Here is a 72,089-nt window from a genome sequence, read left to right on the forward strand (position 1 = left end):
GGCCATAGAAAGCCTATTTATTTTTTTGCTTGATTTGGGTTCTAAAATCTACCTGAAAAAAAAATCACTACATCCATCAGTGGGAGATTAATACTGTCCTCAGGGCTTGTGTGCCACTCCTGATCCTGACTCCTGTGCGCGCCATCTCTCACTCAGTGGGCCATAGAAAGCCTATTTATTTTTTTGCTTGATTTGGGTTCTAAAATCTACCTGAAAAAAAAAAACACTACATCCATCAGTGGGAGATTAATACTGTCCTCAGGGCTTGTGTGCCACTCCTGACTCCTGTGCGCGCCATCTCTCACTCAGTGGGCCATAGAAAGCCTATTTATTTTTTTGCTTGATTTGGGTTCTAAAATCTACCTGAAAAAAAAACACTACATCAATCAGTGGGAGATTAATATTGTCCTCAGGGCTTGTGTGCCACTCCTGATCCTGACTCCTGTGAGCGCCATCTCTCACTCAGTGGGCCATAGAAAGCCTATTTATTTTTTTGCTTGATTTGGGTTCTAAAATCTACCTGAAAAAAAAACACTACATCAATCAGTGGGAGATTAATATTGTCCTCAGGGCTTGTGTGCCACTCCTGATCCTGACTCCTGTGAGCGCCATCTCTCACTCAGTGGGCCATAGAAAGCCTATTTATTTTTTTGCTTGATTTGGGTTCTAAAATCTACCTGAAAAAAAAAACACTACATCCATCAGGGGGAGATTAATACTGTCCTCAGGGCTTGTGTGCCACTCCTGATCCTGACTCCTGTGAGCGCCATCTCTCACTCAGTGGGCCATAGAAAGCCTATTTATTTTTTTGCTTGATTTGGGTTCTAAAATCTACCTGAAAAAAAAAACACTACATCCATCAGTGGGAGATTAATACTGTCCTCAGGGCTTGTGTGACACTCCTGATCCTGACTCCTGTGAGCGCCATCTCTCACTCAGTGGGCCATAGAAAGCCTATTTATTTTTTTGCTTGATTTGGGTTCTAAAATCTACCTGAAAAAAAAATCACTACATCCATCAGTGGGAGATTAATACTGTCCTCAGGGCTTGTGTGCCACTCCTGATCCTGACTCCTGTGCGCGCCATCTCTCACTCAGTGGGCCATAGAAAGCCTATTTATTTTTTTGCTTGATTTGGGTTCTAAAATCTACCTGAAAAAAAAAACACTACATCCATCAGTGGGAGATTAATACTGTCCTCAGGGCTTGTGTGCCACTCCTGACTCCTGTGCGCGCCATCTCTCACTCAGTGGGCCATAGAAAGCCTATTTATTTTTTTGCTTGATTTGGGTTCTAAAATCTACCTGAAAAAAAAAACACTACATCCATCAGTGGGAGATTAATACTGTCCTCAGGGCTTGTGTGCCACTCCTGATCCTGACTCCTGTGAGCGCCATCTCTCACTCAGTGGGCCATAGAAAGCCTATTTATTTTTTTGCTTGATTTGGGTTCTAAAATCTACCTGAAAAAAAAAACACTACATCCATCAGGGGGAGATTAATACTGTCCTCAGGGCTTGTGTGCCACTCCTGATCCTGACTCCTGTGAGCGCCATCTCTCACTCAGTGGGCCATAGAAAGCCTATTTATTTTTTTGCTTGATTTGGGTTCTAAAATCTACCTGAAAAAAAAAACACTACATCCATCAGTGGGAGATTAATACTGTCCTCAGGGCTTGTGTGACACTCCTGATCCTGACTCCTGTGAGCGCCATCTCTCACTCAGTGGGCCATAGAAAGCCTATTTATTTTTTTGCTTGATTTGGGTTCTAAAATCTACCTGAAAAAAAAATCACTACATCCATCAGTGGGAGATTAATACTGTCCTCAGGGCTTGTGTGCCACTCCTGATCCTGACTCCTGTGCGCGCCATCTCTCACTCAGTGGGCCATAGAAAGCCTATTTATTTTTTTGCTTGATTTGGGTTCTAAAATCTACCTGAAAAAAAAAACACTACATCCATCAGTGGGAGATTAATACTGTCCTCAGGGCTTGTGTGCCACTCCTGACTCCTGTGCGCGCCATCTCTCACTCAGTGGGCCATAGAAAGCCTATTTATTTTTTTGCTTGATTTGGGTTCTAAAATCTACCTGAAAAAAAAACACTACATCAATCAGTGGGAGATTAATATTGTCCTCAGGGCTTGTGTGCCACTCCTGATCCTGACTCCTGTGAGCGCCATCTCTCACTCAGTGGGCCATAGAAAGCCTATTTATTTTTTTGCTTGATTTGGGTTCTAAAATCTACCTGAAAAAAAAACACTACATCAATCAGTGGGAGATTAATATTGTCCTCAGGGCTTGTGTGCCACTCCTGATCCTGACTCCTGTGAGCGCCATCTCTCACTCAGTGGGCCATAGAAAGCCTATTTATTTTTTTGCTTGATTTGGGTTCTAAAATCTACCTGAAAAAAAAAAACACTACATCCATCAGTGGGAGATTAATGCTGTCCTCAGGGCTTGTGTGCCACTCCTGATCCTGACTCCTGTGCGCGCCATCTCTCACTCAGTGGGCCATAGAAAGCCTATTTATTTTTTTGCTTGATTTGGGTTCTAAAATCTACCTGAAAAAAAAAACACTACATCAATCAGTGGGAGATTAATATTGTCTTCAGGGCTTGTGTGCCACTCCTGATCCTGACTCCTGTGCGCGCCATCTCTCACTCAGTGGGCCATAGAAAGCCTATTTATTTTTTTGCTTGATTTGGGTTCTAAAATCTACCTGAAAAAAAAACACTACATCAATCAGTGGGAGATTAATATTGTCCTCAGGGCTTGTGTGCCACTCCTGATCCTGACTCCTGTGCGCGCCATCTCTCACTCAGTGGGCCATAGAAAGCCTATTTATTTTTTTGCTTGATTTGGGTTCTAAAATCTACCTGAAAAACAATCACTACATCCATCAGTGGGAGATTAATACTGTCCTCAGGGCTTGTGTGCCACTCCTGATCCTGACTCCTGTGCGCGCCATCTCTCACTCAGTGGGCCATAGAAAGCCTATTTATTTTTTTGCTTGATTTGGGTTCTAAAATCTACCTGAAAAAAAAACACTACATCCATCAGTGGGAGATTAATACTGTCCTCAGGGCTTGTGTGCCACTCCTGATCCTGACTCCTGTGAGCGCCATCTCTCACTCAGTGGGCCATAGAAAGCCTATTTATTTTTTTGCTTGATTTGGGTTCTAAAATCTACCTGAAAAAAAAACACTACATCAATCAGTGGGAGATTAATATTGTCCTCAGGGCTTGTGTGCCACTCCTGATCCTGACTCCTGTGAGCGCCATCTCTCACTCAGTGGGCCATAGAAAGCATATTTATTTTTTTGCTTGATTTGGGTTCTAAAATCTACCTGAAAAAAAAAACACTACATCCATCAGTGGGAGATTAATGCTGTCCTCAGGGCTTGTGTGCCACTCCTGATCCTGACTCCTGTGCGCGCCATCTCTCACTCAGTGGGCCATAGAAAGCCTATTTATTTTTTTGCTTGATTTGGGTTCTAAAATCTACCTGAAAAAAAAAACACTACATCAATCAGTGGGAGATTAATATTGTCTTCAGGGCTTGTGTGCCACTCCTGATCCTGACTCCTGTGCGCGCCATCTCTCACTCAGTGGGCCATAGAAAGCCTATTTATTTTTTTGCTTGATTTGGGTTCTAAAATCTACCTGAAAAAAAAACACTACATCAATCAGTGGGAGATTAATATTGTCCTCAGGGCTTGTGTGCCACTCCTGATCCTGACTCCTGTGCGCGCCATCTCTCACTCAGTGGGCCATAGAAAGCCTATTTATTTTTTTGCTTGATTTGGGTTCTAAAATCTACCTGAAAAAAAATCACTACATCCATCAGTGGGAGATTAATACTGTCCTCAGGGCTTGTGTGCCACTCCTGATCCTGACTCCTGTGCGCGCCATCTCTCACTCAGTGGGCCATAGAAAGCCTATTTATTTTTTTGCTTGATTTGGGTTCTAAAATCTACCTGAAAAAAAAAACACTACATCCATCAGTGGGAGATTAATACTGTCCTCAGGGCTTGTGTGCCACTCCTGATCCTGACTCCTGTGAGCGCCATCTCTCACTCAGTGGGCCATAGAAAGCCTATTTATTTTTTTGCTTGATTTGGGTTCTAAAATCTACCTGAAAAAAAAACACTACATCAATCAGTGGGAGATTAATATTGTCCTCAGGGCTTGTGTGCCACTCATGATCCTGACTCCTGTGAGCGCCAGCTCTCACTCAGTGGGCCATAGAAAGCATATTTATTTTTTTGCTTGATTTGGGTTCTAAAATCTACCTGAAAAAAAAACACTACATCAATCAGTGGGAGATTAATATTGTCCTCAGGGCTTGTGTGCCACTCCTGATCCTGACTCCTGTGAGCGCCATCTCTCACTCAGTGGGCCATAGAAAGCCTATTTATTTTTTTGCTTGATTTGGGTTCTAAAATCTACCTGAAAAAAAAAACACTACATCCATCAGTGGGAGATTAATGCTGTCCTCAGGGCTTGTGTGCCACTCCTGATCCTGACTCCTGTGCGCGCCATCTCTCACTCAGTGGGCCATAGAAAGCCTATTTATTTATTTGCTTGATTTGGGTTCTAAAATCTACCTGAAAAAAAAACACTACATCAATCAGTGGGAGATTAATATTGTCCTCAGGGCTTGTGTGCCACTCCTGATCCTGACTCCTGTGCGCGCCATCTCTCACTCAGTGGGCCATAGAAATCCTATTTATTTTTTTGCTTGATTTGGGTTCTAAAATCTACCTGAAAAAAAAAACACTACATCCATCAGTGGGAGATTAATGCTGTCCTCAGGGCTTGTGTGCCACTCCTGATCCTGACTCCTGTGCGCGCCATCTCTCACTCAGTGGGCCATAGAAAGCCTATTTATTTTTTTGCTTGATTTGGGTTCTAAAATCTACCTGAAAAAAAAACACTACATCCATCAGTGGGAGATTAATATTGTCCTCAGGGCTTGTGTGCCACTCCTGATCCTGACTCCTGTGAGCGCCATCTCTCACTCAGTGGGCCATAGAAAGCCTATTTATTTTTTTGCTTGATTTGGGTTCTAAAATCTACCTGAAAAAAAAAAACACTACATCCATCAGTGGGAGATTAATGCTGTCCTCAGGGCTTGTGTGCCACTCCTGATCCTGACTCCTGTGCGCGCCATCTCTCACTCAGTGGGCCATAGAAAGCCTATTTATTTTTTTGCTTGATTTGGGTTCTAAAATCTACCTGAAAAAAAAACACTACATCCATCAGTGGGAGATTAATATTGTCCTCAGGGCTTGTGTGCCACTCCTGATCCTGACTCCTGTGAGCGCCATCTCTCACTCAGTGGGCCATAGAAAGCCTATTTATTTTTTTGCTTGATTTGGGTTCTAAAATCTACCTGAAAAAAAAAAACACTACATCCATCAGTGGGAGATTAATGCTGTCCTCAGGGCTTGTGTGCCACTCCTGATCCTGACTCCTGTGCGCGCCATCTCTCACTCAGTGGGCCATAGAAAGCCTATTTATTTTTTTGCTTGATTTGGGTTCTAAAATCTACCTGAAAAAAAAAACACTACATCAATCAGTGGGAGATTAATATTGTCTTCAGGGCTTGTGTGCCACTCCTGATCCTGACTCCTGTGCGCGCCATCTCTCACTCAGTGGGCCATAGAAAGCCTATTTATTTTTTTGCTTGATTTGGGTTCTAAAATCTACCTGAAAAAAAAACACTACATCAATCAGTGGGAGATTAATATTGTCCTCAGGGCTTGTGTGCCACTCCTGATCCTGACTCCTGTGCGCGCCATCTCTCACTCAGTGGGCCATAGAAAGCCTATTTATTTTTTTGCTTGATTTGGGTTCTAAAATCTACCTGAAAAACAATCACTACATCCATCAGTGGGAGATTAATACTGTCCTCAGGGCTTGTGTGCCACTCCTGATCCTGACTCCTGTGCGCGCCATCTCTCACTCAGTGGGCCATAGAAAGCCTATTTATTTTTTTGCTTGATTTGGGTTCTAAAATCTACCTGAAAAAAAAACACTACATCCATCAGTGGGAGATTAATACTGTCCTCAGGGCTTGTGTGCCACTCCTGATCCTGACTCCTGTGAGCGCCATCTCTCACTCAGTGGGCCATAGAAAGCCTATTTATTTTTTTGCTTGATTTGGGTTCTAAAATCTACCTGAAAAAAAAACACTACATCAATCAGTGGGAGATTAATATTGTCCTCAGGGCTTGTGTGCCACTCCTGATCCTGACTCCTGTGAGCGCCATCTCTCACTCAGTGGGCCATAGAAAGCATATTTATTTTTTTGCTTGATTTGGGTTCTAAAATCTACCTGAAAAAAAAAACACTACATCCATCAGTGGGAGATTAATGCTGTCCTCAGGGCTTGTGTGCCACTCCTGATCCTGACTCCTGTGCGCGCCATCTCTCACTCAGTGGGCCATAGAAAGCCTATTTATTTTTTTGGTTGATTTGGGTTCTAAAATCTACCTGAAAAAAAAAACACTACATCAATCAGTGGGAGATTAATATTGTCTTCAGGGCTTGTGTGCCACTCCTGATCCTGACTCCTGTGCGCGCCATCTCTCACTCAGTGGGCCATAGAAAGCCTATTTATTTTTTTGCTTGATTTGGGTTCTAAAATCTACCTGAAAAAAAAACACTACATCAATCAGTGGGAGATTAATATTGTCCTCAGGGCTTGTGTGCCACTCCTGATCCTGACTCCTGTGCGCGCCATCTCTCACTCAGTGGGCCATAGAAAGCCTATTTATTTTTTTGCTTGATTTGGGTTCTAAAATCTACCTGAAAAAAAATCACTACATCCATCAGTGGGAGATTAATACTGTCCTCAGGGCTTGTGTGCCACTCCTGATCCTGACTCCTGTGCGCGCCATCTCTCACTCAGTGGGCCATAGAAAGCCTATTTATTTTTTTGCTTGATTTGGGTTCTAAAATCTACCTGAAAAAAAAAACACTACATCCATCAGTGGGAGATTAATACTGTCCTCAGGGCTTGTGTGCCACTCCTGATCCTGACTCCTGTGAGCGCCATCTCTCACTCAGTGGGCCATAGAAAGCCTATTTATTTTTTTGCTTGATTTGGGTTCTAAAATCTACCTGAAAAAAAAACACTACATCAATCAGTGGGAGATTAATATTGTCCTCAGGGCTTGTGTGCCACTCATGATCCTGACTCCTGTGAGCGCCAGCTCTCACTCAGTGGGCCATAGAAAGCATATTTATTTTTTTGCTTGATTTGGGTTCTAAAATCTACCTGAAAAAAAAACACTACATCAATCAGTGGGAGATTAATATTGTCCTCAGGGCTTGTGTGCCACTCCTGATCCTGACTCCTGTGAGCGCCATCTCTCACTCAGTGGGCCATAGAAAGCCTATTTATTTTTTTGCTTGATTTGGGTTCTAAAATCTACCTGAAAAAAAAAACACTACATCCATCAGTGGGAGATTAATGCTGTCCTCAGGGCTTGTGTGCCACTCCTGATCCTGACTCCTGTGCGCGCCATCTCTCACTCAGTGGGCCATAGAAAGCCTATTTATTTATTTGCTTGATTTGGGTTCTAAAATCTACCTGAAAAAAAAACACTACATCAATCAGTGGGAGATTAATATTGTCCTCAGGGCTTGTGTGCCACTCCTGATCCTGACTCCTGTGCGCGCCATCTCTCACTCAGTGGGCCATAGAAATCCTATTTATTTTTTTGCTTGATTTGGGTTCTAAAATCTACCTGAAAAAAAAAACACTACATCCATCAGTGGGAGATTAATGCTGTCCTCAGGGCTTGTGTGCCACTCCTGATCCTGACTCCTGTGCGCGCCATCTCTCACTCAGTGGGCCATAGAAAGCCTATTTATTTTTTTGCTTGATTTGGGTTCTAAAATCTACCTGAAAAAAAAACACTACATCCATCAGTGGGAGATTAATATTGTCCTCAGGGCTTGTGTGCCACTCCTGATCCTGACTCCTGTGAGCGCCATCTCTCACTCAGTGGGCCATAGAAAGCCTATTTATTTTTTTGCTTGATTTGGGTTCTAAAATCTACCTGAAAAAAAAAAACACTACATCCATCAGTGGGAGATTAATGCTGTCCTCAGGGCTTGTGTGCCACTCCTGATCCTGACTCCTGTGCGCGCCATCTCTCACTCAGTGGGCCATAGAAAGCCTATTTATTTTTTTGCTTGATTTGGGTTCTAAAATCTACCTGAAAAAAAAACACTACATCCATCAGTGGGAGATTAATATTGTCCTCAGGGCTTGTGTGCCACTCCTGATCCTGACTCCTGTGAGCGCCATCTCTCACTCAGTGGGCCATAGAAAGCCTATTTATTTTTTTGCTTGATTTGGGTTCTAAAATCTACCTGAAAAAAAAAAACACTACATCCATCAGTGGGAGATTAATGCTGTCCTCAGGGCTTGTGTGCCACTCCTGATCCTGACTCCTGTGCGCGCCATCTCTCACTCAGTGGGCCATAGAAAGCCTATTTATTTTTTTGCTTGATTTGGGTTCTAAAATCTACCTGAAAAAAAAAACACTACATCAATCAGTGGGAGATTAATATTGTCTTCAGGGCTTGTGTGCCACTCCTGATCCTGACTCCTGTGCGCGCCATCTCTCACTCAGTGGGCCATAGAAAGCCTATTTATTTTTTTGCTTGATTTGGGTTCTAAAATCTACCTGAAAAAAAAACACTACATCAATCAGTGGGAGATTAATATTGTCCTCAGGGCTTGTGTGCCACTCCTGATCCTGACTCCTGTGCGCGCCATCTCTCACTCAGTGGGCCATAGAAAGCCTATTTATTTTTTTGCTTGATTTGGGTTCTAAAATCTACCTGAAAAACAATCACTACATCCATCAGTGGGAGATTAATACTGTCCTCAGGGCTTGTGTGCCACTCCTGATCCTGACTCCTGTGCGCGCCATCTCTCACTCAGTGGGCCATAGAAAGCCTATTTATTTTTTTGCTTGATTTGGGTTCTAAAATCTACCTGAAAAAAAAACACTACATCCATCAGTGGGAGATTAATACTGTCCTCAGGGCTTGTGTGCCACTCCTGATCCTGACTCCTGTGAGCGCCATCTCTCACTCAGTGGGCCATAGAAAGCCTATTTATTTTTTTGCTTGATTTGGGTTCTAAAATCTACCTGAAAAAAAAACACTACATCAATCAGTGGGAGATTAATATTGTCCTCAGGGCTTGTGTGCCACTCCTGATCCTGACTCCTGTGAGCGCCATCTCTCACTCAGTGGGCCATAGAAAGCATATTTATTTTTTTGCTTGATTTGGGTTCTAAAATCTACCTGAAAAAAAAAACACTACATCCATCAGTGGGAGATTAATGCTGTCCTCAGGGCTTGTGTGCCACTCCTGATCCTGACTCCTGTGCGCGCCATCTCTCACTCAGTGGGCCATAGAAAGCCTATTTATTTTTTTGCTTGATTTGGGTTCTAAAATCTACCTGAAAAAAAAAACACTACATCAATCAGTGGGAGATTAATATTGTCTTCAGGGCTTGTGTGCCACTCCTGATCCTGACTCCTGTGCGCGCCATCTCTCACTCAGTGGGCCATAGAAAGCCTATTTATTTTTTTGCTTGATTTGGGTTCTAAAATCTACCTGAAAAAAAAACACTACATCAATCAGTGGGAGATTAATATTGTCCTCAGGGCTTGTGTGCCACTCCTGATCCTGACTCCTGTGCGCGCCATCTCTCACTCAGTGGGCCATAGAAAGCCTATTTATTTTTTTGCTTGATTTGGGTTCTAAAATCTACCTGAAAAAAAATCACTACATCCATCAGTGGGAGATTAATACTGTCCTCAGGGCTTGTGTGCCACTCCTGATCCTGACTCCTGTGCGCGCCATCTCTCACTCAGTGGGCCATAGAAAGCCTATTTATTTTTTTGCTTGATTTGGGTTCTAAAATCTACCTGAAAAAAAAAACACTACATCCATCAGTGGGAGATTAATACTGTCCTCAGGGCTTGTGTGCCACTCCTGATCCTGACTCCTGTGAGCGCCATCTCTCACTCAGTGGGCCATAGAAAGCCTATTTATTTTTTTGCTTGATTTGGGTTCTAAAATCTACCTGAAAAAAAAACACTACATCAATCAGTGGGAGATTAATATTGTCCTCAGGGCTTGTGTGCCACTCATGATCCTGACTCCTGTGAGCGCCAGCTCTCACTCAGTGGGCCATAGAAAGCATATTTATTTTTTTGCTTGATTTGGGTTCTAAAATCTACCTGAAAAAAAAACACTACATCAATCAGTGGGAGATTAATATTGTCCTCAGGGCTTGTGTGCCACTCCTGATCCTGACTCCTGTGAGCGCCATCTCTCACTCAGTGGGCCATAGAAAGCCTATTTATTTTTTTGCTTGATTTGGGTTCTAAAATCTACCTGAAAAAAAAAACACTACATCCATCAGTGGGAGATTAATGCTGTCCTCAGGGCTTGTGTGCCACTCCTGATCCTGACTCCTGTGCGCGCCATCTCTCACTCAGTGGGCCATAGAAAGCCTATTTATTTTTTTGCTTGATTTGGGTTCTAAAATCTACCTGAAAAAAAAACACTACATCAATCAGTGGGAGATTAATATTGTCCTCAGGGCTTGTGTGCCACTCCTGATCCTGACTCCTGTGCGCGCCATCTCTCACTCAGTGGGCCATAGAAATCCTATTTATTTTTTTGCTTGATTTGGGTTCTAAAATCTACCTGAAAAAAAAAACACTACATCCATCAGTGGGAGATTAATGCTGTCCTCAGGGCTTGTGTGCCACTCCTGATCCTGACTCCTGTGCGCGCCATCTCTCACTCAGTGGGCCATAGAAAGCCTATTTATTTTTTTGCTTGATTTGGGTTCTAAAATCTACCTGAAAAAAAAACACTACATCCATCAGTGGGAGATTAATATTGTCCTCAGGGCTTGTGTGCCACTCCTGATCCTGACTCCTGTGAGCGCCATCTCTCACTCAGTGGGCCATAGAAAGCCTATTTATTTTTTTGCTTGATTTGGGTTCTAAAATCTACCTGAAAAAAAAACACTACATCAATCAGTGGGAGATTAATATTGTCCTCAGGGCTTGTGTGCCACTCCTGATCCTGACTCCTGTGCGCGCCATCTCTCACTCAGTGGGCCATAGAAAGCCTATTTATTTTTTTGCTTGATTTGGGTTCTAAAATCTACCTGAAAAAAAATCACTACATCCATCAGTGGGAGATTAATACTGTCCTCAGGGCTTGTGTGCCACTCCTGATCCTGACTCCTGTGCGCGCCATCTCTCACTCAGTGGGCCATAGAAAGCCTATTTATTTTTTTGCTTGATTTGGGTTCTAAAATCTACCTGAAAAAAAAAACACTACATCCATCAGTGGGAGATTAATACTGTCCTCAGGGCTTGTGTGCCACTCCTGATCCTGACTCCTGTGAGCGCCATCTCTCACTCAGTGGGCCATAGAAAGCCTATTTATTTTTTTGCTTGATTTGGGTTCTAAAATCTACCTGAAAAAAAAACACTACATCAATCAGTGGGAGATTAATATTGTCCTCAGGGCTTGTGTGCCACTCCTGATCCTGACTCCTGTGAGCGCCATCTCTCACTCAGTGGGCCATAGAAAGCATATTTATTTTTTTGCTTGATTTGGGTTCTAAAATCTACCTGAAAAAAAAAAACACTACATCCATCAGTGGGAGATTAATGCTGTCCTCAGGGCTTGTGTGCCACTCCTGATCCTGACTCCTGTGCGCGCCATCTCTCACTCAGTGGGCCATAGAAAGCCTATTTATTTTTTTGCTTGATTTGGGTTCTAAAATCTACCTGAAAAAAAAACACTGAATCAATCAGTGGGAGATTAATATTGTCTTCAGGGCTTGTGTGCCACTCCTGATCCTGACTCCTGTGCGCGCCATCTCTCACTCAGTGGGCCATAGAAAGCCTATTAATTTTTTTGCTTGATTTGGGTTCTAAAATCTACCTGAAAAAAAAAAACACTACATCAATCAGTGGGAGATTAATATTGTCCTCAGGGCTTGTGTGCCACTCCTGATCCTGACTCCTGTGCGCGCCATCTCTCACTCAGTGGGCCATAGAAAGCCTATTTATTTTTTTGCTTGATTTGGGTTCTAAAATCTACCTGAAAAAAAAACACTACATCCATCAGTGGGAGATTAATACTGTCCTCAGGGCTTGTGTGCCACTCCTGATCCTGACTCCTGTGCGAGCCATCTCTCACTCAGTGGGCCATAGAAATCCTATTTATTTTTTTGCTTGATTTGGGTTCTAAAATCTACCTGAAAAAAAAACACTACATCAATCAGTGGGAGATTAATATTGTCCTCAGGGCTTGTGTGCCACTCCTGATCCTGACTCCTGTGAGCGCCATCTCTCACTCAGTGGGCCATAGAAAGCCTATTTATTTTTTTGCTTGATTTGGGTTCTAAAATCTACCTGAAAAAAAAAACACTACATCCATCAGTGGGAGATTAATGCTGTCCTCAGGGCTTGTGTGCCACTCCTGATCCTGACTCCTGTGCGCGCCATCTCCCACTCAGTGGGCCATAGAAAGCCTATTTATTTTTTTGCTTGATTTGGGTTCTAAAATCTACCTGAAAAAAAAACACTACATCCATCAGTGGGAGATTAATACTGTCCTCAGGGCTTGTGTGCCACTCCTGATCCTGACTCCTGTGCGAGCCATCTCTCACTCAGTGGGCCATAGAAATCCTATTTATTTTTTTGCTTGATTTGGGTTCTAAAATCTACCTGAAAAAAAAACACTACATCAATCAGTGGGAGATTAATATTGTCCTCAGGGCTTGTGTGCCACTCCTGATCCTGACTCCTGTGAGCGCCATCTCTCACTCAGTGGGCCATAGAAAGCCTATTTATTTTTTTGCTTGATTTGGGTTCTAAAATCTACCTGAAAAAAAATCACTACATCCATCAGTGGGAGATTAATACTGTCCTCAGGGCTTGTGTGCCACTCCTGATCCTGACTCCTGTGCGCGCCATCTCTCACTCAGTGGGCCATAGAAAGCCTATTTATTTTTTTGCTTGATTTGGGTTCTAAAATCTACCTGAAAAAAAAACACTACATCCATCAGTGGGAGATTAATACTGTCCTCAGGGCTTGTGTGCCACTCCTGATCCTGACTCCTGTGAGCGCCATCTCTCACTCAGTGGGCCATAGAAAGCCTATTTATTTTTTTGCTTGATTTGGGTTCTAAAATCTACCTGAAAAAAAAACACTACATCAATCAGTGGGAGATTAATATTGTCCTCAGGGCTTGTGTGCCACTCCTGATCCTGACTCCTGTGAGCGCCATCTCTCACTCAGTGGGCCATAGAAAGCATATTTATTTTTTTGCTTGATTTGGGTTCTAAAATCTACCTGAAAAAAAAAAACACTACATCCATCAGTGGGAGATTAATGCTGTCCTCAGGGCTTGTGTGCCACTCCTGATCCTGACTCCTGTGCGCGCCATCTCTCACTCAGTGGGCCATAGAAAGCCTATTTATTTTTTTGCTTGATTTGGGTTCTAAAATCTACCTGAAAAAAAAAACACTACATCAATCAGTGGGAGATTAATATTGTCTTCAGGGCTTGTGTGCCACTCCTGATCCTGACTCCTGTGCGCGCCATCTCTCACTCAGTGGGCCATAGAAAGCCTATTTATTTTTTTGCTTGATTTGGGTTCTAAAATCTACCTGAAAAAAAAACACTACATCAATCAGTGGGAGATTAATATTGTCCTCAGGGCTTGTGTGCCACTCCTGATCCTGACTCCTGTGCGCGCCATCTCTCACTCAGTGGGCCATAGAAAGCCTATTTATTTTTTTGCTTGATTTGGGTTCTAAAATCTACCTGAAAAAAAATCACTACATCCATCAGTGGGAGATTAATACTGTCCTCAGGGCTTGTGTGCCACTCCTGATCCTGACTCCTGTGCGCGCCATCTCTCACTCAGTGGGCCATAGAAAGCCTATTTATTTTTTTGCTTGATTTGGGTTCTAAAATCTACCTGAAAAAAAAAACACTACATCCATCAGTGGGAGATTAATACTGTCCTCAGGGCTTGTGTGCCACTCCTGATCCTGACTCCTGTGAGCGCCATCTCTCACTCAGTGGGCCATAGAAAGCCTATTTATTTTTTTGCTTGATTTGGGTTCTAAAATCTACCTGAAAAAAAAACACTACATCAATCAGTGGGAGATTAATATTGTCCTCAGGGCTTGTGTGCCACTCATGATCCTGACTCCTGTGAGCGCCATCTCTCACTCAGTGGGCCATAGAAAGCATATTTATTTTTTTGCTTGATTTGGGTTCTAAAATCTACCTGAAAAAAAAAAACACTACATCCATCAGTGGGAGATTAATGCTGTCCTCAGGGCTTGTGTGCCACTCCTGATCCTGACTCCTGTGCGCGCCATCTCTCACTCAGTGGGCCATAGAAAGCCTATTTATTTTTTTGCTTGATTTGGGTTCTAAAATCTACCTGAAAAAAAAACACTGCATCAATCAGTGGGAGATTAATATTGTCTTCAGGGCTTGTGTGCCACTCCTGATCCTGACTCCTGTGCGCGCCATCTCTCACTCAGTGGGCCATAGAAAGCCTATTAATTTTTTTGCTTGATTTGGGTTCTAAAATCTACCTGAAAAAAAAAAACACTACATCAATCAGTGGGAGATTAATATTGTCCTCAGGGCTTGTGTGCCACTCCTGATCCTGACTCCTGTGCGCGCCATCTCTCACTCAGTGGGCCATAGAAAGCCTATTTATTTTTTTGCTTGATTTGGGTTCTAAAATCTACCTGAAAAAAAAACACTACATCCATCAGTGGGAGATTAATACTGTCCTCAGGGCTTGTGTGCCACTCCTGATCCTGACTCCTGTGCGAGCCATCTCTCACTCAGTGGGCCATAGAAATCCTATTTATTTTTTTGCTTGATTTGGGTTCTAAAATCTACCTGAAAAAAAAACACTACATCAATCAGTGGGAGATTAATATTGTCCTTAGGGCTTGTGTGCCACTCCTGATCCTGACTCCTGTGAGCGCCATCTCTCACTCAGTGGGCCATAGAAAGCCTATTTATTTTTTTGCTTGATTTGGGTTCTAAAATCTACCTGAAAAAAAAACACTACATCCATCAGTGGGAGATTAATGCTGTCCTCAGGGCTTGTGTGCCACTCCTGATCCTGACTCCTGTGCGCGCCATCTCTCACTCAGTGGGCCATAGAAAGCCTATTTATTTTTTTGCTTGATTTGGGTTCTAAAATCTACCTGAAAAAAAAACACTACATCCATCAGTGGGAGATTAATACTGTCCTCAGGGCTTGTGTGCCACTCCTGATCCTGACTCCTGTGCGAGCCATCTCTCACTCAGTGGGCCATAGAAATCCTATTTATTTTTTTGCTTGATTTGGGTTCTAAAATCTACCTGAAAAAAAAACACTACATCAATCAGTGGGAGATTAATATTGTCCTCAGGGCTTGTGTGCCACTCCTGATCCTGACTCCTGTGAGCGCCATCTCTCACTCAGTGGGCCATAGAAAGCCTATTTATTTTTTTGCTTGATTTGGGTTCTAAAATCTACCTGAAAAAAAAACACTACATCCATCAGTGGGAGATTAATATTGTCCTCAGGGCTTGTGTGCCACTCCTGATCCTGACTCCTGTGAGCGCCATCTCTCACTCAGTGGGCCATAGAAAGCCTATTTATTTTTTTGCTTGATTTGGGTTCTAAAATCTACCTGAAAAAAAAACACTACATCAATCAGTGGGAGATTAATATTGTCCTCAGGGCTTGTGTGCCACTCCTGATCCTGACTCCTGTGCGCGCCATCTCTCACTCAGTGGGCCATAGAAAGCCTATTTATTTTTTTGCTTGATTTGGGTTCTAAAATCTACCTGAAAAAAAATCACTACATCCATCAGTGGGAGATTAATACTGTCCTCAGGGCTTGTGTGCCACTCCTGATCCTGACTCCTGTGCGCGCCATCTCTCACTCAGTGGGCCATAGAAAGCCTATTTATTTTTTTGCTTGATTTGGGTTCTAAAATCTACCTGAAAAAAAAAACACTACATCCATCAGTGGGAGATTAATACTGTCCTCAGGGCTTGTGTGCCACTCCTGATCCTGACTCCTGTGAGCGCCATCTCTCACTCAGTGGGCCATAGAAAGCCTATTTATTTTTTTGCTTGATTTGGGTTCTAAAATCTACCTGAAAAAAAAACACTACATCAATCAGTGGGAGATTAATATTGTCCTCAGGGCTTGTGTGCCACTCCTGATCCTGACTCCTGTGAGCGCCATCTCTCACTCAGTGGGCCATAGAAAGCATATTTATTTTTTTGCTTGATTTGGGTTCTAAAATCTACCTGAAAAAAAAAACACTACATCCATCAGTGGGAGATTAATGCTGTCCTCAGGGCTTGTGTGCCACTCCTGATCCTGACTCCTGTGCGCGCCATCTCTCACTCAGTGGGCCATAGAAAGCCTATTTATTTTTTTGCTTGATTTGGGTTCTAAAATCTACCTGAAAAAAAAACACTGAATCAATCAGTGGGAGATTAATATTGTCTTCAGGGCTTGTGTGCCACTCCTTATCCTAACTCCTGTGCGCGCCATCTCTCACTCAGTGGGCCATAGAAAGCCTATTAATTTTTTTGCTTGATTTGGGTTCTAAAATCTACCTGAAAAAAAAAAACTCTACATCAATCAGTGGGAGATTAATATTGTCCTCAGGGCTTGTGTGCCACTCCTGATCCTGACTCCTGTGCGCGCCATCTCTCACTCAGTGGGCCATAGAAAGCCTATTTATTTTTTTGCTTGATTTGGGTTCTAAAATCTACCTGAAAAAAAAACACTACATCCATCAGTGGGAGATTAATACTGTCCTCAGGGCTTGTGTGCCACTCCTGATCCTGACTCCTGTGCGAGCCATCTCTCACTCAGTGGGCCATAGAAATCCTATTTATTTTTTTGCTTGATTTGGGTTCTAAAATCTACCTGAAAAAAAAACACTACATCAATCAGTGGGAGATTAATATTGTCCTCAGGGCTTGTGTGCCACTCCTGATCCTGACTCCTGTGAGCGCCATCTCTCACTCAGTGGGCCATAGAAAGCCTATTTATTTTTTTGCTTGATTTGGGTTCTAAAATCTACCTGAAAAAAAAAACACTACATCCATCAGTGGGAGATTAATGCTGTCCTCAGGGCTTGTGTGCCACTCCTGATCCTGACTCCTGTGCGCGCCATCTCTCACTCAGTGGGCCATAGAAAGCCTATTTATTTTTTTGCTTGATTTGGGTTCTAAAATCTACCTGAAAAAAAAACACTACATCCATCAGTGGGAGATTAATACTGTCCTCAGGGCTTGTGTGCCACTCCTGATCCTGACTCCTGTGCGAGCCATCTCTCACTCAGTGGGCCATAGAAATCCTATTTATTTTTTTGCTTGATTTGGGTTCTAAAATCTACCTGAAAAAAAAACACTACATCAATCAGTGGGAGATTAATATTGTCCTCAGGGCTTGTGTGCCACTCCTGATCCTGACTCCTGTGAGCGCCATCTCTCACTCAGTGGGCCATAGAAAGCCTATTTATTTTTTTGCTTGATTTGGGTTCTAAAATCTACCTGAAAAAAAAAACACTACATCCATCAGTGGGAGATTAATGCTGTCCTCAGGGCTTGTGTGCCACTCCTGATCCTGACTCCTGTGCGCGCCATCTCTCACTCAGTGGGCCATAGAAAGCCTATTTATTTTTTTGCTTGATTTGGGTTCTAAAATCTACCTGAAAAAAAAACACTACATCCATCAGTGGGAGATTAATATTGTCCTCAGGGCTTGTGTGCCACTCCTGATCCTGACTCCTGTGAGCGCCATCTCTCACTCTGTGGGCCACAGAAAGCCTATTCATTTTTTTGCTTGATTTGGGTTCTAAAATCTACCTGAAAAAAAAAACACTACATCCATCAGTGGGAGATTAATACTGTCCTCAGCGCTTGTGTGCCACTCCTGATCCTGACTCCTGTGCGCGCCATCTCTCACTCAGTGGGCCATAGAAAGCCTATTAATTTTTTTGCTTGATTTGGGTTCTAAAATCTAACTGAAAAAAAAATCACTACATCCATCAGTGGGAGATTAATACTGTCCTCAGGGCTTGTGTGCCACTCCTGATCCTGACTCCTGTGCGCGCCATCTCTCACTCAGTGGGCCATAGAAAGCCTATTTATTTTTTTGCTTGATTTGGTTTCTAAAATCTACCTGAAAAAAAAACACTACATCCATCAGTGGGAGATTAATACTGTCCTCAGGGCTTGTGTGCCACTCCTGATCCTGACTCCTGTGCGAGCCATCTCTCACTCAGTGGGCCATAGAAATCCTATTTATTTTTTTGCTTGATTTGGGTTCTAAAATCTACCTGAAAAAAAAACACTACATCAATCAGTGGGAGATTAATATTGTCCTCAGGGCTTGTGTGCCACTCCTGATCCTGACTCCTGTGAGCGCCATCTCTCACTCAGTGGGCCATAGAAAGCCTATTTATTTTTTTGCTTGATTTGGGTTCTAAAATCTACCTGAAAAAAAAAACACTACATCCATCAGTGGGAGATTAATATTGTCCTCAGGGCTTGTGTGCCACTCCTGATCCTGACTCCTGTGAGCGCCATCTCTCACTCTGTGGGCCATAGAAAGCCTATTTATTTTTTTGCTTGATTTGGGTTCTAAAATCTACCTGAAAAAAAAACACTACATCCATCAGTGGGAGATTAATATTGTCCTCAGGGCTTGTGTGCCACTCCTGATCCTGACTCCTGTGAGCGCCATCTCTCACTCTGTGGGCCATAGAAAGCCTATTTATTTTTTTGCTTGATTTGGGTTCTAAAATCTACCTGAAAAAAAAAACACTACATCCATCAGTGGGAGATTAATACTGTCCTCAGGGCTTGTGTGCCACTCCTGATCCTGACTCCTGTGCGCGCCATCTCTCACTCAGTGGGCCATAGAAAGCCTATTTATTTTTTTGCTTGATTTGGGTTCTAAAATCTAACTGAAAAAAAAAATCACTACATCCATCAGTGGGAGATTAATACTGTCCTCAGGGCTTGTGTGCCACTCCTGATCCTGACTCCTGTGCGCGCCATCTCTCACTCAGTGGGCCATAGAAAGCCTATTTATTTTTTTGCTTGATTTGGGTTCTAAAATCTACCTGAAAAAAATAACACTACATCCATCAGTGGGAGATTAATACTGTCCTCAGGGCTTGTGTGCCACTCCTGATCCTGACTCCTGTGCGCGCCATCTCTCACTCAGTGGGCCATAGAAAGCCTATTTATTTTTTTGCTTGATTTGGGTTCTAAAATCTACCTGAAAAAAAAAAACACTACATCCATCAGTGGGAGATTAATACTGTCCTCAGAGCTTGTGTGACACTCCTGATCCTGACTCCTGTGAGCGCCATCTCTCACTCAGTGGGCCATAGAAAGCCTATTTATTTTTTTGCTTGATTTGGGTTCTAAAATCTACCTGAAAAAAAATTCACTACATCCATCAGTGGGAGATTAATACTGTCCTCAGGGCTTGTGTGCCACTCCTGATCCTGACTCCTGTGCGCGCCATCTCTCACTCAGTGGGCCATAGAAAGCCTATTTATTTTTTTGCTTGATTTGGGTTCTAAAATCTACCTGAAAAAAAAAACACTACATCCATCAGTGGGAGATTATTAATACTGTCCTCAGGGCTTGTGTGCCACTCCTTATCCTGACTCCTGTGTGTGCCATCTCTCACTCAGTGGGCACTGGGCCATAGAAAGTTGTTTTTTTTTTTATTATTATTTGGTTTCTAAATTGTCCCTGAAAAAAACAATTTATCTTATTTGGTTTCTAAAGTCTCCCTGAGGAAAAAAAATAAAAATAGGTGGGAGATTAATATTGACATTTGTGCTTGAGTGACAGTCCTGCGTGTGTGGCTTCTCTGTGATTTTGTGCCACAGAAAACAGAGTGTGTAACATTGTGCCTGATTTTCCTTGTGGTCTCACCAACCTGTTAAGGGATATTGAAATCATACTGAAGTTATAGCTTACCGTGTAAGTTGTTTGACAGCAACAAATAAAGTTACTTTGGTTAAGTTTTTAAAACAATGAGGAAGTCTGGTGCAAGAGGTCGTGGCCGTGGCCGTTCATTGTCAGCTGGTAATGATGGTAGTGGTAGTGGAGCATCAGGTGGTCGTGGGGATAAAAATATTCCACGTAAGTCTGGAGCTGTGGAGCCAGTTTCGTCGTCTGGCTACACAAGGCCTCGAACGCTCTCTTTTCTGGGAGTAGGAAAACCGCTTTTAAAGGCGGAGCAGCAACAGCAGCAAGTTTTGGCTTACATTGCAGACTCAGCCTCTAGCTCTTTTGCCTCCTCTTCTGAAACTGGTAAATGTAAAAGCAGCGCGTCGCTTGTGGATGTCCACGGTCAGGGACAAGTCGCTTCCTTGTCCTCTTCAGCAAAAACTACAACAAGAGCGAAGGATGCAGCAGGCGACACAACGGGTTACTCCATGGAGCTCTTTACACATACCGTCCCTGGCTTACAAAGTGAAACACTTAACAGGCCATGCCCATTACAAGTTGATTCTGACATGGAGTGCACTGATGCACAGCCACAGCCAGAGTACTATGCTGCTCCTTTGACTCAGACCACCACATTGCCCTCTCAGGGTACTGATCCACAATCAGACCCTGATGAGACTATGTTGCCCCGCCACGAACGCTATACCACCGACCGACACAGTGACACAGACGAAGTTGCACACGAGCTCGAAGAGGAGTTAATAGATGACCCAGTTATTGACCCCGATTGGCAGCCATTGGGGGAACAGGGTGCAGGCGGCAGTAGTTCAGAAGCGGACGTGGAGGAGGGGCCACAGCAGGCATCAACATCGCAACAGGTTCCATCTGCCGGGCCCGTATCTGGCCCAAAACGCGTGTCAAAGCCAAAACCTGTTGGAGGACAGCGTGGCCATCCGGTTAAAGCTCAGTCTGCAATCCCTGAAAAGGGATCCGATGCTAGGAAGAGTGCAGTCTGGCATTTTTTTAAACAACATCCAATTGATCAGCGCAAAGTCATCTGTCAAAAATGTTCAACTAGCTTAAGCAGAGGTCAGAATCTGAAATGTCTCAATACTAGTTGCATGCATAGACACTTAACCACCATGCATTTTCAAGCCTGGACTAACTACCAAACGTCCCTTAAGGTTGTAGCACCTTCGGCCAATGAAGCTAGTCAGCAACGCAACATCCCTTCCGTCACTGTAAGGCCACCATTTTCCGCACCACCGGCAGTATCTGTGCAGGTTTCTTTGCCAGCCAAAAGCACTCAGGGTCAGGGAATCACCAGTTTTGTAGGAGGAAATATTGCATCTAGGTCACCGGCGGAAACAATACCATCTCCAACCGTCTCGCAGTCTGCCATGTCCACCGGCACACCCGCAAGTTCCACGATCTCCATCTCTCCAGTTCAGCTCACACTACATGAGACTCTGGTTAGAAAAAGGAAGTACTTATCCTCGCATCCGCGTACACAGGGTTTTAACGCCCACATAGCTAGACTAATATCGTTAGAGATGATGCCCTACCGGTTAGTTGAAAGCGAAGCTTTCAAAGCCCTGATGGAGTACGCTGAACCACGATATGAGCTACCCAGTCGACACTTTTTTTCCAGAAAAGCCATCCCGGCCCTGCACCAGCATGTTAAACAGCGCATCGTCCATGCACTCAGGCAATCTGTGAGTACAAAGGTGCACCTGACTACAGATGCATGGACCAGTAGGCATGGCCAGGGACGTTATGTGTCCATCACGGCACACTGGGTGAATGTGATGGATGCAGGGTCCTCAGGGGACATCAATTTCGGGACAGTTGTGCCTAGCCCACGGTCTAGGAAACAGTTGGCTGTAGGCGTTCGCACCACCTCCTCCTCCTCCTCCTCGTCCTCCTGCAGAAGCTACAGCTCTTCCACAGACCACAGTCGGCCAACCACTCCATCGGCAGATGACACTGTTGCACACCAGTTGTCCCATTATGGGCCAGCTACTGCCAAGCGTCAGCAGGCTGTATTGGCTATGAAGTGTTTGGGCGACAACAGACACACCGCGGAAGTTCTGTCTGAGTTCTTGCAACAAGAAACGCAGTCGTGGCTGGGCACAGTAGATCTTGAGGCAGGCAAGGTAGTGAGTGATAACGGAAGGAATTTCATGGCTGCCATCTCCCTTTCCCAACTGAAACACATTCCTTGCCTGGCTCACACCTTAAACCTGGTGGTGCAGTGCTTATTGAAAACTTATCCTGGGTTCTCCGACATGCTCCTCAAAGTGCGTGGACTTTGCTCACATATCCGACGTTCGCCTGTACACTCCAGCCGTATGCAGACCTATCAGCGGTCTTTGAACCTTCCCCAGCATCGCCTAATCATAGACGTTGCAACAAGGTGGAACTCAACACTGCACATGCTTCAGAGACTGTGCCAACAGAGGCGGGCTGTTATGTTTTTGTGGGAGGATACACATACACGGGCAGGCAGTAGGATGGCAGACATGGAGTTGTCTGGTGTGCAGTGGTCCAAGATACAAGACATGTGTCAAGTCCTTCAGTGTTTTGAGGAATGCACACGACTGGTTAGTGCAGACAACGCCGTAATAAGCATGAGCATCCCCCTAATGCGTCTGCTGATGCAAAGTTTGACGCACATAAAGGAGCAGGCGTCTGCACCAGAGGAAGAGGAAAGCCTTGATGACAGTCAGCCATTGTCTGGTCAGGGCAGTGTACAGGACGAGGTAGCGGGCGAAGAGGAGGTGGAGGACGAGGAGGATGATGGGGATGAGTATATTTTTAATGCGGAAGCTTTCCCGGGGGCACTGGAAATTGGTTGCGTGGCAAGGCCGGGTTCTGGTTTTTTGAGGGACACAAGTGACGTAGATTTGCCTGAAACTGCCCCTCAACCAATCACAACCGGAGATTTGACAACTGGAACTTTGGCCCACATGGCGGATTATGCCTTACGTATCCTAAAAAGGGACACACGCATAACGAAAATGATGAACGATGACGATTACTGGTTGGCCTGCCTCCTTGATCCACGCTATAAAGGCAAATTGCAAAATATTATGCCACATGAGAACTTGGAACTAATATTAGCAACCAAACAATCAACTCTTGTTGACCGTTTGCTTCAGGCATTCCCAGCACACAGCGCACGTGATCGTTATCACACGAGCTCCAGGGGGCAGCAGATTAGTAGTGTTAGGGGTGCACACATCAGAAGTGGCGTTGGACAAAGGGGTTTTCTGACCAGGTTGTGGAGTGATTTTGCTATGACCGCAGACAGGACAGGTACTGCTGCATCAATTGAAAGTGACAGGAGACAACATTTGTCCAGTATGGTTACTAACTATTTTTCATCCCTTATCGATGTTCTCCCTCATCCGTCATTCCCATTTGATTACTGGGCCTCAAAATTAGACACCTGGCCAGAATTGGCAGAATATGCATTGCAGGAGCTTGCTTGCCCGGCAGCAAGTGTCCTATCAGAAAGAGTATTCAGTGCTGCAGGTTCAATATTAACTGAAAAAAGGACTTGTCTGGCTACCCAAAATGTTGACGATCTAACATTCATTAAAATGAACCACAACTGGATTTCAAAATCTTTTGCCCCACCTTGCCCGGCCGACACCTAGCTTTCCTATGAAAAGCTCTTGCCTGTGGACTACTGTGAATTACTTTTCTAATGTCTAATTTTCTGCAGCTGATTGTCCGGCATATGACATGTTTACACCTCCCTAAATGGCCAAACTCACCACACGGGGCCGTGGTATCGTGACTTGGCGCAAGCACCCGTGAGACAGCTGTTTGCCTGAAGAGGTGGGTGTGCTCGCTTTTGGTCGACGGCATTGGTACTGGGTCCCTCATAGTACAATAAAGTGTCTCTGGCGGTGGTGGTGCGCACCCAACGTCAGACACACTGTTGTAACATGAGGGGCCCTGGGCCTGTACCGCCGGCCACAAGAGAGTTCACCCACCCCCAGGTCAAACATTGCTCTACCACTTCCACAGTTATCTCTCACACTTCCACCAATGTTTAGTCTATGCGCTGACATCCTTCCATACCTGCCACTGACAATACCATTGTGTTGACATGTATGATGGTACATAACATAGTCAGGGGCAGTGTCCTCTATTTACCACAGTAAATACTTTGCGCTAAATTAGTAGGTCTGAAACAACGCAGAGGATCCCACCCCTGAACCTAATGATTGCACCCTTTAGTGTCTTTGTTTTAATGCGAGACATTCACATTTATTTGTTGTTTTTTGACTACTAACTGGCAGACACTCATTACAATCGGCCTCCGTTGACCACACCACTGCTGCCCGTGTACCCCTGGAACCTATTTTACAGTGCCTACAGCCAGCCCATTTTATTATGTTAGGCCTTCGAAGCCTGTCTGCGGTAACTCCTTCCACTAGGCCTCCACTGACCAGACCACTGCTGCCCGTGTACCCCTGGAACCAATTATAAAGTGCCTACAGCCAGCCCATTTTATTGTGTTAGGCCTTCGAAGCCTGTCTGCGGTCCCTCCTTCCACTAGGCCTCCACTGACCAGACCACTGCTGCCCGTGTACCCCTGGAACCAATTATAAAGTGCCTACAGCCAGCCCATTTTATTATGTTAGGCCTTCGAAGCCTGTCTGCGGTCCCTCCTTCCACTAGGCCTCCACTGACCAGACCACTGCTGCCCGTGTACCCCTGGAACCAATTATAAAGTGCCTACAGCCAGCTAATTTTATTATGTTAGGCCTTCGAAGCCTGTCTGCGGTCCCTCCTTCCACTAGGCCTCCACTGACCAGACCACTGCTGCCCGTGTACCCCTGGAACCAATTATAAAGTGCCTACAGCCAGCCCATTTTATTATGTTAGGCCTTCGAAGCCTGTCTGCGGTCCCTCCTTCCACTAGGCCTCCACTGACCAGACCACTGCTGCCCGTGTACCCCTGGAACCAATTATAAAGTGCCTACAGCCAGCCCATTTTATTATGTTAGGCCCAGTGGCGTAACTACAAAGTTATGGGCCCCGGTGCGAACTTCCAAATGGGGCCCCCCCCCTACCCCCCCCCCCACCTTCCCCCGCCCCCACAACCCCCCCCACCTTCCCCTGCCCTGCTTCCCCTAGATACGCCTCGGACTGTTGCAGGAATCTCCTGCACTGCAACATGGTGTTGGGTGCCAGCACAGCCCGCACAGTGGTATATCCAGCACAGCCCGCACAGTGGTATATCCAGCACAGCCCGCACAGTGGTATATCCAGCACAGACCGCACAGTGGTATATCCAGCACAGACCGCACAGTGGTATATCCAGCACAGCCCTCACAGTGGTATATCCAGCACAGCCCGCACAGGGGTATATACAGCACAGCCCGCACAGGGGTATATACAGCACAGCCCGCACAGGGGTATATACAGCACAGCCAGCACAGGGGGTATATAGAGCACAGCCATCACAGTGGTATATCCAGCACAGACCGCACAGTGGTATATCCAGCACAGACCGCACAGTGGTATATCCAGCACAGACCGCACAGTGGTATATCCAGCACAGCCCTCACAGTGGTATATCCAGCACAGACCGCACAGTGGTATATCCAGCACAGACCGCACAGTGGTATATCCAGCACAGACCGCACAGTGGTATATCCAGCACAGACCGCACAGTGGTATATCCAGCACAGACCGCACAGTGGTATATCCAGCACAGACCGCACAGTGGTATATCCAGCACAGCCCGCACAGTGGTATATACAGCACAGCCCGCAGTGGTATATAGAGCACAGCCCGCACAGTGGTATATAGAGCACAGCCCGCACAGTGGTATATAGAGCACAGCCCGCACAGTGTTATATACAGCAGAGCCCGCACAGGGGTATATAGAGCACAGCCCGCACAGTGGTATATACAGCACAGCCCGCACAGTGTTATATACAGCAGAGCCCGCACAGTGGTATATAGAGCACAGCCCGCACAGTGGTATATACAGCACAGCCCGCACAGTGGTATATACAGCACAGCCCGCAGTGGTATATAGAGCACAGCCCGCACAGTGGTATATAGAGCACAGCCCGCACAGTGGTATATAGAGCACAGCCCGCACAGTGTTATATACAGCAGAGCCCGCACAGTGGTATATAGAGCACAGCCCGCACAGTGGTATATACAGCACAGCCCGCACAGGGGTATATAGAGCACAGCCCGCACAGTGGTATATCCAGCACAGCCCGCACAGTGTTATATACAGCAGAGCCCGCACAGTGGTATATACAGCAGAGCCCGCACAGTGGTATATACAGCAGAGCCCGCACAGGGATATATACAGCAGAGCCCGCACAGGGATATATACAGCACAGCCCCCACAGGAGTATATACAGCAGAGCCCGCACAGGGATATATAGAGCACAGCCCACATCTCATCCCCCCCCCCCCCGATAATGGCCCCACAGTCCGGTTAAAAAGAAAAAAAAAAACTCTCCTCACCTTTCCTTTTGCCCGCGCTGCTCCTGGCGGCTGCAGTCTGCCCAGGACACTGCAGGTGCGCGATGATATGACGTCATCGCGCACCCGCAGTGTACTGTCAGAGGCAGAGCGGGGAATGATGGGAGAGGAAGCGTCAGGTGACGCTCTCTCCTCCCATCATTGCATTGAACTATACCGGTGTCATAGACGCCGGTATAGTTAAATGCGGCGGCGGCGGCGGCACTGGGGGGGGTTCCGGGGGAGGAACAGTGCAGCGGCCCACTACTGGCATCGGCTCTTCTGGCATTTGCCAGAAGTGCCCGATGGCCAGCCTGGCCCTGCTCAGACCTGCCGGCCCGGGGCCCCTGACCTGCGGGGCCCGGTCGCAATGGCGACCGCTGCGACCGCGGTAGTTACGCCCCTGGTTAGGCCTTCGAAGCCTGTCTGCGGTCCCTCCTTCCACTAGGCCTCCACTGACCAGACCACTGCTGCCCGTGTACCCCTGGAACCAATTATAAAGTGCCTACAGCCAGCCCATTTTATTATGTTAGGCCTTCGAAGCCTGTCTGCGGTCCTTCCTTCCACTAGGCCTCCACTGACCAGACCACTGCTGCCCGTGTACCCCTGGAACCAATTATAAAGTGCCTACAGCCAGCCCATTTTATTATGTTAGGCCTTCGAAGCCTGTCTGCGGTCCCTCCTTCCACTAGGCCTCCACTGACCAGACCACTGCTGCCCGTGTACCCCTGGAACCAATTATAAAGTGCCTACAGCCAGCCCATTTTATTATGTTAGGCCTTCGAAGCCTGTCTGCGGTCCCTCCTTCCACTAGGCCTCCACTGACCAGACCACTGCTGCCCGTGTACCCCTGGAACCAATTATAAAGTGCCTACAGCCAGCCCATTTTATTATGTTAGGCCTTCGAAGCCTGTCTGCGGTCCTTCCTTCCACTAGGCCTCCACTGACCAGACCACTGCTGCCCGTGTACCCCTGGAACCAATTATAAAGTGCCTACAGCCAGCCCATTTTATTGTGTTAGGCCTTCGAAGCCTGTCTGCGGTCCCTCCTTCCACTAGGCCTCCACTGACCAGACCACTGCTGCCCGTGTACCCCTGGAACCAATTATAAAGTGCCTACAGCCAGCCCATTTTATTGTGTTAGGCCTTCGAAGCCTGTCTGCGGTCCCTCCTTCCACTAGGCCTCCACTGACCAGACCACTGCTGCCCGTGTACCCCTGGAACCAATTATAAAGTGCCTACAGCCAGCCCATTTTATTATGTTAGGCCTTCGAAGCCTGTCTGCGGTCCCTCCTTCCACTAGGCCTCCACTGACCAGACCACTGCTGCCCGTGTACCCCTGGAACCTATTTTAAAGTGCCTACAGCCAGCCCATTTTATTGTGTTAGGCCTCCGAAGCCTGTCTGCGGTCCCTCCTTCCACTAGGCCTCCACTGACCAGATCACTGCTGCCCGTGTACCCCTGGAACCAATTATCAAGTTTATAAGCGTGTCCCGAGGAACACTCCGGTATAAAACATCAGAAAATATAAAAATAAGTATTTTGCTTATAATAAAGAAAATACTGGAGAGATATCAAATGCATACATTTTAACATTAAAAACAAAAACACATACAACCAAAAACTGGTACAGTACCAAAATTGGCCACCAGCTACAAAAACTTTCTCCTGCAAGTAGTTAACTGAAAGGTTTTTTTCCATTGAAAACACAGATATGGCATCCACCGAGTGTTGTCCTGTCGCGTCTTCTTTATATTATTGCAAAGAAGCTGCAACTGAATAAAGCTGTGCTTCAACCTTCTGGCTTTCGGCCTATAGTATCAGATATTAAACTGCATTTGGCCTTCAACTTTGGTTACGGACTACTAACGGTGTCTGCCCCTCCCTGGTGTTGCCCTCAACTGAATAAAGCTGAGCTTCAACCTTCTGGCTCTCATTAAGTGTTTTTTAAAAAACAAAATGGTGGTTAGGGCCTACTAACGGTGTCTGCCCCTCCCTGGTGTTGCCCTCAACTGAATAAAGCTGAGCTTCAACCTTCTGGCTCTCATTAAGTGTTTTTAAAAAAACAAAATGGTGGTTAGGGCCTACTAACGGTGTCTGCCCCTCCCTGGTGTTGCCCTCAACTGAATAAAGCTGTGCTTCAACCTTGTGGCTTCCGGCCTATAGTATCAGATATTAAACTGCATTTGGCCTTCAACTTTGGTTACGGCCTACTAACGGTGTCTGCCCCTCCCTGGTGTTGCCCTCAACTGAATAAAGCTGAGCTTCAACCTTCTGGCTCTCATTAAGTGTTTTTTAAAAAACAAAATGGTGGTTAGGGCCTACTAACGGTGTCTGCCCCTCCCTGGTGTTGTCCTCAACTGAATAAAGCTGAGCTTCAACCTTCTGGCTCTCATTAAGTGTTTTTTAAAAAACAAAATGGTGGTTAGGGCCTACTAACGGTGTCTGCCCCTCCCTGGTGTTGCCCTCAACTGAATAAAGCTGTGCTTCAACCTTGTGGCTTTCGGCCTATAGTATCAGATATTAAACTGCATTTGGCCTTCAACTTTGGTTACGGCCTACTAACGGTGTCTGCCCCTCCCTGGTGTTGCCCTCAACTGAATAAAGCTGAGCTTCAACCTTCTGGCTCTCATTAAGTGTTTTTTAAAAAACAAAATGGTGGTTAGGGCCTACTAACGGTGTCTGCCCCTCCCTGGTGTTGCCCTCAACTGAATAAAGCTGTGCTTCAACCTTGTGGCTTTCGGCCTATAGTATCAGATATTAAACTGCATTTGGCCTTCAACTTTGGTTACGGCCTACTAACGGTGTCTGCCCCTCCCTGGTGTTGCCCTCAACTGAATAAAGCTGAGCTTCAACCTTCTGGCTCTCATTTAGTGCTGTGTTTTTAAAAATTGGTGGTTAGGGCCTACTAACGGTGTCTGCCCCTCCCTGGTGTTGCCCTCAACTGAATAAAGCTGAGCTTCAACCTTCTGGCTCTCATTAAGTGTTTTTTAAAAAACAAAATGGTGGTTAGGGCCTACTAACGGTGTCTGCCCCTCCCTGGTGTTGCCCTCAACTGAATAAAGCTGAGCTTCAACCTTCTGGCTCTCATTAAGTGTTTTTTAAAAAACAAAATGGTGGTTAGGGCCTACTAACGGTGTCTGCCCCTCCCTGGTGTTGCCCTCAACTGAATAAAGCTGTGCTTCAACCTTGTGGCTTTCGGCCTATAGTATCAGATATTAAACTGCATTTGGCCTTCAACTTTGGTTACGGCCTACTAACGGTGTCTGCCCCTCCCTGGTGTTGCCCTCAACTGAATAAAGCTGAGCTTCAACCTTCTGGCTCTCATTAAGTGTTTTTTAAAAAACAAAATGGTGGTTAGGGCCTACTAACGGTGTCTGCCCCTCCCTGGTGTTGCCCTCAACTGAATAAAGCTGAGCTTCAACCTTCTGGCTCTCATTAAGTGTTTTTTAAAAAACAAAATGGTGGTTAGGGCCTACTAACGGTGTCTGCCCCTCCCTGGTGTTGCCCTCAACTGAATAAAGCTGAGCTTCAACCTTCTGGCTCTCATTAAGTGTTTTTTAAAAAACAAAATGGTGGTTAGGGCCTACTAACGGTGTCTGCCCCTCCCTGGTGTTGCCCTCAACTGAATAAAGCTGTGCTTCAACCTTGTGGCTTTCGGCCTATAGTATCAGATATTAAACTGCATTTGGCCTTCAACTTTGGTTACGGCCTACTAACGGTGTCTGCCCCTCCCTGGTGTTGCCCTCAACTGAATAAAGCTGAGCTTCAACCTTCTGGCTCTCATTAAGTGTTTTTAAAAAACAAAATGGTGGTTAGGGCCTACTAACGGTGTCTGCCCTTCCCTGGTGTTGCCCTCAACTGAATAAAGCTGTGCTTCAACCTTGTGGCTTTCGGCCTATAGTATCAGATATTAAACTGCATTTGGCCTTCAACTTTGGTTATGGCCTACTAACGGTGTCTGCCCCTCCCTGGTGTTGCCCTCAACTGAATAAAGCTGAGCTTCAACCTTCTGGCTCTCATTAAGTGTTTTTTAAAAAACAAAATGGTGGTTAGGGCCTACTAACGGTGTCTGCCCCTCCCTGGTGTTGCCCTCAACTGAATAAAGCTGTGCTTCAACCTTGTGGCTTTCGGCCTATAGTATCAGATATTAAACTGCATTTGGCCTTCAACTTTGGTTACGGCCTACTAACGGTGTCTGCCCCTCCCTGGTGTTGCCCTCAACTGAATAAAGCTGAGCTTCAACCTTCTGGCTCTCATTTAGTGCTGTGTTTTTAAAAATTGGTGGTTAGGGCCTACTAACGGTGTCTGCCCCTCCCTGGTGTTGCCCTCAACTGAATAAAGCTGAGCTTCAACCTTCTGGCTCTCATTAAGTGTTTTTTAAAAAACAAAATGGTGGTTAGGGCCTACTAACGGTGTCTGCCCCTCCCTGGTGTTGCCCTCAACTGAATAAAGCTGAGCTTCAACCTTCTGGCTCTCATTAAGTGTTTTTTAAAAAACAAAATGGTGGTTAGGGCCTACTAACGGTGTCTGCCCCTCCCTGGTGTTGCCCTCAACTGAATAAAGCTGTGCTTCAACCTTGTGGCTTTCGGCCTATAGTATCAGATATTAAACTGCATTTGGCCTTCAACTTTGGTTACGGCCTACTAACGGTGTCTGCCCCTCCCTGGTGTTGCCCTCAACTGAATAAAGCTGAGCTTCAACCTTCTGGCTCTCATTAAGTGTTTTTTAAAAAACAAAATGGTGGTTAGGGCCTACTAACGGTGTCTGCCCCTCCCTGGTGTTGCCCTCAACTGAATAAAGCTGAGCTTCAACCTTCTGGCTCTCATTAAGTGTTTTTTAAAAAACAAAATGGTGGTTAGGGCCTACTAACGGTGTCTGCCCCTCCCTGGTGTTGCCCTCAACTGAATAAAGCTGAGCTTCAACCTTCTGGCTCTCATTAAGTGTTTTTTAAAAAACAAAATGGTGGTTAGGGCCTACTAACGGTGTCTGCCCCTCCCTGGTGTTGCCCTCAACTGAATAAAGCTGTGCTTCAACCTTGTGGCTTTCGGCCTATAGTATCAGATATTAAACTGCATTTGGCCTTCAACTTTGGTTACGGCCTACTAACGGTGTCTGCCCCTCCCTGGTGTTGCCCTCAACTGAATAAAGCTGAGCTTCAACCTTCTGGCTCTCATTAAGTGTTTTTAAAAAACAAAATGGTGGTTAGGGCCTACTAACGGTGTCTGCCCTTCCCTGGTGTTGCCCTCAACTGAATAAAGCTGTGCTTCAACCTTGTGGCTTTCGGCCTATAGTATCAGATATTAAACTGCATTTGGCCTTCAACTTTGGTTATGGCCTACTAACGGTGTCTGCCCCTCCCTGGTGTTGCCCTCAACTGAATAAAGCTGAGCTTCAACCTTCTGGCTCTCATTAAGTGTTTTTTAAAAAACAAAATGGTGGTTAGGGCCTACTAACGGTGTCTGCCCCTCCCTGGTGTTGCCCTCAACTGAATAAAGCTGTGCTTCAACCTTGTGGCTTTCGGCCTATAGTATCAGATATTAAACTGCATTTGGCCTTCAACTTTGGTTACGGCCTACTAACGGTGTCTGCCCCTCCCTGGTGTTGCCCTCAACTGAATAAAGCTGAGCTTCAACCTTCTGGCTCTCATTAAGTGTTTTTTAAAAAACAAAATGGTGGTTAGGGCCTACTAACGGTGTCTGCCCCTCCCTGGTCTTGCCCTCAACTGAATAAAGCTGAGCTTCAACCTTCTGGCTCTCATTAAGTGCTGTGTTTTTAAAAATTGGTGGTTAGGGCCTACTAACGGTGTCTGCCCCTCCCTGGTGTTGCCCTCAACTGAATACAGCTGAGCTTCAACCTTCTTGCTCTCATTAAGTGCTGTGTTTTTAAAAATTGGTGGTTAGGGCCTACTAACGGTGTCTGCCCCTGCCTGGTGTTGTCCTCCACTGAACAAAGCTGAGTTTCCACCTTCTGGCTCTTTTTTTTTTTTTTTAAATTGCTGGATGGGGCCTAATAGCTCTGTTTGCTCCTCCCTGGTGTTTGTCCTCAACTAAAAAAAGCTGAGCTTCAACCTTATGGCTTTCGGCCTATAGTATCAGATATTAAACTGCATTTGGCCTATTAGTGTGTTTGGGCCCTTAAAACAGTGTCTGCTGCTCCTGGGTTTGCTACTCCACTCAACAAAGCAATGCCGCCTGTTTAGTCCTGTTACCAATTTTGAACTGCATTTAGCCTACTTTATTCTTTGGCCCTATATCTGTTTCCTCCTCATCCTGCCCACTGCCCAGCCACTGCTACATGAGTCTGCTGGTACATTGACCTAGACCACTACATTCCCCTTGCACTCTACACAGCCAGAATCTGACCCTGCTGAAAGTCAGGTTCCCCTTCCCGCTTGTTATACCACCTTACACAGGGACAAAGAGGAAGGTGCAGATGAAAGTGCAGGTTCCTTCATCAGGTGGGGGGGGCATACTCGTTGGCGACGTCACTGGCACATGGCCCCTCAGAGTACGCAAAAGTGTCGCTGCTGGTGGGAGGCGCCCCCGCCGTGCAAACACACCGCTGTACTTTGAGGGGCCCTGTGCCAGTGCCAATGCCAACGAGTGGGCCCCCCTGCTTGCTTAGGATCACAGCACTTGCAAACTTGACATACTTACCTCTCACTGCTCCACCGCCGTGACGTAGTCCATGTTTCCTGTGCCCACTAAAACCTTGAACCAGCCCTACCCCCCACAACTTTTGCCAAATCACCCCCAATTTCCAGTGCCCAACTATTATTATAAAGTTAATTTAGATTGACAAGCTTCAGAAAACAAGAATGGATGTTTTTGGCATTAAAATGGGCACTGTAGGTGTTTTCCTGGCCTCCACTCACTGCCGGCTATGCTTCCCCATTGACTTGCATTGGGTTTCGTGTTTCGGTCGATCCCCGACTTTTAGCGATAATCGGCCGACTTCACTCGACTCGACTCTGGACTAAGTCGGGTTTCACAAAACCCGACTCGATCTTAAAAAAATGAAAGTCGCTCAACCCTACTTCTGACCACATTCCGACTAGACGTGCCCGGCCTTGCTCAGTTTATTTTTATTGACTGGGGCCACACATGTCTAGTCAGCACGTGACTGCATGTATGTAAATCACCGGCGCGAGAGAATCCTGACAGTGTGCACTGCGAGAATTCAGAAGCCTCCAGTCACATAGAATGACTGCAGACTCATACAAACCTGGGCATACCCTTTAATGCTCCTAACATAAATAAAAACATGAGAATTAGTTAGTATCACAAATAACATTTACATCCAGGTACCTTATAGATAACATCATCTCTGGAGTCGTTCTCCTACTTTTCTTCTTCTTGTCCAGACCCCATGATGAGTTTTCTCATCCACAGCCGTCTCTGCAGACTTCCATCTCCTCCGCTCTTTTGCAGAAAATCTCCACATGATGCCCTTAAACATAGAAGTGTCATTAAAATGCTCCTGAATAAAAAATTGACCCTCGCTATATTGTCTGCACAAAATATGACATGACCCCCACACTGTCCCTCTTATGGTACGTGCTCTTCACACTAACCTCTCCTTTCCATACCGGCCCCCCTCTTCACACTGTCCTTTCATACTGTGTCCCCCCTATAGGGCCCAGTTTTTCTACTGTACATTCTCATCACACTCCCCCTCCTTGGTATACTGTCCCCTCCTGGCTGTGCCCTTACACTGTCTCCCCATGCTATGCATGCACACATCCCATCACCCTCACTCCCCGTACTCTGTCCACATACATTTTTCACATCACTACTCATACTGTGTCCACATACATTCCCCCGTTCGCTCTCCATATGGTCTGCACCCATTCCCCATACTGTTTCCTCATATATGCCCCCCATTCCCCCATACTGTTTCCTCATACATGCCCCCATTCTCCTGTACTGTTTCCTCATACATGCCCCCTATTCCCTCTACTGTTTCCTCATACATGCCCCCCATTCTCCCATACTGTTTCCTCATATATGCCCCCTATTCCCCATACTGTTTCCTCATACATGCCCCCCCATTCCCCCACACTGTTTCCTCATACATGCCCCCCATTCCCCTGTACTGTTTCCTCATATATGCCCCTCATTCCCCTGTGCTGTTTTCTCATACATGCCCTCCCATTCCCCTGTACTGTTTCCTCATACATGCCCCCCATTCTCCTGTACTGTTTCTTCATACATGCCCTATTCCCCCATACTGTTTCCTCATATATGCCCCCTATTCCCCATACTGTTTCCTCATACATGCCCCCCATTCCCGTGTACTGTTTCCTCATATATGCCCCTCATTCCCCTGTGCTGTTTTCTCATACATACCCTCCCATTCCCCTGTACTGTTTCCTCATACATGCCTCCCATTCTCCTATACTGTTTCCTCATACATGCCCCCATTCCCCCATACTGTTTCCTCATATATGCCCCCCATTCCCCCATACTGTTTCCTCATATATGCCCCCATTCCCCCATACTGTTTCCTCATATATGCCCCCATTCCCCAGTACTGTTTCCGCATACATGCCCCCATTCCCCTGCACTGTTTCCTCATACATGCCCCTATTCCCCTGTACTGTTTCCTCATACATGCCCCCTTCTTCTGTACTGCTTCCTCATACATGCCCCCCTTTCCCCCATACTGTTTTTTTTGTGTCCTCAAATCTCCCTCCACACATTAAATCCCCCATCCCCACTACAAATCTCCCCACACACAATAAATAACCACATTTCCACTCCAAACCTCTCCCCACACATTAAGTCCCCTATCCCTACTCCAAATCCCCCACACACATTAAACACCCCCATCCCCATGACAAATCTCCCCCACACACATTAAATCCCCCATCCGGACTCCAATTCTCCCCACACACATTAAACACACCCATCCCCACTCCAATTCTCCCCCACACGATAAATCCCCCATCCCCACTCAAATTCTCCCCCACACAATAAATTCCCATATCCCCACTCCAATTCTCCCCCCACACAATAAATCAACGATACCCACTCCAATTCTCCCCCCACACAATAAATCCCCCATCCCCACTCACCTTAAATCTCCCCCCACAATAAATCCCCCCTCCCCACTCACATTAAATCTCCCCCCACAATAAATTCCACACCCCCACTCACATTAATCTCCCCCCCACAATAAATCCCCCCATCCCCACTAACAATAAATCCCCCCCACAATAAATCCCCCATCCCCACACATTAAATCTCCCCCCCAAAATAAATCCCCCATCCCCACTCACATTAAATCTCCCCCCACAATAAATCCCTCCATCCCCACTCACATTAAATCTCCCCCCCACAATAAATCCCCCCATCCCCACTCAAATTAAATCTCCCCCATCCCACAATAAATCCCCCCATTCACATTAATCCCCTCCCTCGCACCTTCGGTGTCTTCAGCTCCACTGGAGCACTTACCACCGATCTGCGTATCTGGCTCTACTTTGCAGCATCGGAGAGTGACGTCAGCAGCATGATCACATGATCTGACCACGCTGCTGGAGTCGCTCTGATCCGGCAGTCAGAGTTTCAATTGTACTCATGTCTGAAAGATGCAAGTACAATTGATCCCTGGGAGGCAGCGCGCTGCAGCTTCTCTGTGCCAGCTGTCAGCGTGACAGTCAGCACAGAGAACAGCTGAATCCCAGTCTGGGGGAAGCAGAATGCAGCCGCCGTGGAGACACGGCTGACCGCCGCATTAGGCGGCCCAACTGCACCCCCCTGCCGGCTGCGCCCGGGATACATGACCCGGCTGCTTTCCCCCTAGATACGCCTCTGGGTGAAGGGGTTAAATGGGCATACAGGTGATAGAAATGTTACACTAGTCCTACCTGTACGCCTCATATTAATGGTCTTTTTGCTGATAAATGTTATAATCTTTCCTTATGCTAATGATTTCTTCCAGGCTTCGGGACATGCGGTGCTTGTAAGAAATCCCTGCCTCCTTTCCTCATTATAATTCAACCCTGTCACGTGTCAGTTATGGCACCGAAATCCTGCGCCTGCACCCTGCGAGTCACCCCAATCTGAACCTCTTCATGCCTTCTATGGGCGCTGCATTCAGGGATCTTCTGTACAGGCGCAGTCGAGTCACTGTGACCTCCGGTGTGAACACCAATAAGATGCTCTTCCCACTTCCTCTCTGCATAATCATCACTAGGAACCATGTGTACATGGTGATGACTATGCAGAGTAGAAGTGGGGATAGCGTATTATCGGCGCGCACACCAGAGGTCACTGGAGTGGAAGTCGCCGGCAGCTGTGCAGATCCCGGAATGCAGCGCTCATAGAAGGGAGGATGAGGTATGTATTCCTGACGGAGTGCAGGGTGAAGACGCGGGATTCTGGGGCCGTAACTGATGCTGATTGGAGGGGGTAAGTATTACAATGAGGACAGGAGGCAGGAATTTCTTACAGAGCCTGGAAGAAATCATTAGCATACAGACAGAATATAACATTTCTCCACAACAAGACCATTAATATGAGGCATGCAGGTAGGACTAGTGTAACATTTCTATTACCTGTATGCCCATATTAATAGGTCTTATACGTCCCGGGAGGTGAGAGATGCCCTTTGAATGTGATACAGCTCATGGTTACTATATGGGGGCTAGTTATACTAATACTCGTAAAAGACCCATCTTTTAAGTATCAAAAGCCTCCTACCTCCCTATCTTCAGCCCCCCAGACAGCAACTATTACATGTAATAGAGTGCATATAATCTCTTAACAAAACAGTATAATAATCAGCCCCCCAGTGATCTGTCGCCCCTCACCCACCTCATCCCTCACAATACCCTCAAACTCTCACATTCACCCCCCAATGCCCTGTCCCCCCTTCCCCACAATACCCCCATCCTTTCACATTCACCCCCCAGTGTTCTGTCCCCCATCCCCCACTTCAGCCCCCACAATACCCCCATCCTCTCACATTTAACCCAAGTGCCCTGTCCCCCCCACTGCAGCCCCCAAAATTCCCCATCCTCTCACATTCAGCCCCCAGTGCCCTGCCCCCCTCCCCCACAATACCCCCGTCCTCTCACCTTCATCCCCCAGTGACCATGAGATGCCTTCATTTAATCAATCTAAAAAATTCTATCCCCACTTACTGATGAAGTTTGTAGCCAGTGAGGCAGGCCTAGGAAGTGTCTGAGTAAAATGCAAGGTGGGCACTAGAATCCAGTGTGCCTGAGCCAATCCGAGTGTGCACAAAACTGCAACCTGGCAGAAGCTCCTCAGGTCAGTAAGCCTGCACAGTAGACAGCAGGGGGGAGACTCTGCAACTGGCCACTGTGCTAACCAGCATGCAGAGTCTCCGTCAGCCAGGAGCAGGCATTTTAATGCTCTCCTCCTGTGCTTATCAAACAAGTGGCATTAACTCCTCGTGGGCCCCTTCATGCGAGGGGGCCCAGGGCTACAGCCCCTTCTGCCCCCCTCCCATAGCGATGCTACTGGTTTTTAATCAGATTGTACTAACCTGATTTATGATTTAAAAAGCATTTTTAAATCATTTGTATAGCTGCTGCGGATCCACGGGGTCATAAAACCGAAAAGCATGAATATAGAAATAATTTGAGGCATCCACAAATTATTCCTATCTTCATATCAAAATCAATGGTATTCACTACAGGGCGATTCACTCACTTCTCTCACAGGCATTAAACATTGCTGCAGAGGCTTCTGATGTCTTTTGTCTGTGATGCACTTGACTATCTCTGGACATCCCATGGAGATTTAATTTTACAGTAATGAGCAGTAATAGGCAGCCAACGTTTTAATTAGAATAAGCCATTTTAGGGCCCAGTTTATCATTTTTTTTAACCATGCATGTAATATTATTAAGAGTCACATATTTGTATTTTTGATCTTATAAAGAAGGCAACATAATTTTATAACATGAAAGATATCTTCTATCATATATTATATAAAATAGGATTATATTCACATTTCTATACTGAATTTCTTTAACATTTCTTTAACCCCTTTCCGACATCGGGCATACATTTACGCCAATGTCGGACTCCCTCCCTTTGATGTGGGCTCCGGCAGTGTTTTGAACAACTGACATGTGCCCGGAATAGCCGTGGGTGGAATCGCGAACTACCTGCGGTTATTAACCCGTTAAATGCCACTGTCGAATTCTGCTATATAGAGGTGATCTGATTATCTTTCACAATTGGTGCAGAATCCAACCAGAGGAGCAGCACTTTTAGACCTAATACTATCTAATAGACCTGACAGAATAACAAATCTGCAGGTCATCAGGCATCTAGGAAATAGCGACCACAATATTGTACAGTTTCACTTGTCTTTCGCTAGGGGGACTTGTCAGGGAGTCACAAAAACATTGAACTTTAGGAAGGCAAAGTTTGACCAGCATAGAGATGCCCTTAATCTGGTTGACTGGGACAATGTCCTCAGAAATAAGAATACAGATAATAAATGGGAACTCTTTAAGAGCATCCTAAATAGGCACTGTAAATGGTTTATACCTTGTGGGAATAAAAGGACAAGAAATAGTAAAAACACAATGTGGCTAAACAAAGAAGTAAGAAGGGCAATTAACAGTAAAAGAAAGCATTTAAACTAAAGCAGGATGGCACAGTTGAAGCTATAAAAAACCATAGGGAGAAAAATGCTTCATCTAAAAAACTAATTAAAGCTGCCAAAAAGGAAACAGAGAAGCACATTGCTAAGGAGAGTAAAACTAATCCCAACCTGTTCTTCAATTATATCAATAGTAAAAGAATCAAAAGTGAAAGCGTAGGCCCCTTAAAAAATTCTGAGGAAAGAATGGTTGTAGATTACGAGAAAAAAGCTAATATATTAAACACGGTAAAAATGCTAGGTGAAATGCTGAGAGAAAAAGAAAACCCTATATCAAGGGTCACCAATCTAACTCAAGAAGAGGTGCGAAACTGGCTAAATAAGATTAAAATAGATAAATCTCCGGGTCCGGATGGAATACACCCACGAGTACTAAGAGAACTAAGTAACGTAATAGTCAAACCATTATTTCATATATTTTGGGACTCTTTAGCGATGGGGTCTGTTCTACAGGACTAATTTAAAAAAACTGACTTTCACATCCAAACATAAACTAAGTATGAACAAGTGCTTACCCAAAGTCACCAACTCATATACACTCAAACCAAAAAGGCAGCACTCTGTAGCGCCATAGCATGCAAAAATGAAATATTAAAATTGAATTGCATTATTGCTGTAGAAATATGAAAAAATTAAGAATGCTTAGCACATAAATTGGCTAATTCATGTATATTTGGAAGCAACGTTAAGGCATTTCTTGTTTCCAGGACCTAACTTAATGCCAATCCTCTCTTAGAATAAAGTCTTCATCTGTATGGGAACTTAATATGAATTCTCTCTTAGGCTGAAATCTCTATCTCTGTGGCGGGGTAGTGGTCCTGCTGTGATTAAAAATGCCTGAGGCTAAAAGGTAGAGTGAACAGTCAGAAGGCTAATGAGTACAAATTTGAAAAAACTGTCCGTCACATCAAAACATAAACTAAGTGTGAAAAATTGAGAATGCTTAGCGCATAGATTGGCCAATTCATGTGTACTTGGAAGCCACGTTAAGGCATTTCTCGTTTCTAGGATCTAACTTAATGCCAATCCTCTCTTAGAATAAAGTCTTCATCTGTATGGGAACTTAATATGAATCCTCTCTTAGACTTAAATCTATATCTCTGTGGAGGAGATCAACAAAAAAAAACAAAGGAATGCTATGTGGTAGTGAGGGAATAATAGTGCAGAGTGCATCTGGAGTGAAAAAAATTATATATAGTACCTACTACCAGGAAGCCGGACCAGTGTAAAATTGCATGGACAGTCAAGAAATTAACAACCACAAACGAAGAAAGCACCACAAACCGACCATACAGTCCAGTGTAATATAACTTAATTTTATTGCTGTATAATTCAAATAAGAGGAGGTACAAAATGGAAAATAAATGCAGGTAGGAAATAAAGGTACAGACCAAAATACAAAGGTACAAATTGTACAAGAAAGGGGATGCACACGCAGGAGTAAAACAAGATGAAAAATGAAACTTGGTGAAACACAACAGTGTATGAGGTAATAAAGATCTAAATGAATCGTATATACACAAAAATCACTAAAAAACTATATAAAACAAATGGTACCCAAACAGAAAATGCCAGTGCAGTATGACAAGTATTACCCTGGTATGAAAAAACCATGGGTATAAGTATAAATCGTGCAATGATTAAAAATCTGCAAAAACACACAAACACACGTTGTGCTGAGGTGAAACAGTCAAGCAATATCATAAAATAAGCAAATGGTAAGACTCTCAATGAATAATAACGTGGGGTAAGTGTAATAGTAAAAAGAGGGACAGATGATCACAGTATAAGTGTAGTATTGATATCAAAGTGGGAAATCACTCACAGTGAAACTGTAGATCCCTGGCTCCTGGATGGCGTCCTCCCCAACGTGCCTTTCGGCTCTTTGCCTTCGGGTATTGGAAAATGGCGCAAATTTTTTTTTAATAAAGTTTGGAATTTTTTTCACCACTTACATAAAAAAGAACCTAGACATGTTTGGTGTCTATGAACTTGTAAAGACCTGGAGAATCATAATAGCAGGTCAGTTTAGCATTTAGTGAGCCTATTTAAAAAGCCAAACAAAAAACAAGTGTGAGATTGCACTTTTTTGCAATTTCACTGCACTTTGAACTTTTTTCCCGTTATCTAGTACATGATATGGTAAAATCAATGATGTTGTTCAAATTTACAACTCATCCCACACAAAAAAAAGCCCTCACATGGCATTATTGACAGAAAAATAAAAAAAAGTTATGGCTCTGGAAAGAAGGAGAGCGAAAAACGAAAAACGAAAAAAAGCTCCTGGGGTTAATTAATGTCTGTTACTTTAATGGCATATTATCAGATAAATACTTTCTCAACCTAAAGATAAACTATCCTGTAAAGCCTCTACACATAGTTAGGAAGACATATTTATAATGCAATAACATTTTGGTCATTTACTTGGTCATAATTGTGTTTTTGGACATTTTGTAAGGCAAGTTACTAATTAACCATTGACAACCTTATCCTGTTTGCGTTCCCATTTCTTAACTAGGGTACATGGCTTATGTCTTCTCATCTAATTCATAAAGTTTATGGCCGACTCTGAAATTATGCTTTCTTGATAAAGCGATGTCCTTGCACATTATACTTTGTCAAACAGTAAATAAAATCTTTACCTGCTCGGGATGAAAACATGCTGCCTTCCCATTTTTAAGCAATTAACTGAAGGTCACTTTTCCTTAAAATCAATATGTAACTAGAGAAGAAGTGTGAAGATGTGCTAGTGAGTTTCACTTAACAAGCGAAGGCTAGCCAGTTGTGATAAACTGATATATACATACATATATTTCTTGAATATATTTACAAACTAATGTCAGACTTTCCTGGTATATTAGATTTGTGGCGGAGTCAAAGCCTGCTTCCCTGAATACCCAGGATAGTAAACCAATTTTTAGCCTTTTTCCCTAATGGTCTGGGCTGTGGATAGATTCATGCCTGCTTTCCAGGTGGTCTGGGCTAGAAAAGGTTTCACGGGAACCTGTCACTTGATTCATGTTGCTCAAACCACGATTGCAGCCAGAAAAACTTCATTTCAGAGAAGAGCCAGTCGGGGACTTTAGGGAGAGTGTAGACAAGTCCGGCGCCATTGATTGACAGAAGCAAAAAAAGAGGGTTGCCTCCCTGTACAATATGGTCCCAGCAGGTAGAGCGTGAAAAAATCAGTGTACTAATCCGTGATGGTGTTGCAGGATTATTTATTTTACTCGGTTATATAGCGCCATTAATTCCTTAGCACTTTGGATATATTATAATCACTGTCCCCATTGAGGTTCACAATCTAGATTCCTTATCAGCATGTGGTCAGGACTCTGAACATTTTTATTACCTTTTGTCATTACTGCCCTTTTCCAAGATGGCGTCTTTGGTCTCATGGGCACTGTGTCTTCCTGCTATAAAACTCCACCCCAGCCTTCAGTCTGTGCTAGAGTATTCTGCCTTGCATCCAGCTCCTGACTCTGATGACTCCCTGGCTATATACCTGCTCATGTGAACCTGTGTGGTGATCCTGCTACTCTGCTCTGAGTTCCTGCTGCGTACACCAGTTTCCAGTAATCCTCCTTCATCTGCTGCTCGTGTTTACTCCCATCTGCATTTGCTGGACATGTAAGCTGTTGCTGCTCTGCAAAAACCTGAGACTATTACCCAGGCCTCCCTGGTTGAGCTAAGATATTATTTGAACTGCCTTATAAGCATATCTATCTGTGTTTGGACTAAAACAAGGATTTATTCGTGTCAAGTATCCTCAAGAATAATTGTGCTTCATAGACTTTCTGCGTGATTGCATTTTCCTCTGAAGTTTCCTATAGACTGCTAAGCTGCGTTTAATATTTACTCCAAGTGTTGTGGACTTGAGTTTCTCTCTGCACCTGTTTGAATCACCGTGTGATAATATAGACTTTACCACTTATAAAACTGTGTCCTGTAGTTGTCTTGTTCCATGCAAAGAGTCACCTGAGTTATCCCCTATAATTATTACAGTATGTCTTTGAATTGTGGAAGGAAACCTTAGCACCCAGAGGAAACCCACACAAACACAGGGAGAATTAATTAATTCTAATTACAGTTGCATCACCTTCTTTATAAATGCTCTTTGTGTAAGTTTTAGGATTTCTTAGCATATTGACATGTTTCTATCTGTTATTTCAGATATTCCTCGTTCTTGGATTCACAACGTAAATATTTTCTACATATTCAGAGAATTCACTTTTGTGTTACAAAGGCAAAACTTTACTACCATGAAAAGGAAAGCCTTACACTCATATTTCTGATGCATAATAGGAGATCAGATCAAGAGTTGGGCTCCACACATGCTGCAATAGATGTGCATTACATCTAACACAGTGGTTGCAAGAGAAGAGTCAATCCCAAAATGATCTGGAGAGAGACTACCCATCCCACTACCAATTGCTATTTCTTCATGGTGCCCCCATTACGAAAGGAGTTTCAAGGAAGAAGAGGAAGAAAAAATGGACTTTACAGTATTCAAACATTACATTTACAACACACCCAGTACCACATACAGTGACGAACAAAAGGGTAACAATGTTTTGAACATTCAGGCTCCATATCTCACCATCCACTACTGCTTAGAAAATGAGACTACCATCATTTTATAGACAATCATCTCGGCTATCTCATGCATAAATTTGACTTCTAAATATGTTGCATATGATTACTTATGCATATTCTTGACATGTCACTGTATTGTTACTGTTTTGCTCCTAAAAATCTAAATTTAAATTTGTATTATTTTGTTAGTATTTTGTAAATTTACCTTTGGATTTCAACACTGACTGCCTCCTTCTGGGCATTCTCTATCAGATTCAAAGATGTCTTGACCGAAGTCTGATCCCAGGTCTCTTTTACACATTCCCAAATTTAGTGCATATTGGTTGACTCACTTGAGCATATACAAATTAAAAAAAACTGACTGGCACATCCAGACTAGTCTGAATAGGTGCATACCAGGAGCAGCTACCTCCATATATAATATACAAAAAAAGGGTTTCACTCTATCATGCTAAAGCATTTCAATGTGAAATATATGAAATATGAATAGCAATACGGCTTTTGAATACTAGGAAAAAAATGAATGAGACGCTTTGCACAGAATTTGGCCAAATTATGTCTGCCCATCAACCAAGGTCAAGGTGGTCTCAAAAGAGTGATAGGCCCCTATCTATATGATTACCTCTCTTATGCTGATATCTGAATTCCTGGGTGAATGTAGACCCTTCTCTCAGTAATACCTGCATTTATGGTTAGGTAGGAACCTGCTGTAATTAAAATCACCACATGTTGAAGGGTGAAGTGCTTGGTCAGTAAGCTAACATACAAATAACAAAAAACTGACTGGCACATCCAAACTAGTCTGAATAGGTGCATACCAGGGGCAACTACCTCCTTATACAATATGGAGATGCTCCCATGCTGTGTGTGTCTGCAGTCACAGTCTGTGATTGTGCCAACTTTGCTGTGCGTGAGTACCTTATTCCATACCCTGTGCCGGCGAGCTGTCTGCACTGCTCAGCAACAATAGAGGTGAAGTGAGTGCTTTCTCATCATCAGCTGCTGCTGGCTTCTGTTGATCTCATCGAGCACTCCGTAGCTGAGAGAGCGGTGAGCTCAATGAGATGGATAGAAGCCAACAGCAGTAAGTGATGAGAAAGTACTCACTTCACATCTCTTGTTGCTGAGTAATAACGCACTCGCTGCACGGAAAACAGAGCAGAGCAGGCACTAATGTGAAGGAGGCAGGAGTTGTGCTGGAAGGATTCTCTGATTTTCTGATGGGTCAGTCTGACCCTAAGTATGATCATTGAGCCAGTTATGAATCCACCTAACTGTAGCCTCGTCAATTCCATACTCGGTAATTTTTTCAATAAGGATAATATGAGATACTTTAAAAAATGTTTTGCTGAAGTCGAGATATACTATATCTACTGCATTTCCCTGATCCACCCAGTCAGCGATTCCATCATAGAAGGAAATAAGTTTAGTCTGGCATGACTTGTCTGCTACAAACCCATGCTGGCTCTGGTTAACTACTGTATTATTATCCAAGTACATACATACATGCGGTTTAATAATTTGTTCAAAGATCTTTACTGGTATAGAAATAAGGCTCTGGCCTGTAATTTCCTGACTCCATCTTCTTTCCTTTTTTGAAGATAGGGACAATTACCCTCCTCCAATCTTCTGAGACTTCTCCTGTTCTGCAGGATTTTTCAAAGATCTTGGCTAGTGGTTCTGCAATTTCCTCTGCCATCTTTTTCAATACCCCAGGATGTAATTCATCCTGACTAGGAGATTTAAAGTAATTTAAATTAGCTAAGTGCGCCCTCAACATCTATCTGTTTATAGATACTGTGGATTATTTTATTCCTTCAATAGCACAGTGAAAATCAGTTGATGTTACATTTGCTTTCTTAGAGAACACAGATGCAAAATAGGAATTTAAAAGTATGGCCTTCTTAACATAACTTTTGACCACTTCACCCTTTTCATCCTGTAAAAATCCTATAGCATCGTTGACTTTTCTTTTACTTTTCACATACCCCAAAAATAATTTTTTTGCTTTTTCTGGGGATTTTTAATGATTGTGCAGTGAGAGTGTCATTTAGCAAAAGCTCCAATCTATCCTGGACATTTGTGTCCTTTAAAACATCGAGCCATTGGACCTTTCCAATCCTCTTTCTGAGTCCATTAAAATGTTTCTGAAGTTCAACCTTAAAGTCTGAGTCTTCACAGGTTTTCCATCTTTTGTAATCCAAAATTTAAGGATAGCATGATCCCTGTCTCCTAAATTCCCAGCCACCTTTACTTTCTCAATCATTTGGTAAGAATTAGGTATAAGATGGCAGATCCTCTTGTTCTCTCTTCTACTTTTTGAAAGATAAAGCTGTCAGCGAGAGAAGATAAGAATTTTCTGGACCCATTACTGAGAGAGAGTCTAAGAGAGATTCCCGGATACTTAAAATCTCCCACCTGTTGTAAAAAGAGTTCTCCATATTTTCAGTCTGTCAAGGTGGCCTATAGTAAACACCTGCAATAGTGTCCTTTCTGTTCTTCTCTTGTATTCTTATCCAAACAGTTTCTACCAAGCTACAATTTTCTGAAGCTTGGATCTCTGTGGAGATATAAGCTTTCCTAACATACAATGTAACACCTCCTCCTTTCTTATGAAGCATGTTTCTAAAAAAATAAACTCTATACTTCATGCAACATCATCACATCTGCAACCATTGAATAATGGAATTCCCACAGGCCATTTCCTGAGAGCAAGGAGGCTCCAATGATTGTACCTTTTAGAACAAGCTGAGACTCTTACATCTAGATCTAGAATAGGGGATATTCGAAAAGGAGTATTAAGAGGGGCCTAAAGAGAGCTACAAAAGCAAGACGAATGGACCAGTTGTTACCCAAACCAAAAGAATCAACAGAACAAAAGGTGAGATTTATCTCAACGTATAATGAGAAATGGTTTGAGGTAAGAGATGCTTTTAAAAAGTACTGGCCCCTGTTGTTGACAGATAGGACCTTGGTTAAACATATTAGTAATCAGCCATCAATTACCTACAGAAGATCAAGTAATCTCAAGGACCAACTAGTTTACACTTAGGGTACCGTCACACATTGAAATTTTCATCGCTGCGACGGCACGATTCGTGACGTCGCAGCGTCGTATGATCATCGCTCCAGCGTCGTAGACTGCGGTCACACGTTGCAATCACGGCGCTGGAGCGATGTCGAAGTCCCCGGGTAACCAGGGTAAACATCGGGTAACTAAGCGCAGGGCCGCGCTTAGTAACCCGATGTTTACCCTGGTTACCAGCGTAAATGTAAAAAAACAAACCGTACATACTCACCCGTCGGTGTCCTTCAGGTCCCTTGCCGTCTGCTTCCTGCTCTGAGTGCCGGCCGGAAAGTGAGAGCAGAGCGCAGCGGTGCTGCGCTCTGCTCTCACTGTACGGCTGCACTCAGAGCAGGAAGCAGACGGCAAGGGACCTGAAGGACACCGACGGGTGAGTATGTACGGTTTGTTTTTTTACATTTACGCTGGTAACCAGGGTAAACATCGGGTTACTAAGCGCGGCCCTGCGCTTAGTTACCCGATGTTTACCCTGGTTACAAGCGAAGACATCGCTGGATCGCTGTCACACACAACGATCCAGCGATGTCAGCGGGTGATCAAGCGACGAAAGAAAGTTCCAAACGATCTGCTACGACGTACGATTCTCAGCAGGGTGTCTGATCGCAGTAGCGTGTCAGACACTGCGATATCGTAACGATATCGCTAGAACGTCACGAATCACAACGTCGTAGCGATGGAAATTTCAATGTGTGACGGTACCCTTACTATGCAGGACCAACCCCGGATAAAGCGTTTGGCTCGAAGGGGCAGAAATGGGGATTTTTTCCATGCAACTATATTGCATGCCCCAACATGGAGCGAGCATGCACATTTGAGTCCAGTACAGATGAAAAGACATTTACAATTACCCAACATATCACCTGTAGTACTATTGTGGTAATATATTATGCGACCTGTACTTGGAAAAAGATTTATGTAGGCCTAACCTCCAGACCCCTAAAAAATCGAGTGAGGGAACAGTATAGGGACATTATTAATGCTAGAGAGATTGAGGAGGTAGCCTCTCTAAAACCGGTCCCGAGACACTTTAAACAATTCCACGATTGTGATGGTAGTTTATTAAAGGTAATGGGAATTGATAAAGTACATATAGATCAGAGAGGTGGAAATTGGAGGAGGAATCTAGCTCAGTTAGAGGCTCAGTGGATGTCCAAGATTAGTTCTGTCCAACCTAGAGGATTGAATGAGGTTCTAAGTTTTGCCCCCTTTCTTTAAAGGGAAGGTGCCACCAGTTTTCTTGTAGTTTGTTTTTTTTGTGAAATTAAGCTTAAAATAGTAAATAAAATGTATTAATGCAATGTTTGCACTGTTTGCAAACATTTCTATATGAATAATATTATATATTTTCTTACAAATATATATATTGAACACTAGGGGGAGCATTTTCCGTTTTAGACCCCAAGCAGCTATAGTGAGACTTACCAGCTTTACTGTTAGCTGGAAAATCTGGGCAGTAACTGCTGACATCAGCATTTCCCTCCCCTTTTGGGTGGTCTAATATCCCTGGGGCAGAATGAAGAGCAGCATCACAGGGCAGAGCCATTTTGTGTGTGACTGCCCTGTGATCTGCTATCACCAGCAGTTAGTGCATCAGAAGCACAGTTGCATAGTTTATGTGGTGTGTATGGAGCAGCATTGTCTGTGCAGAGCTGTCTGTGACTCATCCCTCAGTAAGATAAGAAGGAGCTCCAGGTCTGCAGTGAATGGCCAGGCATTGTGGAGGGAGGGGAGAGATACATTGTATGGCTGAGAGAGGTGTCAGGTGTCACCTCTCTCTGCAGGCTGGGAATGGAGCTCCTGTGATAGAGAGTAAGTGGAGCTGGGCAGAGAGCACTGGGCTATAATAAAATGGCTGCTAGTCACACCTACAGCAGTGAGTTGTGCAGCCCACAGAGGCGTGCCCAGCTCACTGCTAACGGCTCTCCAATGTTAGAGATAGGGTCCGCGCCGGTCTATTAGCTCCTATGTCCATGGGGTGCTGTAAAATGACACTGTTAGTGCCCTGCTACTGCTGCAAAACCAAGATGTCAGCCCCCAGTTCCTTCTTTAAACACATATAACACACGAAATCTGTTTCACATGCATTTAAAACTTGGTTATAGCAGCATGTTATGCTACATTACAGTGATTTATTAATAATCTACAAACGCGGTACCTTACCTTTAATATGGTTCTAGTGATCATTGTTTTTTTGGTTTTATTGTGTTTTAATATTGTATGTTTTATTTATTCTTCATTATTCATTTTTTCAGTCTACACTTTTTTAATTGTGCCTTATCCTTCCTTCTGGTGGTTCAAGTGGTCTCAACACTACGGATGAGAGAACCAAGAATGAAAACCCAGTGGCCCAGCTGTGGAATTACATCATATTTTTGGACTGTATTCTCCTGGGATGCCACCATCTTAAGAATTAGTGACACCTTTTAACTCAATCTATTATGTATTTGATATGTCAGTTGTTGGTGAATTATTATTGAAAGTATATAATAGGGCCAGATATAGTCTTGGCCCTGGCTTATTGTGATGTTTTTGGAATTCTGAAAGGGTTATAACTAGATCTCTATGTTCCAACATATGGGTATAATGTTTATCTTTTCCGTATTATGCCTTATTACTGATGTTTAGTTATTGGATTGCACTATGGCACTTTAAGTATTTATTTATATGATGGCACTTTAATAGCACTCAATAAATTCACCTTTTTAGGGCATTAGGGCATTATGTATGATTGATTTTCTTAGTTAAAATGAATTAGTCATTTAAAGATGCGCATTTGTAGAGCCACACACTTTCATCACTTTTTGCACCAGCACTTTATATGTATTTTTCTGGGGACTTTTTTAGATAATAATAATGGATTAAGTAATTTTAGCTTAAATCATACTCTTTTGGAGTACATTATGTACCCCGAGTCATGCACGCACAATACATCCACACACATAGGAACCCTCCCAGGAAGATGCTGCATTCGAAATGCGCATCAGGGATCTACACTGAGTGACTAGGTCGTACACCCTTCATTTATTTAAGTTATCTTTATTGATCTCCTGTTTGTACCCATGGTTATTGAATTTACTGCTGTATTAGAGGCGTTAGCCCTATTTTGTGAAATATGCCTGAAACACTCTTATTATTGTATGTAGAAAAGCCGCGGAGACACCATCACGTGTTTCTCAACGCAAGCAATAATTAGTCAGGTCTTTCACTGGGAAGGAACAACCACGGGAAGGGCAGCATCCAATAAAGGAAAACCACCTATGCCAAAACATGGTATCCATCCACAGACAGCTGTTTCGGGTTATTTGCCCCTCATCAGTGTGGAGTAGGAAACTGGCTATTAGGAGCAGTGCCTAATGAAAAGTCTATAAACATAAGGATGAATGACCTCGGGGAGATCAAAACATCCAACACCGCAGAGACACCATCACGTGTTTCTCAACGCAGTGATCCAGAACACTGCCCCCATCCCTAAAGGGAAATATGCAAATGCATGTAGAAGAGCCGCGGAGACACCATCACGTGTTTCTCAACGCAAGCAATGAATAGCCAGGTCTTTCACCGGGAAGGAACAACCACGGGAAGGGCAGCATCCAATAAAGGAAAACCACCTATGCCAAAACATGGTATCTATCCACAGACAGCTGTTTCGGGGTATTTGCCCCTCATCAGTGTGGAGTAGGAAACTGGCTATTAGGAGCAGTGCCTGGTGAAAAGGCTTATTATTGTGGCAGTCCTTAGACTAGCACTATGCATTTTATTTGACTGACACATTTTTTGACCACATTTATTTGCATATTTAACAAACAGATTTCCTACAAAGCCATGACCAGTGGTATAGAGAAATTCTTTGCATTAAGAAAACATATATAGCCACCTATGTGCATTATGATGACCTCATATTGCTGCAGCCCTTACTGACATTTGAGATATCAGCACAGCATATTTTAGTGACCTTATGGATGTATGTACACTTATACCATTATATTGTTTATGGGGATGTTGTAGGCTATAATTTGGCTGCTTTGAGTAAAAGGTTTACATTATTTATCTCCAAGTACTAGGGTTACCTTAGGCATTAGTGGCATTTTTCTATCTGTTATTCAGAGCCACGGGATTGGTTATGTATAGAGACGCTGATTTAATATACAGGGGTATGCTACCCAGTTAGGCGGTTGAATTCGGAAACTGTATCTCCATTTATTATCATTTTTTATTTTTAAACTTGTTGATAATAAAGTGATTGAATTTTACTCTTGGCATTTGCTTCCTTGTTCAGTTTGGATTTTATAATAAAGTTACAGTTTAGATTGTTGCACATAGTGAGATCAATTATCTATATGTTTATTACTTTTGCACAATAAAATCTTATATATATATATATATATATATATATATATATATATATATATATATATATATATATATATATTTAGTGTTACATTGAGTCATATATCTTTTATTTTTTGGTGGATATATGAAGACTAGTTTTATGAAGAACAAGCTGTAGTTTTTATTGGTACCATTCTGAGATACCTGTGTCTCTTTGATCACTTTTTAAACCATTTTTATTGGGGACATTTGTCTTTTTTTATCTTTACAAAGTTTACCAGGCAGGTTATCTGTGACATGATAATTTCATACTCTTTGTTATAAAGATCTTTAGAAATCCCAACTATAATGTTTCATTCGATTCTGACTGCAGATAACTAAAAGTACTAGAGACAAAATCCGTGTGTCTAACTACATGAAATGTCATTACACAAGACATTCTTACAGGAAACCACAAGAGGGCGCTGTTACAGTGGGTTGGAATGGTGATAATAGGAGCTGGTGCAGATTCCTGCAGGCTCCATTCACATATTCAGGTTTAATTTTTTTTGTTACAGTAGTACATCCTAGTTATTCACTTTCTTTCCCCTTGTAGATCAATATGGATAATTTTACAGAAAGAGGTAAGATATGCAGATGCTTGAAGCCAGGATGCTGTAACATTTTTGTCATCTGATGCACTGCTTAAATTGGGGGCCACTCTGTTTCCTGTATTTTTAACTGCAAGCTAAGTGTTACATCATGGGCTGTGAGCACTAGTTAGGGATACAAAATCCATTTTTTATTTTAAAGGTGTATGAGTCGCCATATTGTAAGGGTGACACTTTGGTTTTTTTTAAGGCCATCCCTTTTGCAGAAGTGTTTTTTGTCTTTCTTCAGTATGTTAGGTATTTATTATGTAAACTAGGGGGCAGGTCAGTGAGGGATCAGTGACCTATCAGCAGTCTGCATTATGAATATATAGTCAGAGCACCACATACACCGACCCTGCCTTAGGGCACGAGCATATCATTAACACAAAACTAAAAATAAAGATTAAAGAACAACCACAAGACGGATTTCATCAACCAAGGTATCATTGTAATCAGTATAACGGTGCCGACCTGACACTGTGTGTAGGTTACTGTGCACAGTCCTGCTGACAGGTTCCCTTTAAACTGTCTGATTACTGGTATGATACACTGCAATACTTTTGAATTACAGATGTGCATCACAACTGTCATGTTCCTCCTTGTGGAGAGAAACACGTCAACACTGACATGCTGAGGTGAGGAGACTTTTAAACTGCAATATGCCTCTTAGAAATATTCAAATTGTCTCTTCAGAGAGGAATAGGACTAGAACTCTAGTGTCAATATCAACTCTCTAACGAGCCTTGTCACATGACTTAGGATAAAAGCAAAAAACTAAATCTCAATATGCAGACACTGTGTTTCGGAGTACTGCCCCTCGTCATTGCAAAGTGGGAGGTCTGGTTTGGCTGTGTGAAAGTCGATATTGACTGTTAGGATTGCTACTTCCTACAGGTGGCACTAGAGTTCTAGTCTTCTTCCTCTCTGAAGAGACAATTTGCATATTTCCCACAGGAGCATTGCAGCTTAACCCCTTCATGACCCAGCCTATTTTGGCCTTAATGAGCTGGCCGTTTTTTGCAATTCTGACCAGTGTCCCTTTATGAGGTAATAACTCAGGAACGCTTCAACGGATCCTAGCGATTCTGAGACTGTTTTTTCGTGACATATTGGGCTTCATGTTAGTGGTAAATTTAGGTCGATAATTTCTGAGTTTATATGTGAAAAAAACGGAAATTTGGCGAAAATTTTGAAAATTTCGCAATTTTCACATTTTGAATTTTTATTCTATTAAACCAGAGAGTTATGTGACACAAAATAGTTAATAAATAACATTTCCCACATGTCTACTTTACATCAGCACAATTTTGGAAACAATTTTTTTTTTTGCTAGGAAGTTATAAGGGTTAAAATTTGACCAGTGATTTCTCATTTTTACAACAAAATTTACAAAACCATTTTTTTTAGGGACCACCTCACATTTGATGTAATTTTGAGGGTTCTATATAGCTGAAAATATCCAAAAGTGACACCATTCTAAAAACTGCACCCCTCAAGGTGCTCAAAACCACATTCAAGAAGTTTATTAACCCTTCAGGTGTTTCACAGCAGCAGAAGCAACATGGAAGTAAAAAATGAACATTTAACTTTTTAGTCACAAAAATGATATTTTAGCAACAATTTTTTTATTTTCCCAAGGGTAAAAGGAGAAACTGGACCACGAACATTGTTGTCCAATTTGTCCTGAGTACGCTGATACCTCATACGTGGAGGTAAACCACTGTTTGGGCGCACGTCAGGGCTCAGAAGGGAAGGAGCGCCATTTGACTTTTTGAATGAAAAATTGGCTCCAATCTTTAGCGGACACCATGTCGCATTTGGAGAGCCCCCGTGTGCCTAAACATTGGAGCTCCCCCACAAATGACCCCATTTTGGAAACTAGACCCCCCAAGGAACTTATCTAGATGCATAGTGAGCACTTAAAACCCCAAGGTGCTTCACAGAAGTTTATAACGCAGAGCCGTGAAAATAAAAAATAATTTTTCGTTCCTCAAAAATGATTTTTAGCCCGGAATTTTTTATTTTCCCAAGGGTAATAGGAGAAATTGGACCCCAAATATTGTTGTCCAGTTTGTCCTGAGTACGATGATACCCCAAATGTGGGGGTAAACCACTGTTTGGGTGCACGGCAGGGCTCGGAAGGGAAGGCACGCCATTTGACCTTTTTTAATGGAAAATTGGCTCCAATCTTTAGCGGACACCATGTCGCATTTGGAGAGCCCCTGTGTGCCTAAAAAGTGGAAACCCCCACAATTGACCCCATTTTGGAAACTAGACCTCCCAAGGAACTAATCTAGATGTGTGGTGAGCACTTTGAACTCCCAAGTGCTTCACATAAGTTTATAACGCAGAGCCATGAAAATAAAAAATAATTTTTCTTTTCTCAAAAATGATATTTAGCCCACAATTTTTTATTTTCCCAAGGGTAACAGGAGAAATTGGACCCCAAAAGTTGTTGACCAGTTGCTCCTGAGTACGCTGATACCCCATATGTGGGGGTAAACCACTGTTTTGGCACACGTCGGGGTTCGGAAGGGAAGTAGTGACGTTTTGAAATGCAGACTTTGATGGAATGCTCTGCGGGTGTCAGGTTGCATTTGCAGAGCCCCTGATGTGCCTAAACAGTAGGAACTCCCCACAAGTGACCCCATTTTGGAAACTAGACCCCCAAGGGAACTTATATAGATGTGTGGTGAGCACTTTGAACCCCCAAGTGCTTCACAGAAGTTTATAACGCAGAGCCGTGAAAATAATAAATGTGTTTCCTTTCCTCAAAAATATTTTTTTAGCCCAGAATTTTTTAATTTTCCCAAGGGGAACAGGAGAAATTTGACCCCAAAAGTTGTTGTCCAGTTTCTCCTGAGTACGCTGATACCCCATATGTGGGGGTCAACCACTGTTTGGGCACATGCCGTGGCTCGGGAGTGAAGTAGTGACGTTTTGGAATGCAGACTTTGATGGAATGGTCTGCGGGCATCATGTTACGTTTGCAGGGCCCCTGATATGCCTAAACAGTAGAAACCCCCAACAAGTGACCCCATTTTGGAAACTAGACCCCCCAAGGAATTTATCTAGATGTGTGGTGAGCATGTTCAACCCCCAAGTGCTTCACAGAAGTTTACAACGCAGAGCCGTGAAAATAAAAAATCATTTTTCTTTCCTCAAAAAAGATGTTTTAGCAAGCAATTTTTTATTTTCACAAGGGTAACAGGAGAAATTGGACCCCAATATTTGTTGCCCAGTTTGTTGTGAGTATGCTGGTACCCCATATGTGGGGGTAAACCACTGTTTGGGCGCACGTCAGGGCTCAGAAGGGAAGTAGTGACATTTGAAATGCAGACTTTGATGGAATGGTCTGCGGGCATCACGTTGCATTTGCAGAGCTCCTGATGTGCCTAAACAGTAGAAACACCCCACAAGTGACCCCATTTTGGAAACTAGACCCCCCAAGGAACTTATCTAGATGTGTGGTGAGCACTTTCAACCCCCAAGTGCTTCACAGAAGTTTATAACGCAGAGCCGTGAAAATAAAAAATAATTGTTCTTTCCTCAAAAATTATGTTTTAGCAAGTAATTTTTTATTTTTGCAAGGGTAACAGGAGAAATTGGACCCCAACAGTTGTTGCCCAGTTTGTCCTGAGTACGCTGGTACCCCATATGTGGGGGTAAACCACTGTTTGGGCGCACGTCGGGGCTTGGAAGGGAGGGAGCACCATTTGACTTTTTGAACGCAAGATTGGCTGGAATCAATGGTGACGCCATGTTGCATTTGGAGACCCCTGATGTGCCTAAACAGTGGAAACCCCTCAATTCTAACTTCAACACTAACCCCAACACACCCCTAACCCTAATCCCAACTGTAGCCATAACCCTAATAACAACCCTAACCCCAACACACCCCTAACCAGAACCCTAACCCCAACACACCCGTAACCCTAATCCCAACCCTAACCCTAATCCTAACCCTAATCCCAACCCTAACCCTAATCCCAACCCTAACCACAACTGTAACCCCAACACACCCCTAACCCTATCCGTAACCCTAACCACAAGCCTAATCTCTACCCTATTTCCAACCCTAGCCCTAATTCCAACCCTAACTCTAAGGCTATGTGCCCACGTTGCGGATTCGTGTGAGATTTTTCCGCACGATTTTTGAAAAATCTGCAGGTAAAAGGCACTGCGTTTTACCTGCGGATTTACAGCGGATTTCCAGTGTTTTTTTGTGCGGATTTCACCTGCGGATTCCTATTGAGGAACAGGTGTAAAACGCTGCGGAATCTGCACAAAGAATTGACATGCTGCGGAAAAAACAATGCAGCGTTTCTGCACGGAATTTTCCGCACCATGGGCACAGCGGATTTGGTTTTCCATAGGTGTACATGGTACTGTAAACCTGATGGAAAACTGCTACGAATTCGCAGCGGCCAATCTGCTGCGGATCCGCGGCCAATCTGCTGCGGATCCGCGGCCAATCCGCTGCGGATCCGCAGCCAAATCCGCACTGTGTGCACATGCCCTAACCCTAGCCCTACCCCTAACCCTACCCCTAACCCTACCCCTACCCCTAGTTCTAACCCTAGTTCTAACCCTAGTTCTAACCCTAATTCTAGTGGAAAAAGAAAAAAAAATATTTTCTTTTTTTTATTATTGTCCCTATCTATGGGGGTGAAAAAGGGGGGGGGGTCATTTACTATTTTTTTTATTTTGATCACTGTGATAGGTTATATCACAGTGATCAAACTATACTGCGCATGCGCCCGCCATTTTGGAAGATGGCGGCGCCCAGGGAGAGGACGGACGGACGGACACCGGGAGGCCCGGTAAGTATGAGGGGGGGGATTTGAGCATGGGGGGTGGATCGGAGGATGGGGGGTGGCATCGAAGCACGGGGGAGCGGGCAGGAGGATGGGGGAGCAGACAGGACGACGGAGGGGAGCGGAGCACCGGACGGAGGACCGGGGAGGAGATCGGCGGTGGTGGTGGGGGGTACATAAGTGTTTCCAGCCATGGCCGATGATATTGCAGCATCGGCCATGGCTGGATTGTAATATTTCACCAGTTTTTTAGGTGAAATATTACAAATCGCTCTGATTGGCAGTTTCACTTTCAACAGCCAATAAGAGCGATCGTAGCCACGGGGGGGTGAAGCCACCCCCCCTGGGCTGAAGTACCACTCCCCCTGTCCCTGCAGATCGGGTGAAATTGGAGTTAACCCTTTCACCCGATCTGCAGGGACGCGATCATTCCATGACGCCACATAGGCGTCACAGGTCGGATTGGCACCGACTTTCATGACGCCTACGAGGCGTCAAAGGTCGGGAAGGGGTTAAAAGTCTCCTCACCTCAGCATGTCAGTCTTGACGTGCCGCTCTCCGCAACATTAACCCCTTTCCGACGTTGGGTGTAAATTTACGCCAACGTCAGACTGCCTCCCTTTGATGTGGGCTCCGGCGGTGAGCCCACATCTTTCCCAGGACATGTCAGCTGTTTTGAACAGCTGACATGTGCCCGGAATAGCCAAGGGGGGAATCACGATCCACACGTTAAATGCTGTCAAATGAGGACAGTGGCATTTAACTTGAGCTTCTTGCCATTGGGCGGAAATCTGCCCACCGTTGATCGTGGGTCACCGGTTCGTTTGCATGACAACCTGAGGTCTCCTGGAGACCTCTATGGTTGTCACTGCCGGATTGCTGTGGACTTGCTAATTTAAATGGAAAATGTAATAATCTCTGATGATTGGCTATGTTCTGGGCCATATGAATATATGAGGGCCTGGCTGACTTTCAGAAGTTCTCCTGACTTAGAGACTTGGTTAAACTCACCTTATTGATTTAGATATGCCACAAACTTATTAATGTCATGACTGTTCATCTATCTTTTCCCATTGTGATTTCTCTTATGTTCTTCCTTTGATGTGATAAGTTTCCCTTCCTTCCTACTCATTCCCTTTTGTGTGGTACTGTTTAAGGTATGTTCCTTTTATACATCTCATATTCATTAAGACTGTAATCTGAATTGATTTATTAAGCATTTTCTTATTAACATGTACCAGTATCCAGATTAATTTGCCGCTAACTTCCTATATCTATATGTCTATTAAAGCTTGCTTTCTGAAAACAATAAAAAATGTTATTGAACCATAATAATGGCTAACCTAAAAATCAATTTTGATGGTTACTAAGAGGATTAGTAATGGCCAACTTAACAAGTGGCAATTGAATTTATTCAAGTCTATGGTGTCATGGTTTACTGAGTTCTCGGATCAGGTAGTTGCACGGTTAACTCGGATGGCCTCTTTCTGGGTCCTGGGAGGCTTTTTATAGCCTCACTGTGAGGGCAATCCTTATCATTTATACCCTGACCCTTGGCTCAGTGTGTCTGACCCTGGTGTGCCTCTGCTTTGTGCATGTACGTTTGTCTGTTTGGTTTCTGATCTAGTTCCGTCCCTGTTGTGCTTCTTGCCTGCCGTTTCTGTACCGTCTATTGCCCGTTCTGGTTTACTGATCTCTTGCTACGTCCTGACTATTCTTCTGAATGCCCCTGTGTACTGCGCTGACCACTCCGTGTTTGACTTTAGCTTTCGTAACTACATTTTTCCTTGTCACCCCTTTTTACATCCCTTGGGTCTCCTCTCCCTTTTGCACTTCCCCTTGGAGCCGCTGCAGCCCCGCGCTGTAGGCTCATACATCGGCGCTGGGCTCTCCCACCCCCTCTGACTCATTGTCACGTGACCGCAGGTCCTGTTTGCCTTCTCTGGAGAGTGGCCAGCTCCTACAAGCGCCACTGGTACCGCTCTCACAGCTCCCCGCTGTCCCCAGCACCAGACATCCAGGCTAACCACCCGCACAGCCGCCGGTGAGTGCCCATCGGGGAGCTGGTCCTGACATATGGGTGCTTGTTTACTCGACTGTACCCAAGCAGGAGAGCAATTTTGGGGACAAAAGGATCACTAAAATGATCATTCAATACCCAGATGTAGTAATATCGGTTTCACATCCCTCATTTATATGGGAAGATGTGCTGCCCATACTGATTATTTTTATAAACCACACAAAAGTCCCACATCAAAAACTGGGCACGTCAATTTATAATATAAACCAATATTCCATATTATTCCATGAATAATGGAAATAAGAAGAGATCCCACAATAGAAATAAAAATTAACTTTTATTGCCAATTACATAAAAACAGAAGAATAAAAAAGCAATTGTACTGTTAATGGACTCCGAACACCTGAACACATAGATGGTGTGAAAACACAGGAATATATTAAAAAAAATGCATCCAGATTAATCAGAATACCAGTCTATACGGCCTCCAGTAGTGCCATCTGAGGCTAATAATGTAGTCAATATCCTTATTTCACAATGAGAAAAAAGCCGTACTAAGTATAATACCACTCGATAAACTAGTCAAATCTGAATCCCCATATCTTAAGGAATAATCCCAGAGACATTAAAGAAGGTATGCATATGAATTATCCATGCCAGAAAATGCTATGTGCTCACCAAATTCCGCACACGTGTACCCGTTTGGCGTCCACTCACCCCGACGTACGTTTCACCGCCAGCTTCTTCAGGGGGCGTTATTATGGAATAATATGGAATATTGCTTTATATTATGAATTGAAGTGCCCAGTTTTGATGTGAGACATTTGTGTGGTTTATAAGTACAGTTATATGAAAAAGTTTCGGCACCCCTATTAATCTTAATGTTTTATAAAAATTGGTTTTTTTGCAACAACTATTTCAGTTTCATATATCTAATAACTGTTGGACAAAGTAATGTTTCTGCCTTGAAATGAGGTTTACTGTACTAACAGAAAATGTGCAATCTGCATTCAAACAAAATTTGACAGGTGCATAAGTATGGGCACCCTTATCATTTTCTTGTTTTAAATTCTCCTACCTACTTTTTACTGACTTACTAAAGCACTTTTTTTGGTTTTGTAACCTCATTGAGCTTTGAACTTCATAGCCAGATGTATGCAATCATGAGAAAAGCTACTTAAAGTGGCCACTTGCAAGTTGTTCTCCTGTTTGAATCTCCTCTGAAAAGTGGCATCATGCGCTCCTCAAAACAACTGTCAAATGATCTGAAAACAAAGATTATTCAACATAGTTGTTCAGGGGAAGTATACAAAAAGCTGTCTCAGAGATTTAACCTGACAATTTCCACTGTGAGGAACATAGTAAGGAAATGGAAGAACACAGGTACAGTTCTTGTTAAGGCCAGAAGTGGCAGGCCAAGGAAAACATCAGAAAGGCAGAGAAGAATGGTGAGATCAGTCAAGGACAATCCTCAGACCACCTCCAGAGAGCTGCAGCATCAACTTGCTGCAGATGGTGTCACTGTGCATTGGTCAACTATACAACGCACTTTGCACAAGGAGAAGCTGTATGGGAGAGTGATGCGAAAGAAGTCGTTTCTGCAAGCACGCCACAAACAGAGTCGGCTGAGGTATGCAAAAGCACATTTGGAGAAGCCAATTTATTTTTGGAAGAAGGTCCTGTGGACTGATGAAACCAAGATTGAGTTGTTTGGTCATACAAAAAGGCGCTATGCATGGCGGCAAAAAAACACAGCATTCCAAGAAAAACACTTGCTACCCACAGTAAAATTTGGTGGAGGTTCCATCATGCTTTGGGGCTGTGTGGCCAATGCCGGCACCTGGAATCTTGTTAAACTTGAGGGACGCATGGATTCCTCTCAGTATCAGCAGATTCTTGACAATAATGTTCATGAATCAGTGACAAAGTTGAAGTTACGCAGGGGATGGATCTTTCAGCAAGACAATGATCCAAAACACCGCTCCAAATCTACTCAGGCATTCATGCAGAGGAACAATTACACTGTTCTAGAATGGCCATCCCAGTCCCCAGACCTGAATATCATTGAACATCTGTGGGATCATTTGAAGAGGGCTGTCCATGCTCGGCGACCATGAAACTTAACTGAACTGGAATTGTTTTGTAAAGAGGAATGGTCAAAAATACCTTCATCCAGGATCCAGGAACAGATTAAAAGCTACAGGAAGCGACTAGAGGCTGTTGTTTTTGCAAAAGGAGGATCTACTAAATATTAATGTCACTTTTCTGGTGAGGTGCCCATACTTATGCACCTGTCAAATTTTGTTTGAATGCGGATTGCACATTTTCTGTTAGTACAATAAACCTCATTTCAAGGCAGAAACATTACTGTGTCCAACAGTTATTAGGCTAGTTTCACATTTGCGTTTAAAAACGCAGAGTTTAAAACGCAAACGCAGGTGGTGAAAAAAACGCATGTAAACGCGTGCAAACGCTGCGTTTTTTATACGCATGCGTTTTCGCATGCGGTAAAAAACCGTGGTGTTTTGCCGCGTTTACATGCGTTTTTTCCTGCGTTTGCGTTTTTGAAACGCATGCTGAGAAGTGTGTGACAGCTGCCAATCATCAAAATCAACAAGAAAACCCACTATAAATAGAAATAGCTAGGGTTGGGGTTAGGGTTAGGGTTAGGATCCCTAGGGTTAGGGGTAGGGTTAGGATCCCTACGGTTAGGGGTAGGGTTAGTATCCCTAGGGTTAGGGGTAGGGTTAGGGGTAGGGTTAGGATCCCTAGGGTTAGGGGTAGGGGTAGGGTTAGGGGTAGTGTTAGGGTTTGGATCCCTTTATCACCTTGATGGTGGGGGGGTGGCTTATTAGTGTGTATTCTTGTTTTTTCTATGGAAACGCATGCGTTTAAAAACGCAACCAAACGCATGTGCTTAAAAACGCATGCGTTTACATAGACAGCAATACGTTTTTTTGCCGCAAAAAAACGCATGCCGTTTTTTGCGGCAAAAAAAGCCTCTAGAAATTACTACATGTTGCATTTCCGCAACAAAACGCAAGCATAGAAAAGACGCATGCGTCGTCAAACGCGGCAAAACGCGTACAAAAAAAACACATGCGTTTTTAATGTTAAATATAGGAAAAAAAACGCATGCTTTTTTTGCGCTAAAACGCAGCGGCAAAAAACGCAAATGTGAAACCAGCCTTAGATATATGAAACTGAAATAGCTGTTGCAAAAAAAAACAATTTTTATAAAACATTGAGCTTAAGATTAATAGGGGTGCCCAAACTTTTTCATATAACTGTATTTTTTCTGTTTATGACAAATTGTCCGTCCTACCATGGATTTAAAAGCTGAAGAATTAACGTGGCAAAAAAAAGTGGCTAATATTCTCTAGCAAAATACTGTTAGTGTTTCGCAAGATGCATCAGTGTCCAATAGAGAATTAATGTTTAAGTATAAGAATGCCCTCCACAAAAAAAACAAAAATTTGGTGGAATCGGGCTTCCCTGGATAACTATTTGGGCAAAAAGATTGTCCCTCGTGGTTTAAGGATACAAACATATCCGACATTTGACCTGAATGATGAGGTGTTGACTAATCGCTGGATGGATACGGCTTCTATATGTTCCATGGACTTTATTAAAATCATAATTGAGCATAATACAGCGGCCTTGAAGGCTATTGATTTGGAGTTGGAATCCATATATAAAACGCTTCACTCTAGCCTCACTGCTGAACAGATGGAGGCATGGGTAAAGTAGCTGAACAAAGAGGAGAATAAGTGGGAGGAAGAAGTAAGTCAGGGGAAATTAAAAAAATTCTTACGGGACTCCAAAGATTATGAAACCAATAAAATATTTTGCTGGCAACAAAGTAGGAAGAGAAAAACTAATTATAATACATCAGGAGAAAGGTATGAAACTTCTAGTGTGTCAGGAAGTGAAAGTGGCATGTCCAACGGAGAGACCCCACACACTCGGGATTTCCACTTACGAAGTGAGGGACGTAAGAAATTTCCGGATATGTTTAATAAACCATCAAAACAAAGGAAACAAGGAGATCAAATAAAGGTAATAAACCTCTCAGAACATTGTCTATCCCCAGTACAGGAAGACCTTTTATGTAGGGGACTTACGTTTTCACCTTCCTCTCATTTATATGCTTTAATACAGTAAAAGACTTCAACCTTTTTTCCAGGAAAATTTTACTTCGCAAGCTCCATTTTAAACCTGAATTGGATAATATTCTTGAAACTGAGGAAGAGAGGGAAATCTGTCAAGTGCTGGAATCTTTGCTACTGGAAAATGAATCAACTGAGGTTAGCATGGTCCCAAATAACCTGGTGTCTAAATCCAAAAATTTCCCTTCATTGGGACTATGTTCTGCAGTAGACATAATTGGTGACCCAGGATGTAGAGGAATTAGCATCCAAACATATGGGACGTATTAATAATTTATCCAGGGCAGAGCAGAGGGAGTTGACAGAATTGAGAGGTTGGGACGACGTAGTCTCCAAACCGGCAGATAAAGGGGCAACCTTGTTATCTGGCCGGTACAAAAGTATGAAAGACAAGCCTATAAACTATTGGATGATGGTCAATATTACAAAAGATTAACATACAATCCGCTGTCTTCTTTTCAGCAGACTGGTGGATATTTTGGGGAAGACCATTGAGGAGGTTTTTATATCTAAGACCTTTTTTGAAAGAATTCGAGATCTACAACCGAGGCTATGTACCTTTTATCTCATCCCAAAGGTACACAAAAATCCTATTGATACCCCCGGGAGACCGATTGTGGCTGGAAATGGGGGACTATGTGAGGTGGTCTCGGATGTTATTATTTTTTGAAACCTCTTGTCTCCTCCCTTCCTTCTTTCATTAGGGATACTAATCAGGCTTTACAACGGATTGACCAACTTGAATTGGATAAGAATATGCTGTTGGTAACGGCGGATATAGAATCCTTATACACTTCCATTAAGCACATAGACGGTCTGGAAGCAACATCATGGTTCCTGAGATCGAGTTGTATTGATACTCGTCTGGTGGATTTGATCCTGACATTATTGGACTTTGTGCTGAGGCACAATACATTCATTTTCAATGGGAAAATCTATCTTCAACAGCAAGGTACTGCCATGGGGGATCATGTGCCCCTTCATACGCCAATTTGTTTTTAGGCGCATGGGAGAGGGAGATTTTCATGGAAGATGACATCATTGAGATGAAAAGAGTCCATAATTGGATGCGATATATAGATGATGTCCTTTTTGTATGGGAGGGCTCGGAGAAAGAACTAGGATGTTTGATGCAGAAATTAAACAATAATAATTGTAATATAAGTCTTACTTTTAAATCTGGTAGGAGTCTGCAGTTCCTGGACATATAGATTGAGGTTTCAGCAAATGGAATTTTAAACACAGACGTCTACAGTAAGCCCACTGCTACAAACTCTTAGGGCAGATTCTTCACATCCTAAAAGTGCTATCCGGGGAATTCCACTTGGTCAATTCCTTTGAATGAAGAAAATCTGTTCTAATCAGGAATCCTTTGAGAGACAATGTGAGGATTTGACCGCAAGATTCGAAGAAAGAGGATACAGCTAGAAGATGATTATAATAGAGCCAAACGAGTATCAAGAAATGAATTGTTGTATGGTAGTCAGGAGAACAAGCCAAAGAAAGAAGACAATAAACAGGTACGATTCATATCCACATTCAATTCTCAGTGGCAACCCTTGGTGGACATCGTAAGGAAACATTGGAAGGTTTTGCTCTCGGATCCTATTTTAAAACAGGTCCTACCTCAAACTCCCCAATGTGTGGCGAAACGTTCCACCAACCTTAAAGATCTCTTGGTCCACAGTCATTATGAGCCTTCTAAAAAAAAGTGGAGCAACTCTTCCCTTTGCACAGGGTTTCTTTCCATGTGGCCTTTGTAAGGCATGTGCTAACTTGGTTAAGGGGAAAACCTTTAAAAATTTTGATGGGACATGGATCTATGAGATTCGTAAACATCTCACATGCACTTCTAAGGCTGTCATAAATCATGCTGAATGTCCCTGTGGGAAGGTTTATGTGGGGTTCACCACACGTGAACTCAAAATCCGTGTTAGAGAACACGTTAGATATTGAAAAAGCTCGGGCCATAGAGGATGACACCCAATTGAAGACGTTACCGTGTCACTTTAAGAAACGTCATGGCTGCAATTCTCATGGCCTGAAGGTCAAAGCGATTGACCAGTTGGATCTGGGGTCACGTGGTGGCGATATTGGAAAGAGTTTGGCTAGGCTCGAATGCCGTTGGATATATCGCTTGGGGACGATTAGTCCCTCAGGTCTTAATGAAACAATGGGCTTTTCTGCGTTTGTATAATGATGCATCTTTTTTATGGGTGGGTGGTATTCGGTTATCTGATGTTTTTAATTATTTGTTTTTAACATTTGTTTTTTCTTCTTTTTAATTTTAGTCTTTATCTCTTTATAAGTTCTGTGGGAAGGAGGTCTAATAGACATCGGCATCCTCTATGACTGGATGAATTTGGACGCATCCAAGTATAGATGTGGAATGGATGAAACTAGTCGTTTATTCATTTAGCGATATTGGTAGTTTATGCACTGTCACTTTATATATTATTTACACTAGGTATATGGATATATATGTAATTACTAGATTGTGGCCCGATTCTAACGCATCGGGTATTCTAGAATATGCATGTCCCCGTAGTGTATGGACAATGATGATTCCAGAATTCGCGGCAGACTGTGCCCGTCGCTGATTGGTTGAGGCAACCTTTATGACATCATCGTCGCCATGGCAACCATTATGACATCTACGTCGATACTGTGCCCGTCGCTGATTGGTCGAGGCGAATTCGCGGCAGACTGTGGCCGTCGCTGATTGGTCGAGGCAACCTTTATGACATCATCATCGCCATGCTGTGCCCGTCGCTGATTGGTCAAGGCCTGGCGGCCTCGACCAATCAGAGACGCGGGATTTCCAGGACAGACAGACAGAAAAACCCTTAGACAATTATATATATAGACTAGACTGTGGCCCGATTCTAATGCATCGGGTATTCTAGAATATGCATGTCCCCGTAGTATATGGACAATGATGATTCCAGAATTCGCGGCAGACTGTGCCCGTCGCTGATTGGTCGAGGCAACCTTTATGACATCATCGTCGCCATGCTGTGCCCGTCGCTGATTGGTCGAGGCGAATTCGAGGCAGACTGTGCCCGTCGCTGATTGGTCGAGGCAACCTTTATGACATCATCGTCACCATGCTGTGCCCGTCGCTGATTGGTCGAGGCCTGGCGGCCTCGACCAATCAGAGACGCGGGATTTCCAGGACAGACAGACAGAAAAACCCTTAGACAATTATATATATAGATGTGGTTTTTTGGGTAGTATGTACTGCCATTTTAGTATTGTATCACGTCAGCTTTTTAATCACTCTAAAAATACATTTTAATAATATATTATGTTTAATGATGGAACTATTGATATATGTAATTTTGGTCACTTTGTATGTGGGTTTTTATCTGGGGTTAATTTGATTATATGGTTGTATGTTTTATGAATGTAGTGGAGGTACATCATTTTATTTAGTATTTTTCATATTGGATGCACTGTCACTTTATATGTTTTATACTATTTGTATTATTTATAGGCCTTATAGTAGGATGCACTGTCACTTTAGGATTTTAGAAGATAATTGGGTTTAACTATTTTGGGTATTTACTGGGGTATATTTTAATATACTTGGGTAATCTATGATATAATCATTTATGTTCACTAAATATGTGGGTATTTATTTATTTTATGCACTGGTCATCATTATTATTTTTTACAATTTTTATTTATATTTGGGTTTTTATCGAGCACTTATTTGATATATAATTTTTTTCCACATATTGTACATTTAAGTATTATGATTAGGTATTTATGCACTAATTGTCACTGCACATAGGATTCGTTAGTAGTTCTTTCACATTGGTTTGGGTCCATGTATGTGAATGTTCTCTATAATCAAGTATCCGACGTGTTCTTTTCATCCATACGGAGTTCACATGCCTCTGCACATGCGCGTATTCTCCGGCCTCCTGGAGTTCTCCTGGACGCTCTCACACTGACACGCAGGCGTCATGGCTTGCGTGCCATTGAGCGTTGTCAGGGAAACATCCTAATGGGGAGGCGGTGATATGCGCGATGCGCTAACAAGGGCTGACGTAGATCTCCCCCGCTAGATGCCGATTGGTGGTGCGTTGTACTTTAACCTGGCTGCCCCTCACCTTGACACGCCCCCGGAAGAAGCTGGCGGCGAAACGTACGTCGGGGTGTGTGGACGCCGAACGGGTACACGTGTGTGGAATTTGGTGAGCACATAGCATTTTCTGGCATGGATAATTCATATGCATACCTTCTTTAATGTCTCTGGGATTATTCCTTAAGATATGGGGATTCAGATTTGACTAGTTTATCGAGTGGTATTATACTTAGTACGGCTTTTTTCTTATTGTGAAATAAGGGCATTTTTTTAAATATATCCCCATGTTTTCACACCATAGATGTGCGTATCTCATGTCAGCCGTATAACTGATATATTAAATTATGGTCATTTATCTATTTACTAGATTGTGGCCCGATTCTAACGCATCGGGTATTCTAGAATATGCATGTCCCCGTAGTATATGGACAATGATTATTCCGACTGTGCCCGTCGCTGATTGGTCGAGGCAACCTTTTTGACATCGTCGCCATGGCAACCATTATGACATCTACGTCGATACTGTGCCTGTCGCTGATTGGTCGAGGCCTGGCAGCCTCGACCAATCAGAGACGCGGGATTTCCATTATGACATCATCGTCGCCATGCTGTGCCCGTCGCTGATTGGTCGAGGCCTGGCGGCCTCGACCAATCAGAGACGCGGGATTTCTATGTCGATACTGTGCCCGTCGCTGATTGGTCGAGGCCCAGGCGGCCTTGACCAATCAGCGAATGAATAAACGGGACAGACAGACAGACAAATGGAAAAATTCTAACGCATCGGGTATTCTAGAATATGCATGTCCCCGTAGTATATGGACAATGATGATTCCAGAATTCGCAGCAGACTGTGCCCGTCGCTGATTGCTCGAGGCAACCTTTATGACATCATCGTCGCCATGGCAACCATTATGACATCTACGTCGATACTGTGCCCATCGCTGATTGGTCGAGGCCTGGCGGCCTCGACCAATCAGAGACGCTGGATTTCCAGGACAATCCAGGAAAAAGATGTGCACACTGTCACTGGGTTGGTGCAGGCATGAACAAAAATAGTCCAAGTATAGGAAAAATCAGCCGCACTCAATTGGTTGAAAGTTCAGCAAACTGTGTAGTTTCTTTATTAACATATACAATAAACATCACCAGGTGCTTTTTTAGGAGGTAAATGGGTGGCGGACTATTCAATTCGGGTAACGTTTCGACCCCAGCGGGTCTTTATCAAAACCTCACTTGTGCCAAAGAGGTAGAGGAGAGGAGAAAGAGCCGAGTTCCCATAGGGCAGCTCTGGTGCAGTTGTGTGGAAGCGCGTCCGCCTGGTGGGTGACATCACCCACCAGGCGGACGCGCTTCCACACAACTGCACCAGAGCTGCCCTATGGGAACTCGGCTCTTTCTCCTCTCCTCTACCTCTTTGGCACAAGTGAGGTTTTGATAAAGACCCGCTGGGGTCGAAACGTTACCCGAATTGAATAGTCCGCCACCCATTTACCTCCTAAAAAAGCACCTGGTGATGTTTATTGTATATGTTAATAAAGAAACTACACAGTTTGCTGAACTTTCAACCAATTGAGTGCGGCTGATTTTTCCTATACTTGGATTTCCAGGACAGACAGACAGACAGACAGACAGAAAGACAGACGGAAAAACCCTTAGACAATTATATATATAGATATTATACAGCTATATTTAATACATCTACGTGCTCAGCTGTTCGGTGTCCATTAACAGTACAATAGCTTTTTTATTCTTCTGTTTTTATGTAATTGGCAATAAAAGTTAATTTTTATTTCTATTGTGGGATCTCTTCTTATTTCCATTATTTATGGAGTAATATGGCATATTGGTTTATATGATTATTTTTATGCCCGGCATGCAAATCAAATCACTTGATTAACGAGGGTTTTTCTAGTTTGTTGGGTGACCTGTGGCATCTTTACACGTGCCACTAAATGGTAACGAAAGTTCCCAGGAACACTTGTTCACGGATTATCATCTTCTCTAACAGGGTATTTGGAAAACCCCACTATAATGTGTAACTATATTCTGATGGCAGATAACTAAAAGCAATAGACACAAAATCCGTAATTGTGCCTAGCTACATAAAATGTCATTGACACAAGATATTCTTCCAGGAAATCACAAGAGGGCGATGTAACTGTGGGTTTCTACTACAAATGGTGATATTAAGACTACCTGGCACAGATCCCTGCATGTTGGGTTCACATTTTCAGGTTTACGTAAATGATCTCTCATGTTTTTGCTTTTTTTAATTTTTATATTATTTTTTTTATTACAGCACTATGTCCTATTCAGTCACATTTTTACTTTCCCGCTTGTAGATCAATGTGAATTATTTTAAAGAAACAAGTTTGTGCAGATTAGTGATGATCATGGTGGCTCGGTGGTTAGCAGTGCAGTCTTGCAGCACTGGGGTGCTGGGTTCAAATCCCACCAAGGACAACATCTGCGAGGAGCTTGTATGTTCTCCCCGTGTTTGCGTGGGTTTCCCCCGGGTCCTCCGGTTGCTTCCACACTCCATAAACATACAGATAGAGAATATAGATTGTGAGCTCCATTGGGGATAGTGCTGGTAATATCTGCAAAGCGCTGTGGAATAAGATATCACTAAATAAACAAAGCATAATAAATAAATGATCAAGTACTAAAATGGTCGGAACTTGAATCGAGCAGCTCAGCTGGGCTCAACTCGAGCACCGACTAATCTAAGTAAATGGGAAACTTAAGCATTTTTCCGGAAAACCCTAGCAGTATGGAAAGGGGGCAGGAAAACTGCTGAATGGATGGAAACAGAACTCAAATGGAATGGGAACAGCATGGAGAAGACACCTGGACACATCACTCACTCCCATGTCGATGTTGGGAACAATGTTGTCAGATTATTAAGCCATTTTTATGGACTGACAATAAAACATACAAAACAAAACATAAAATGGATTTTATACGAAGAAATTTTAGGAAACTTGTGTATAAGGCCTCTTCCACTCCTTAATAGCGGGGCCATCTCTCACCATATTTTACCATCATCTATGACTACAGTAGATGACATAGTAGAGGGGGAACAAAAGTTCAACCACCGGTAAATGTGATTTATTTTTTTAAATATATTTTTTATTAAAGAGGGATTTTTGGTACTTACCGTAAAATCTCTTTCTTGGAGCCTTCATTGGGGGACAGGACAACCATGGGTGTATGCTGCTGCTGCTAGGAGGCTGACACTATGCAAAAAAGGAAAAAAGGCGTGGCTCCTCCCTGGCAGTATACACCCACCGCCAGGCACCAAGTACCTCAGTTAGTGCAAAAAGCAGTAGGAGAAGCGGCAGAACTCATAATAGTAAAAGTACCAACTCAACTAGGGCCTCCAGGCCCCAAACACGGTACCAGAACAAACAAGTAGGGAGGGTGCTGTGTCCCCCAATGAAGGCTCCAAGAAAGAGATTTTACGGTAAGTACCAAAATCCCTCTTTCTTTATCGCTTCATTGGGGGACACAGGACAACCATGGGACGTCCAAAAGCAGTCCCGGAAAAGGGTGGGTAGAAAGGAAATGAGAAAAGGTCTCAGGTCGGCCGGTGTGCGACCGCCGCCTGCAGTACCTTCCTACCAAGACCTGCATCGGACGAGGCTTGGGTATGAACCCGATAGAACCTCGTAAACGTGTGCAAAGACGACCAGGTTGCGGCCTTGCAAACTTGTAAGGTGGAGGCCTGGTGGCGAACAGCCCAAGAAGCTCCGACAGCTCTGGTGGAGTGAGCTCGCACCCCCGGAGGAGGACGTGCCTCATGAACACGGTACGATTCTGAAATTGCTGAACGAATCCAGTGCTAAATGGTGGATTTAGACGCTTGAAAGCCCTTCCGACGACCCTCGGAAACGACAAGGAGAGAATTGGATTGACGGAAAGGAGCGGTTCTAGAAAGATAGACCCTAATGGCCCTGACCACGTCAAGCCCTAAGGGGCTTCTCCAAAGGATGAGCCGGAGAAGGGAAAAATGATGGAAGGACAATGTCTTCGTTGATGTGGAAAGCCGAGAACACCTTGGGAAGGAATTTGGGAACCGGTCAAAGAACGACCTTATCCTGATGAAGAATCAGAAAGGGGGAACGACATGACAGGGCTGCCAACTCGGAGACCCTCCTGATAGATGTAATGGCAATGAGGAAGGCGACCTTCCAAGAGAGAAGGGAAAAGGGCACGTCATGAAGAGGCTCAAAGGGAGCAGCCTGAAGAGCACCAAGGACCAGGTTAAGGTCCCAAGGTTCCAAGGGAGGACGGAAAGGAGGGGCGATATGCGCAACTCCCTGTAGAAAAGTCCAAACCCAGTGAATGGAGGAAAGGTCACTCTGGAAGAGGATCGACAGAGCAGACACTTGTCCCTTGAGTGTGCTGAGGGATAAACCCGAATCGAGACCAGACTGAAGGAAACCGAGAAGATCCGGAAGAGAAAAGGACATTGGAAAAAATTAGTTTCACACCACCGGAAGAACGCTTTCCAGTATCTGTGGTAGATACGGGAAGAAGCCAGTTTTCTGGCTCTGATCATGGTCTGTATGACCTAGGGAGAGACACCAGAGTTTTTTAAGACTGCAGCCTCAACGGCCATGCCATTAAACTCAGCGAGTGAGAACTCTGGTGGAAGAGAGGTCCCTGCGAGAAGAGGTATGGCCGATCCGGAAGTCTCCAAGGAGTGTCCGCGAGCATGTTTACGAGCTCGGCGTACCACGGCCGCCTTGGCCAGTCCGGCGCTATCAGTATGACTGGAATCCCTTCCAACTTGATCTTCTTTACCACCCTTGGAATCAAGGGGAGGGGCGGGAACAGGTAGGGAAACTGAATATCAAACAAAAAAGAGAAAAAAAGCCAGCTCACCGATAGATGCAAGAGGCACGGAACTTCGTCCTGACACGACGTAGTAGAATCCCAACAACAAAGAAAAATTGTTCCAGCTTCTTCATAAAATTTTATACTTTAATCCAACATATTAAAATAGAAAAGGACACACTCTTGGGACAATGCCATAGCACATGTGAAGAGAGCTACGCGTTTCGACCTTGCGGTCTTTGTCACAGC

This window comes from Ranitomeya variabilis, chromosome 2, assembly GCF_051348905.1.
Source record: "Ranitomeya variabilis isolate aRanVar5 chromosome 2, aRanVar5.hap1, whole genome shotgun sequence".
NCBI lineage: Eukaryota > Metazoa > Chordata > Amphibia > Anura > Dendrobatidae > Ranitomeya > Ranitomeya variabilis.